The following is a 54913-nucleotide window of genomic DNA, read 5'->3' on the forward strand; positions in this document are numbered from 1 at the left end:
AGTATAGGACAGTACAGTATGGTATGGTACACTACAATAATTAAGTACAGTAGCTTGCACTAGAGTAGAGTACATTTAAAATGTACTGTATTTTACTCTTCTGTGCTATACGTGTGAAACATAGATGTCTATGATTGGTACAGATTTTTTTAAAAGCACTTTATAAAATACAATTGATTGATTTGGTCCCGACCAACCAAATGTGGTTTTGTTTGCGAGCTCATTAAAATAATACCCAGCCTGTAGAATAATACCCAAACATGCAATGGAGGATATTACATTTGTCTACCTTTGTGTCTATTCAGCATTTCTGTACAGTACAGATCAGGGAAAGGGAGCAAATGACATCATTATGTTCCTGGGTGTTAATCGCCTTCACTTACTGTTGTTCAAATACCAAAATAGATTTTTTTTCAAACTCAATGTGTTATATCATTGCTGACACGTATTCTTTCTGTAGACATGTTTGAATCTTACTTTGGAGTAGATATTTCAGTTTTTGGGAAATGTTGTTACATTAAAAAACGCAGGGAGATTTTACCATTTTGTTACCAACATTTACATCTGCACTGTTCTTCAAGTAAATGTGCTTTTGTATATTTTTTGTGGAAATGATTTAAAGTAGGCTTTGTCCATAGAGCTGTGTGGTTTGTTTAACTTTGCAATCGATGGTTATTGTTTGGCATACTTTTAAAGTGAAAAATATAAGTCTCCGCGTCATTCTGTTACTATGGAATTTGCCCGACTCCTCTTCATTTCGGTTCTCCTGCATTGGTTGGGGTAGTCCTGCGTCTTTTTCAAGTTCCGCCATTTTCTCTGACGTGTTTTGAATGACAACAGAAGGGGTTCGGGTAAAACCAGAGGCTGCAAACCACCGAAGTCTGCTATGCTAATCTATACAAAAAAGTTTTTGCTGGTAGTAATTTAAGCTTTTGGTTAGATTTGTATTCAAAGTGAGAAAAAAAACCTATCTCACAAGAGCATTGATGCTGCACGTGTGTATCCGCTGTCTGGTTAGCTATTCCTCTCCACGTGTGTGTCGTGAACAACATTAGCGTGAGCAACAATAGTGTCATCTGCGGTTCGCTTTCAAAATATCAGTCCCTCATTGAAACCGATGCAAACTGATAAACATTTTGAAAACATTTCACAATTGGACTACATAATACTAAACAAGGTTGAAATGTCATATAAATGCTCAATACACATTTAATTGGTTAATTTGAATGAGGTGAAATTACTGTATTCAATGTATTTGAATTCAGAATTGCTTTGGGGGCATACATATATGCACTGTGCACCCTAAGGTATGTAATGTGCACCCATGAAATGGGGTATCAGCCAACTCAGTGACACCCACTGAACACAACTATGTATAGTTTACACAAATATTAGCATCCTACCTCTTATTACAGGACTCTGACTGTGGGAAATCACCTTCCCAGTCAGTATATTGTGCATGCATATCGCACTGTACAGCCTGACCTATGAATTGTGTACCCATGAAATGGGGTATCAGCCGACTCCGTGATACCCACAAAACAATCCTGGAATGTTGTATAAATTGAACAAAATACAATTATTAGGTCATCTTGACAAAAACAAGTACAAGTCTGTTGAAATCGCACTGTGGATGTATTTGAATTCAGAATTGTATTGGGGGCACCATCCCACTTCAATTCACGTAATAGAGTGACTGGAAAGGTGATTTTCCCTCAGTCAAAGCTCTGCAATAAAGGACAAGACGCTAATATTTGTGTAAACTCATAGTTATGGCTGTAACGGGAATAAATTAAGAGTTTCGCTGAGCAAATCCATATTTTGTCAGAAACAAATGTATTTTGATAACGTTTTCAGAGCTGTCTAAGGGAGTGAACGTTATTTATAATAAGAATTACATGGAAAATGGCTGGCTCTCCCTTCGGAAAAATATATTTTACCTAAACCCTCCCTGACCCTACCCTATACCCCAAATAATAATAAAAAACGAAGTGGATAGCAGAGAACATGTCTACCGTTTACCCTTACTTCCTGGACAGACCAGAGCCTTAGTTAGATATGCAGTTTTAGAAACTGTTCTTCATCCTGTAAGCATTATATGGCAATGCAGGAATACTGAAGGTTGTGAGTTTGCAGACTAACGTGGACAAGAGTAGGGGTGGAATTAATCTATCGTCTTATTTGCTGTGCCGAATATCAAATCAAATGTATTTATATAGCCCTTCGTACATCAGCTGATATCTCAAAGTGCTGTACAGAAACCCAGCCTAAAACCCCAAACAGCAAGCAATGCAGGTGTAGAAGCACGGTGGCTAGGAAAAACTCCCTAGAAAGGCCAAAACCTAGAGAGGAACCAGGCTATATGGGGTGGCCAGTCCTCTTCTGGCTGTGCCGGGTGGAGATTATAACAGAACATGGCCAAGATGTTTAAATGTTCATAAATTACCAGCATGGTCGAATAATAATAAGGCTGAACAGTTGAAACTGGAGCAGCAGCACGGTCAGGTGGACTGGGGACAGCAAGGAGTCATCATGTCAGGTAGTCCTGGGGCATGGTCCTAGGGCTCAGGTCCTCCGAGAGAGAGAAAGAAAGAGAGAAGGAGAGAATTAGAGAACGCACACTTAGATTCACACAGGACACCGAATAGGACAGGAGAAGTACTCCAGATATAACAAACTGACCCTAGCCCCCCGACACATAAACTACTGCAGCATAAATACTGGAGGCTGAGACAGGAGGGGTCAGGAGACACTGTGGCCCCATCCGAGGACACCCCCGGACTGGGCCAAACAGGAAGGATATAACCCCACCCACTTTGCCAAAGCACAGCCCCCACACCACTATAGGGATATCTTCAACCACCAACTTACCATCCTGAGACAAGGCTGAGTATAGCCCACAAAGATCTCCGCCATGGCACAACCCAAGGGGGGGCGCCAACCCAGACAGGATGACCACATCAGTGAATCAACCCACTCAGGTGACGCACCCCTTCCAGGGACGGCATTAGAGAGCCCCAGTAAGCCAGTGACTCAGCCCCTGTAATAGGGTTAGAGGCAGAGAATCCCAGTGGAAAGAGGGGAACCGGCCAGGCAGAGACAGCAAGGGCGGTTCGTTGCTCCAGAGCCTTTCTGTTCACCTTCCCACTCCTGGGCCAGACTACACTCAATCATATGACCCACTGAAGAAATGAGTCTTCAGTAAAGACTTAAAGGTTGAGACCGAGTTTGCGTCTCTGACATGGGTAGGCAGACCGTTCCATAAAAATGGAGCTCTATAGGAGAAAGCCCTGCCTCCAGCTGTTTGCTTAGAAATTCTAGGGACAATTAGGAGGTCTACGTGTAGGTATGTACGGCAGGACCAAATCAGAGAGATAGGTAGGAGCAAGCCCATGTAATGCTTTGTATGTTAAAAAATAGAATAAAAAATTGCTTTTATATAAACATTTCATGCAGTTGTACTTCCTTTTACATATTAGCAGAATCCTTTTTTAATACCACACAAATTACACAAATTACAAGGTAAGAATGGACAGAAAGATAGACATATGTATTCATCGTATCATATTTTTCCAATGCCAAATCAGTATGTGTCGTTTGCAATTAAACTGTCCCTGTATGCAAATAATTCAATCTGAGACGTCATTAGGAATCTGAGGATGATACTTTAAAAAATGAAGACTACCTTCCCACCCCGGACAGAGTAGACCTATCTACGCAGAAAAATGTCAACTTTGACTGCTGGCTACTCTTCTTTCGTGGCTTAAATGAATTATGCCCACTTGAATTTGCCTACTTTCAGCACCATGAGCTGTCCATTTCCAATTGATTGTGCGGCGGCTGCTGCTTCAAGTTTCAGCACCACTATGCAAGTTACTAAAATCTGTCTTATTGTGAGGTCAATAACTCTGAAATACAAGATGAGCAAGAAACAAAGTTTTTAATATCATGCTATCAACCTCCGGTACTCCTGATCTTCGCTCTCTCCTTCTCAAACTGAACAGAACATAGGTTTATTTTCGGGAAGAGGCCTCTGACTCTCCACCTGAACTGCCACCGCAGGCCTACACAACACAGCTATTGTCTAGGCAGCACACAAAAAAAGTTTTCGATCAGCAAGAGCTGAGCAGGCTGGGGCTCAGGGTTGGAATATGAATTTCAGTGTGTAATGCAGCCTTGTTTTACACCATTGTTCTACACCATCAATACATAGCCTAATAAGCAACTCATTCCAAAACACTGAGAAATAGGAAAATGTCATCCATTACAAATTACATGACCATCCCCTGGACTAGATTTAAAAAATAAATATATACTAAATCGTCCCCTTGACTGAAATTGAAAAAGCCCTTCCCATTTTCCTCCAGGTACCAATTATGTACATTTCAATCCATCCCTAATGTGATTTTGAATCGGAGCTTCCTGGGCCTTGGCTAGGAGACAGGTCATATTCGGTCGACATCTCAGATACTGATTCAGCTGTACTGGCTAATTTAGCCATTTAAAGTTTAAAACAAGCTTCCTTTGTGTTTATTTTTTTATTTAAACAGTGCGTGGATGTTAACTTCTATCTCATCTGAGGTTAAGATAAAATACTGAGAAGATTTAAATACAAGGCATTGTATTAGCTAGTATGAATATTTTAAATACAGAGGATGTATTTACAGTACTTTCTAGTCTTTTACAGCATCTGGCTGTATTTTTCATGTTTTGAAGATTTTAAATTCACTCAGGCTCAAATGTTATGGTCCCAAAGAACATCTGGAAGGCGGCCATGCAATCAGGCAAACAGTTTCACTGCGATTACAAGAGTGCTGCGGTTGGGTGCTTTTGATGTTGACTCATTGTTGCTTTTCAACAATGTAAAAGGTATGTACAGATATTGCAGAGACCTTTGAATTATAATTACTAGAAGGGACCTAGGGTACCCTTACCCTTAACCATGGCTATAAAAGGGGCACAGCTTAGGGGTTGAGGGGGAGATTTCTCAGGCTCAATATAATTAGGTCTCCAAGTTCAAAGAAAATCATTGAGACATTTTTGGGGGGTCTTCATCTCAGAATGCACATACAAGAATAACAGGCATTGTGAAAAGAGAATACTTGCTGTTCACCCTTGTCAGAGATATGTTGATTTATTTTCCCTTTTGTAAATATAACTATTTGCACATCGTTACAACACTGTACATAGCCATAATATGACATTTGAAATGTCTATATTCCTTTTAAACTTCTGTGAATAATGTTTTTACTGTTAATTTTGTATTGTTTATTTCACTTTTGTTTATCTAGTTCACTTGCTTTGGCAATGTGAACATATGTTTCCCATGCCAATAAAGCCATTAGAATTTAATTTAAAATTATATTTGAGAAAGGAAGAGACAGGAAAGACATTGGTCAATGCATGAGGGAACGTGTAACGCCCCACCCAGCAGACTATTGACCAATCGCGTTCACGTTGTCATGCTACGTCACCCAATATTGGGTTTCTGAGCTAGCGCCATTCACTCCCATTTCATTTCAATTCAATGGCTTTATTGGCATGGGAAACATGTGTTAACATTGCCAAAGCAAGTGAGGTAGACAACATACAAAGTGAACATATAAAGTGAAAAACAACAAAAATTAACAGTCCCATTTCCCCATCTCCTCAAAGGGATCGACTCAATTCAAAGGGCTTTCTTGGCATTGGAAACATGTTTACGTTGCCAAAGCAAGTGTAACAGGTTAGGTATATCTGGCCTCGTTTAGGTGTCAATGAAGGAAACCTCGCGGGCTGATCTTCTTCGTTGGGGTTTAACTGCGGGTGGCATCCAATATTATATTACATTTACCGCCACCGCGTGGGCTGATCGATGTTGAATCAAACGTCACACTGCAAACGTTTTTCGCTTTACGTGTTAATAAGGTTTCGTCCATTGAGAATGCGGAGACACAAAACACTTCCGATATGCTGTCTCTTTTATAGGGTTTCCACTATATAGCACAGGCACAAAGTAAAAATTGGACATATCGTAAAAAAATTGTGAAAACAAAAAATATATTTTGGATTTTAATTTAAGTTTATGCATAAGGTTAGTTTGAAAATTACATTTTAAGGAAATTAAATTAAATACTTTGTGGCTGTGGTAACTAGTGACGACCCCTTTCTAGTTTCGCTAGCTGTGAGCAGTGTGAACAAATTCCGAACGAATCTATTTTCGTAGATAGCTGCCCAAAAAGAGACCGAAATCAAGGTAATATGAACTTATTGCTCGTTAAATACATGCTTGTTTGGTTATATATTCGACCTTGCGAAAATGGTCCGTTGTATTTTAATAAACAACAACGTTACTTGACATAGCTAGCTAGTTGGCCTGGTAAGTTAGCATGCTGACAAGCATAATGAATGGGACTCCGGACCATTCCGTACTAGCTAGCTAGCTTCTCCACATGTGTTTTAGCCTGTTTGCTAGTTAGCTGTCAGCTAGCTATACAGTTGGTTAGCTGCGCCAACTGGCACGTCTGTCTTTTCAAATTAGGTTGTCGTTTGTGTCAATTTGAGTAGCTAGCTAGCTAGGTGTTGAGCCAGCGATATGAAACAGCGAAGCTATCCAAGATAAATTACTATTAGCTAGGTATCTATGTGACAAGTCATCGCAGGGTATAGATTGCTGTCTGTATTCTTTGCCAGCAACAATACAGGTTGGGGTCTAATTCAAGGTAATGTTGTGGCATTGCGAACCCAGCCTTGCTAATGTAGTAAGCCATTGTAATAAGTACAAAAACTAGTGACAGGTTGATGTCAGAGTGAAAGGGAACAATATGCACACGATTTCCGAAATTGACCCCTGGGCTGTGAGAGCCTGGTAGAATTGTCTGCCATGTACAAATATAATGTTAATATTAAGCATGTCCCATAATTTCGTTGTTTGGTTCAAGAGCTGTGCATTGTTTAATTTCTGTTGCTAAATGTTTTGTTGCTGTTGCAGATGCCTCCAAAGAAGGGAGAAGGACCAAAACAACCACCACTGATTGGACGTTTCGGGACTTCTTTGAAGATTGGGATTGTGGGATTGCCGAATGTTGGGTATGGACATGACTACAATTTAGTAGTTGCCCATAGTTGTAAAGTAGGGTTTGGAGAATCATTAGCATGATTCACACTATAGCGCCAACCAGGGTTGCATATTTTGGGGAATATTCAGAGGAGGAAGGAGGAAACTTTACGTGGGAATATATGGGAATTAACGGGAATATATGCAAATTAATATTAATACCATTTAAATGTAGATGCTTTTTGCATTGGATATATTTATCATATGGAGACAGAAACATAAATATTTTACCTTCTCATAAGTAGACATCGTCACTCAATGCCTAGGTTAACCTCCACTGTACTCACATCCTACCATATCTTTGTCTGTACATTATGCCTTGAATCTATTTTTCCACTCCCAGAAATCTGCTCCTTTTACTCTCTATTCCGAACGCACTAGACGACCAGTTCTTATAGCCTTTAGCCGTACCCTTATCCTCCTCTGTTACTCTGGTGATGTAGAGGTTAATCCAGGCCCTGCAGCTCCCAGCACCAATCCTATTCCCCAGGCGCTCTCATTTGTTGACTTGTGTAACCGTAAAAGCATTGGTTTCATGCATGTTAACATCAGAAGCCTCCTCCCTAAGTTTGTTTTATTCACTGCTTTAGCACAATCCGCTAGCCGTGTCTGAATCCTGGCTTAGGAAGACTACCAAAAATCCTGAAATTTCCGTCCCCAGCTACAACATTTCCCAACAAGATAGAACTGTCAAAAGGGGCTGAGTTAGCCTGCAGAGTTTTGTCATACTATCCAGGTCTGTGCCCAAACAATTCGACCTTCTACTTAAAAAGATTGTTGCTTGTTATAGACCCCCCTCAGCCCCCAGCTGTGCCCTGGACACCAAATGTGAATTGATTGCCCCCTATCTATCTTCAGAGTTCGTACAGTTAGGTGACCTAAACTGGGATATGCTTAACACGCCGGCCATCCTACAATCTAACTTAGATGCCCTCAGTCTCACACAAATGATCAAGGAACCTACCAGGTACAACCCTAAATCTGAAACCATGGGCACCCTAATAGATATCATCCTGACCAACTTGCCCTCTAAAAACACCTCTGCTGTCTTCAACCAGGATCTCAGCGATCACTGCCTCATTGCCTGGGTCCGTAATGGGTCCACGGTCAAACAACCACCCCTCACTGTCAAACGCTCCCTAAAACACTTCAGTGAGCAGGCCTTTCTAATCGACTTGGCGTGGGTGTCCTGGAAGGATATTGACCTCATCCTGTCAGTAGAGGATGCCTGGTTGCTCTTTTAAAAGTGCTTTCCTCACCATCTTAAATAAGCATGCCCCATTAAACATTTTTTTAAAACTAAGAACAGACTTGACTGTCCTTGACCAGCACAAAAACATCCTGTGGCGTTCTGCATTAGCATCAACTAGTGATATGCAACTTTTCAGGGAAGTCAGGAACCAATATACACAGTCAGTCAGGAAAGCTAAGGTTAGCTTTTTCAGACAGACATTTGCATCCTGTAGCACTAATTCCAAAAGTTTAGGGACACTAAAGTCCATGGAGAATAAGAGTGCCTCTTCACAGCTGTCCACTGCACTGAGGCTAGGAAACACTGTCACCACCGATAAATCTATGATAATCGATCATTTCTGAGTATATTGATTCCTGACTTACCTTAAAAAATGCATATATTCGATGCTAATGCAGAAAGCCTCATGATGTTTTCGTGCTGGTCTGGGGTGAAACAATGGCTATATCTGTTTTTAGTTAGAAAGGCCTGCTCGCTGGAGGGTTTGACTGTGATGAGGGGTGGTCATTTGACCGGGGATCCATTACGCACGCAGGCAGTGATCGCTGAGATCCTGGTTGAAGACTTGAGGGCAAGTTGATCAGGGTGATATCTGAGAGGGTGCCTGATAACAGATTTAGGTTTGTACCTGGTAGGTTCCTTGATAATTTGTGTGAGATTGAGGGCATCTAGTTTACGGCCGGGGTGTTAAGCATGTCCCAGTTTAGGTCACCTAACAGTGCGAACTCTGAAGATAGAAGTTGGGTGATCAATTCACATATGGTATCGAGGGCACAGCTGGGGGCTGATGGGGGTCTACTTGCACATCATCTGCACATCTATCACTCCAGTGTTAATGCTAAATTGTAATTGTCGCCTTCATGGCCTATTTATTGCCCTACTCCTCTATATTTGCACACGCTGTAAATAGATTTTTCTTGTTTGTGGTTTTTGTCACACTGCTTTGCTTTATCTTGGCCAGGTCGCAGTTGTAAATGAGAGCTTGTTCTCAACAGGCCTACATGGTTAAATAACGGTCAAATGTAAAAAATAAAAAAAAATACTTAATTGCAAATGATTAAATCCTTCCAATAGAAAAAAAAACAAAAAACAATTTAGTTACGAATTGAACTTTATTTAAATGAGTTGACTCTTCACATGGGGCGTTTTCGCTGAACAACAAAAGGAAGAGAATATTGAATGATCCCCAATGATCCATCGTATCTCCCGAAAACATTTTCAACATACATCTGTAAAATTATAGTCTAGAAACTAAAGCTTTGGTTGTCTTCCTCTCAAGCTTCCATGTCTTCTCCCTGGACCTCCTCAATGTCCACCTCTTGAACATTACTCTGAGGCCTCATCTTCACTGTCACTTTCCAACCTTGTTGAGGATGGCTCGTTGTCAGGCTCAAAAAGCCAAAAATTTGCCTGGATGGCCACCAATTTTTCAACCCGTGTATTGGTCAGCCTGTTGCGTGCTTTAATGTGTGTTCCCAAACAAGGACCATTTGCACTCTGAGGCGGCTGATGTTGGTGGGATTGAGGAGGATGATGATGATGATGGAAGCAACAGGGGAAAGAGCCTCAGATCCACAAAGTCCCATCCACCAGGTGGTTGATGAGATATGTTGGCACGACTGCCATATTGCATCTTCATCCCAAAGCCTTTGCTTGGAAATGTACTTCGCCAGACTGCCAAGAACTTTGCTATCATCCAGACCAAGGTGGCAAGGCACGGTAGTGATGACACCATAGGCCTCATTTATCTCTGCACCAGACAGGATGCTCTTCCCATCATACTTGGCAGAAGTCTTCACACTTTTTGATATATTTCAGAACTGCAGTTTCACTCTGCATGGAGGAACAGTGAAGTGGGCAGGGCAGTACAGATGTATTCTCTTACATCTGCATGCAGAGTCTGAACATCAGACAGGATGGCATTGTCTCCCTCAATCTGTGCAATGGTTACTGCTGTAGGTTTCAGGCTGCTTACCACTCTCTCCCAAAATACATCATCCAGGAGGATCCTCTTGATGGGGCTGTCCATATCTGCAGACTGTGATATTGACATTTCTTGGAGAGACTCCTTCCCCTCTAGGAGACTGTCAAACATAATGACGACACCACCTCAACGGATGTTGCTGGGCAGCTTCAATGTGGTGCTCTTATTCTTTTCACTTTGCTTGATGAGGTAGATTGCTGCTATAACTTGATGACCCTTCACATACCTAACCATTTCCTTGGCTCTCTTGTAGAGTGTATCCATTGTTTTCAGTGCCACAATGTTCTTAAGGAGCAGAGTCAATGCATGAGCAGCACAGCCAAAGGGTGTGATGAGGGTAGGACTCCTCCACTTTAGACCAAGCAGCCTTCATGTTCGTAGCATTGTCTGTCACCAGTGCAAATACCTTCTGTGGTCCAAGGTCGTTGATGACTGCCTTCAGCTCATCTGCAATGTAGAGACCGTTGTGTATGTTGTCCCTTGTGTCTGTACTCTTGTAGAATACTGGTTGAGGGGTGGAGATGTTGTTAATTATTCCTTGCCCACGAACATTCGACCACCCATCAGAGATGATTACAATACAGTCTGCTTTCTCTATGATTTGCTTGACTTTCACTTGAACTCTGCATCTAGAAAATGAGTAGTTCAAGTATGTCATTTTGGAGGGGTGTATGCTGGGCGAAGATCATTCAGAAATCTCTTCCAATACACATTGCCTGTGAGCATCAGAGGTGAACCAGTTGTATACACAGCTCGAGCAAGACATTCATCAGCATTTCTCTGACTACGTTCCTCCATTGAGTCAAAAACACTTCTGATTCCAGGAGGACCATGAGCTGTTGCTATCGATAAAGTGTCTGATTCATCATTTTCACCTCGAATAGAAGTAGAGGGACTTTTGTCAGAGGTTGCTTGTTGTGAGCGCTGAGGGAACTTTATGCACTTGGCATCTTTGTTGCATTCTTCACATATGATTTAGCACAGTATTTGCAAATGTACACAGCTTTTTCTTCTACATTAGCTGCAGTGAAATGTCTCCACACATCAGATACTGCCCGTGGTATTTTCCTGTAAAGATTAGGAAAAAAATAGTTAAAAAAATACAGTTCCATGTACAGATAAATAGTTAAGCAGTTAGATTAAGCAACTCCATTGTAAGATAAATATTTTAAGATTAAACATGTATGGAAACCGGTGAATTTACACTCCTCAGCAGGCTCAAGCAAGCTAAAACCCACATGGTAGCAGAAACTAACTAGCAGAAATAGTTAGAAATGATCTAAACACACTTTGCTGTAGGCTACAATTTACTAGTTAACAAAAAAAGAATGTATGTCATATAAAATATATTCACCCCACCCAGTATTGTAATCAAAACTTACCAGAAAGCATGTAGTCCTTGGCTCAGACAGTGTAGTAGTGTGGGCTCAATAGCGTCTCATTAGTGTGCAAGATCTTGAGATCAGCTGTACATGTGATGGAAGAATGCACTGTGCATGCAGAGGGTTGAAATTCCATTGAATTGGGGATAGTTTAACCAAAATAAGCCACAAAACCTATAATTGCCTTGTGTATCCCACAAAAAAAAGGTTCAATGTTGTAAGCTAACCTTTTTTTTTATGAATTTAAGCAAAATTTCCAAAATTCTCGGGCTTAACTTCCCATGGAAGAATCCTGTAAATTTACCGGAAAGTTTCTGACCCTTTGCAACCCTAGGGCCAACACAACCTGTACTGTGCTGGCTGCATGTCAGTACAGTGCGAATCAGACAACAGTATCTGCTTTGGTTGTTCAGAAGACCTTACCATGCAGATGTCTTGGGCTGTAGAATAGTGACAAACTTTGTCTTGTCATTTTTGTCTACAGGAAGTCAACATTCTTCAATGTGCTGACCAAGAGCCAAGCCGCAGCAGAGAATTTTCCCTTCTGCACTATCGACCCCAACGAGAGCAGAGTACCTATCCCTGACGAACGCTATGACTACCTCTGCACCTTCCACAAGCCCCTCAGGTGTTTAGAGTGTTTAGAGTGCACATTCATGTAGAATGTTACTACTTCTGCAACTTCCATAAGCCTTGGAAATGTATGTATGAGTAAACACTCTGTACATCAAGTTTGTGTGTGTAACTTCTCCATCTCTTTCTCATTGGACAGTAAAGTCCCAGCGTTTCTGAATGTGGTGGACATAGCTGGGCTGGTGAAAGGAGCTCACGCTGGACAAGGACTGGGCAATGCCTTCCTGTCTCACATTAGTGCCTGCGACGGCATCTTCCACATGACACGTGAGTTTAACACACTCACAGAAACTCTCACACATACACTGTAATCCTGGTGTACATTTGTAATGCCAAATCCGCATTAAAACCGCAAGCGTGTTTTCAGCTTCCATTCTAATCAATGGGGCACTCACACCTACTCGATGCTAGCACAGTTCAGATGTGCATGAACAATATACTCAATTCCTATTTTAGCAGCTTTGTGACGTCCAGCACCATTGCGTAACCTGGACATAAATGTGTGTAGGTGCGTTTGAGGATGAGGACATCATCCATGTGGAGGGTAATGTGGACCCAGTGAGGGACATTGAGATCATCCATGAGGAGCTACGGCTGAAGGATGAGGAGTCTCTTGGACCAATCATAGATAAGTTGGAGAAGACCGCTGTCAGAGGAGGAGACAAGAAACTCAAACCTGAATACGTGAGTAGAGTGTGTGTGTGTGGGGTGGTTGATGAGTGGCCTATTGGGTCTGAGACTGAGGTCCGAAGCTGCGTGTGTGTGCTTGATTCAAGCGCTTGAAACACTTTTCCATGTCCTCTCATAGATTGTTTGAGACCCACAGGCGTGCCTAGGGAGAAGGGGCCACAGAAAAATCAGAATTCAGCATTTGTTTACTCATGTTCTCTCCTTTCATTCCCTTCTCTCGTTCCCTTCTTCCCTCATCCCTCACTCAGGACATCATGTTGAAGGTAAAGAACTGGATTTCAGAGGAGAAGAAACATGTCCGCTTCTACAATGACTGGAACGAGAAGGAGGTAAGGACTGTGTGTGTGCTCACAAAAGAGAGGGAGCAGAGTACCATTAGTTGCAGGGGCCTGTATACCAGAACACGCACATAACCCAGTGTGTTGTCTGTGTATGCAGATTGATGTGCTGAACAAATACCTGTTCCTCACGTCCAAGCCCATGATCTACCTGGTCAACCTCTCAGAGAAGGACTACATCAGGAAAAAGAACAAGTGGTCAGTGGGTTCTCTTTCTTAATTCCTTATTTCCTGTCTTTCTGAATCTTACGTGATATGGGTTGTGATGCCTGGCAACCATTATCTGAGGAGCTGAAATGCTACTTGTTGAGGGTCTGCACTTTGCTTGCAGTAGGGGTTTATTTTATGATTGTGGCATTTTGTGCAAAAAATCAAATCAAAATTCAACTTTGTTTTTCTAATAGAGTTTTTTTTTTTTCTCTATCTATATACATAGGATTGTCTTCTCTTAAATATACATTCTCTCCCAGGCTGATTAAGATTAAGGAGTGGGTCGATGCCCATGACCCAGGAGCTATGGTCATACCAGTGAGTGGAGGTCTTGAGGCCAAATTACAGGACATGACTGACGAGGAGAAGGACAAATACTGTGAGGAGGCAAAGACTCAGAGGTACACACACGGACAGATCAAACACACAATGAACACATTTTATGATATTGCAAACCGTTACCTTAATAACTGTGTGTGTATTGCAGTGTACTGACTAAGATCATTAAGACGGGCTATGCAGCTCTGCAGTTGGAATATTTCTTCACAGCGGGACCAGACGAGGTTAGAGCGTGGACTGTCAGGGTAAGAGACACAGTTTGGTTATCTCTCTCCCACAATGAGGTGTGGGTGTGACTATCAAAGTGTTATGTATTACTCCTCTCTGTCCTACAGAAAGGCAGCAAGGCGCCCCAGGCGGCAGGGAAGATCCACACTGACTTTGAGAAAGGTTTCATCATGGCAGAGGTCATGAAGTTCCAGGACTTCAAAGAAGAGGGCACTGAGAATGCTGTCAAGGTGTGTGTACTTGTGTGAGGCTGAGAGAAAGATTTACTGTGTCATGGGTGTAGATGGCATGCCATAAGTACTTGTCAAAAGTTTTTTGTCTGATCTTCTCTGGATAAGACCATCTGATAAAGATGGCGCTGTATTGGATGACCTCTGTTTTGCGAGCTCTGACCCAACTTTGCTATTTTGGGACTATTGCTGTTTATTTTTCCTTTATTTTCAAAGTGTATCCATTATAATTTCTTATAACCAACAATAACACCATATCAGCAGTTACTTATCCCAAATCCGGCTTCAACTTTGACTCATCTGCCGTAGGCTCTTTCTGTAATTCCGCCCCAATTTTCCTGGTACCCAAGGGGAAACGTTGGCTTTACAGAGGGGAATCCTGGTGAGATTAAGGCGAAGGGAAAACTGGCCACCATTTCCCTCCATTCCGTTGGCCAATGTACAGTCACTTGAATTACATTTTGACTGCAGATTTGCAACCAACGAGTCTCTTGTAAACTGCAATATTCTCTACTTTTCTGAAACATTGCTTTTGGACAAGATACCACCCCTTGGCTATCCAACTCAATGAATTCTCCATTCACCGAGTAGATAGGACAGTAGATTCATGGAAATTGAGAGGGGGAGGGGTGTGCCTCTATCAACAACAAATGGTATTCTGACTTGAGCGCAAGCACGCCCCCATCCACATCGACAGGGCTGCAGTGTAGCGGGTTGAGAGCTTCACGTTCCAAATTACTAAGGACTTAATGGTCCACACACACATGCGCAGTCATGAACAGCTTCTATCCCCAAGCCATAAGACTGCTAAATAGCTAACAAAATGGCTACACAGACTGAGTTGACCCTTGTATTTTTTCCTATGCATACTGACACTCCAACACACACAACATTTATACTGACTCTACACACACACACTCACATACAATCTTAATTTATGCTGCTGCTACTCTATCATACATCCTGATGCCTAGTCACCTTACCCATATACATATCTACCTCTATCGCTCCAGTATCCCTGCATATTGTAAATATGGTATTGGAACTTACCTGTATATAGCTCCTTACTTTCTTGTGTTCTTATTTTTATTTGTGTGTGTTTGTTCTACCTTGTTATTTTTTTGTACTACATTGATATTGATCACTGCATTGTTGTGCATGTGATATTAACTTGAAACTTGCTAAATTACTTTGTATAATGTCAATAAAGTTTTTCTGGTTTGATTTGTCCCGTAGGCTGCTGGGAAGTACAGGCAGCTGGGCAGGAACTACATCGTGGAGGACGGAGACATTATATTTTTCAAATTCAACACACCCAATGCACCCAAGGCAGCGAAGAAGTGATGGGACCAACGCGACCAGTACATTAACACAGGGTTCTTGTGTCCCGTCTCATTTTGTCCTCGAGGGCCGCAGTGTCTGCTGATTTTCTCCCCTCTTCCTGGTATTATGAATGTGAGGGTAGAATTAGAATGATTGATTAATTCTATGTATGGTAGGATGAAAATCGAGTGCACACTGCAACCATTGAGGTCAGTACCAGGTCCTGAAGTATTTCCTGGTCAGTTTATTTGGTCAGGAAAAACTCCTGGCCCTAGTCAGGACTGATTGGAACAAGGAGGGACCATTATTATTATTTTAAGTAAAGTAGGCATCTCTGACCGTGCCTGACCAGAAACCACCAACGTGACTTCCGTATTTGCCCCACCATACAAAATCTGCCCTGGTGCCTTTTTTTTGTTGGCATGGGACCCTGATTATTGCACCTACCCATACACTATATGAAATGTATATCTTTGCCCACCTCACACAAGACATTGCTGCAACATTGTGAATAAGAGGAAGATATAAATCAGTCTTCTGACACCCCTGGCCACGTTCATATTTGGAGGTGAATATTGCTTTAATTTGTTCTGGTTCCTGAAAGGAAAACATCAACTAGCTAGCTACTTAGCTAAACAATGGAAGGTGCACAATCCATGGCTACAAAGCTAGCTGGCGAACTAGCTACCTACTCTGTAAGTTAGCTTGACATGCTAGAAATTAATAGAAGCAAGTTACTAAAATAAATGTTTTATCTTCTGAATCAATTCGTTTTTCCTGTCTTGAATGTAGAAGTTCTAGTTTGATCTCCCTCCCAAAAATGCAATCTCTGAGACTGTCAGTGAATCAGGTATCCATGGTAACCAGACACTTTCTGCCATACAGTACATTCCTTCAAACTACCATAAAACCCCTTTAAGTATGCCCTTACCTAAGGAAAACGTTTGAGGGACTCTTATGCAACACTCCAATTCCCTTAGTTAAGGAGAAATTATAAGATGTTTTGTGCAACTGGGCCCGGGCCTGACACAAGCATTTTCATGGAAACGCATGCACTGCAACCACAATATAGATCAACAATACACTAAAACAAGACTACAGATTCAGTTTATGTTCAAATGTGTCTTAATTGATGGATGTTCAGGTGCGTGTTGAACCAGGGTGTATGTGCTGTGTTGTATTTTGAAGTGGATGGGGATGCTTGACCATCCTACCAATCCTCGACTTCAGTGATGTCATCTATAAAATAGCCTCCAACACTACTCAACAAACTGGATGCAGTCTACCACAGTGCCATCCGTTTTGTCACCAAAGCCCCATACACTACCCACCATTGCGACCTGTACGCTCTCGTTGGTTGGCCCTCGCTTCATACTCGTCGCCAAACCCACTGGCTACAGGTTATCTACAAGTCTCTGCTAGGTAAAGCCCCGCTTTATCTCAGCTCACTGGTCACCATAGCAGCACCCACTCGTAGCACGTGCTCCAGCAGGTATATCTCACTGGTCACCCCCAAAGCCAATTCCTCCTTTGGTCGTCTTTCCTTCCAGTTCTCTGCTGCCCATGACTGGATCGAATTGCAAACATTTCTGAAGCTGGAGACTCACATCTCCCTCACTAGCTTTAAGCACCAGCTGTCAGAGCAGTTTACAGATCACTGCACCTGTACTTAGCCTATCTGTAAACAGCCCATCCTACCTCATCCCCATACTGGTATTTATTTTGCTCCTTTGCACCCCAGTATCTCTCTACCTGCACATTCATCTTCTGCCGATCTACCATTCCAGTGTTTAATTGCTATATTGTAATTACTTTGCCACCATGGCCTATTTATTTCCTTAACTTACCTCATTTGCACTCACTGTATATAGACTTTATTTTGTTCTACTGTATTATTGACTATGTTTTGTTTATTCCATGTGTAACTCTGTGTCGAATTGCTACGCTTTATCTTGGCCAGGTCGCAGTTGCAAATGAGAACTTCTCAACTAGCCTACCTGGTGAAAAAAATAAAAAAATGCTTGTAACAGGCTGGGGGGGGAACATGTTGATACTGCAAAATAGATTATATGCACAGTGACAGGTTCTGTGCATACGAGTCTTGGTTCATGCAAAAAATATGCCTTGTTGCAATGACTATTTTCCAGCACATATTCTTGAACAATTTTCAGCATAACTGAAGCAGTTCCTTACAAAAAGCAGAGGCAATGAGCAACATCTGGCTGGCAGCCTCACAGAACATTGTAGCCAAGATGTTCACGATCACTGGACTTAAAGATAGCGGAGCTTAGTTGCAATGTTAGCCAGCTAACCTAGTAGTGTAACAAGGTGAATATACGGATACATTAATACGAAAAATATTGGAACTTAAACGGTGTTGCAATTACATTTTGGCCATTTTCCCAACACTTCCTGCTCCTTAATTTCAACCATAGATTCCCAGATATTTGAGGTTCTTTAAAAACAAACAGGAAGCCGATATCCCATAAAAATGACGGACATATCGCTTGGCCATAGAAGTCTCACCAAACCCCAAAGCTAACCAATCAATTTTGAGAAGAACGGCGGGACTTCCTGTTACGTTCTTGTTAGCGCCCCCCCTTTTTGTGTTTCCCTCACTGTCAATCAAAATAGAAAAAAATCGACCCGAATTCACCGATCAACACAAGCCCGCCTTTGATAAAAGATAATAATGTTCGGAGTTTAGTTGATCAGATAATCTTTCGATTATTACAATTCACGATATGACTGGTACATAACATTTAACCCATCGAAGCATACAACCAACCGGTGAGTTTGTACGTTACAACCGATAGCAGGCTAGCTACGGCTTTTAATCTTTTGCAGGAGACCTATGCTAGGTAGTTAGCTAGTTAACAAAAGTAAACATTCAATCTGTGTCGAAATCCGCATTGAAACATTGTCGCAAAGTTAGGGTTTGCAGTTTATTCTTCATCGACTGAAGTTTGTTGTCTCTTTGCAGCATTTTAGGAGCGGCAAGCTGTGAGAAATGTAGTGTTTTGCTCAATTTTCCTATCTCTCCATGCTAGCGCCAAAGCAACGTTTGAAACAAGAGGAAATGGCTACCGCGGACGTGGAAGGCAGTCAAAGCGAATTCCTACAGCACGGCGGAGCCTCGGAAAACCAGGTACCCCAACGTTTTCTATCTCGTATTTCGACTCCTCCGAGCTACTACTGTGTGGTGTTTTTAGCTAGCTAGAAGTTCACACGTTTTAAATGTTGCAGGGGGTGTAAAGCTAGTATACTTCCGCCGCTGTGTTCCCCGCTATAACGGCCACCCACTTTACCCCTCTAGAACCCGCCCATAGTGGGTAGGACACAGCCCGTCACTTGGTCAGGTCGCTGATATTTAGCTCGTCTACCTGGGGCTAAAGGGGTACAGTGGGGAAAGGAGGGGTGAGTGGGGAAACCGAACAGAGAACGTGGGAATCTGTGCACCGGACTACAAAATATCTCCCCCACGCCCATGTTGTAGCGATTACGTATTTTGTCTAGCCATTCTAGTTCTATTCGTTGGCTGAAATAAGGGACTCTTAGATGTTTTTTGTCTAGTTGTGGTGACTAGCTCTCGAAAACGATTCTCCCTATGTAGACTGTTCAGCTGTTACTTTCGCCCACATTTGGCTCCATGTGAATTACAATTCCGAAGCTGTGTTATAACATTTAGAAACGCCAATCATTGCGTTCAAAGTGGTTTTCAAAACATATGCTAATATCCGCCTTATCTTTCATATCAGCGAGAAATTGTATTTAAAATAAAAAAATATACTAACTGTAGCAGTTTTGCACAGATCGACAAGCTGTGTGTCTCCAGTTGATGAACTACACTTCATCTCCAGTCTTGCATACACACGTGTTCGTGGCCGCCTATGTCTCTTCTGTCTTTGTAAATAAGCGATGTAACATGGAGATATGGCCGTGTGGAACACAAATCCTATAAAAGTTGTGTAGTAATTTTAACCATTTGTTTAAAAACATTTTAAAAGTATTCCTGATATGAAAAAACGTACAGCAAGCGATGCGTGTTAATGTTTAGACTATCGTCGGGGCTCTTACCAAAACTCTCCTGTCAGAATATAATGTACTCGTCAATAGGCGCTGAATTGGATAGATGCGTTACATGCTTGAGGAAGTTTGGATCCTTTCTTATCAAACCACTTAGCTACGCCATAGCCTGTATAGCGGATTCAGAAATATTTAGGTTAATGGTTGATTTCTCATTTTTGCCAAAGGGAAATGTCTTGATACTACTGTATTATTACTAGTCCAATGTTGTAGATACCTATAATATAGGATTGGATATCTATTTTAACAATATCCACAATAATTGTCTTGTCTGCTGACACTGTATTGTGATATCAAATCATACTGCATGTCATTTTGCCCTATTCACAGTGTGGAGCCTGCACTCTGGTATCTATCTCTGTACCTCTAGCTCTCATCTCAGATAGTACAGAAATGTCATTTCCAAATCAATATTTTTGCTTCATATTCTTTGTGAACTACAATGCAACGGCGTAAGACTTATGGCCAATGCCGTCTGTAACTAGACCAACTTTTTTGCATTCCGCAACATTGAATCTGAGTAACAATTTATGAATGTGTGTCTTCTCTCTGTCAGACCACAGACATGACCGCCATCCAGCTAACAAGTTCAGACCGTTGGGAGTTGTTAACCCCGGTCTCGACCGGGAAGGATGCGCAGCAGGGAGTCGTCCACATTCCTAACTCTGGCATGATGACCTCTAACGGCCAGTATGTTCTCCCTATCGGGAACATGGACAGTCAGCCCATCTACGTCACAGCATCTGGCAACGACGGCTCAGCCAACGGAGTGTCCAGCATACAATACCAGGTAGTGTACTGTACACACATGCATATACACTACAGGGCCAAAAGTATGTGGACATGCCTTCAAATGAGTGAATTCGGCTATTTCAGCCACACCCGTCGCTGACAGGTGTATAAAATCGAGCACACAGCCATGCAATCTCCATAGACAAACATTGGCCCGTACTGAAGAGCTCAGTGACTTTTAACGTGGCACCGTCATAGGATGCCATCTTTCCAACAAGTCAGTTTGTCAAATTTCTGCCCTGCTAGAGTTGCCCCAGTCAACTGTAAAAGTCGTCTGTCTTCGGTTGCAACACCCACTACCGAGTTCCTAACTACCTTTGGAAGCAACGTCGGCACAAGATCTGTTCGTCGGGAGCTTCATGAAATGGGTTTCCATGTCCGAGCAGCCGCACACATGCCTAAGATCACCATGCGCAATGCCAAGCGTCTGCTGGAGTGGTGTAAAGCTCGCCGCTGTTGGACCTTGGAGCAATGGAAGCGGGTTCTCTGGAGTGATGAATCACGCTTCACCATCTGGCAGTCTGACGGACGAATCAGGGTTTGACTGATGCCAGGAGAGCGTTACCTGCCCAAATACATAGTGCCAACTGTAAAGTTTGGAGGAGGAATAATGGTCTGGGGCTGTTTTTCATGGTTCGGACTAGGCCCCTTAGTTCCAGTGAAGGGAAATCAACGCTGCAGCATATGATGACATTCTAGACAATTCTGTGCTTCCAGCTTTGCGGTAAGTTTGGGGAAGGCCCTTTCCTGTTTCAGCATGACAAAGCCCCTGTGCACAAAGCGAGGTCCATACAGAAATGGTTTGTCGAGATTGGTGTGGAAGAACTTGACTGGCCTGCACAGAGCCCTGACCTCAACCCCCCCCACAAACACCTTTGGGATGAATTGGAACGCCGACTGCGAGCCAGGCCTAATCGCCTAACATCAGTGCCCGAACTCACTAATGCTCTTATGGCTGAAACTGCAGCAAAGTTACAAAATCTAGTAGAAAGCCTTTCCAGAAGAGTGGAGGCTGTTGTAGCAGAAAGGGGGAACCCACTCCATATTAATGCCCATGATTTTGGAATGAGATGTTTGACGAGCAGGTGTCCACATACCTTTGGCCAGGTAGTGTGTGTATACACATACATACACACACATGCACTTGCACACACGCACCTCTGTTAGCAGAATGTCCAGTACCAGGTCGATTATCATGTTAGCCCTTACACACAATATTCTCTACAGACAAATGCCGAACTCTCCCATGTCATCCCTCAGATCCACAACTCAGATGGAACTCTGGCAGGCTTCTCTGCGCAGGGATTGGACGATGGCTCGGGCCAAATCCAGCTCATCCAGGACGGTAGCCACGGCAATATCGGAATCAGCATCGCCACGACGACAACCTCTGACCTCCTAACGCAGGCCGGGCATATGCAGCAGATTCAGGGCGTGTCATTGGCCGGGGGCACGACCTATAGCGGCGCGGTTCCCATGGGGCTGTCGGGAGGTAACATAACTTTCCTCCCTATCAACAGCATAGACCTCGAATCACTAGGGCTTGCCGGCGCTCAGACGGTTCCCATAGCAACGACGACCGACGGTCAGCTGATCATGGGCTCCCAAGCGCTGGAGGGGCAGGAAGGTGCAGCCAAACAGCTAGCGACCCTAGTTAGTGAAGCTAACGGTAACACAGACCTCTATGTGCCAACAACCTCATCATCCCAGCTGCCTGAGACCATCGACGGGACGGGGGTTCTGACCCAAGCTACTGCCGTGTCTGCCGGGGTTTCAGACCCATCCTCAGAGAACTACAACTCACACAACCACCTGCAGCAAATACAGGTCAGTCATATGACATAGAATTCCCTAGGCTTTATTACCAGTGCCCTACACCACATATAACAGTCAAATTACAGTGAGCCATCATACAGGAAAAAAGTTACTAGTCTTGTTTAACTTGTCTTCAGCAGGTCATATCATATTACTATGTACGTTGCTGTAGGTCCTCCTCGGGACACTGTTCTAAGAGCATGGCTGAAAAAAAATACCATGACTGAATTAAGTCTGTTTCATCCAGGTGTCCACCTCTCATGCCTCGTCCCTCTCGCAGCCCATCCTACAGCTGTCGGGGGACAACCAGGGGGCCCAGGGACAGGATCTATCCCAGTCTGGGCAGACGCTCCAGAGTGTCCAGCTCGTCAACCCTGGAACCTTCCTCATCCAGGCCCAGACAGTCACTGCTTCGGGACAGATACAGTGGCAGACCTTCCAGGTAGGTTGTGTGGGTGTGTGTTTATCTGTTTCACTACCGTACGTAGGTGTGTGGGATCATGCATGTGTGTAACTCTTTCTAACGCACTCCCTCTCAGGTCCAAGGGGTCCAGTCTCTGCAGGGCCTCCAGCTCCCCCAGGTCCAGGGGGGCCAGCAGCTGACTCTGGCCCCAGTCCAGGGCCTCTCTATGGGTCAGGGAGGATCCATCACCCTGCCTAACCTCCAGACTGTTACAGTCAACTCTATAGGACAGCCAGGGATACAATACACACAGGGAGAGGAGGCCGGCAGTCCTGCAGGTAGGAACATGCATATGTATACACACACACACACACACATACATACAAACTCTCCATCTTTCTATTTCTTTCTTCCTTTGTCTCTCTCTCACACACACACAACTATCTCTCCCCACAGACATCCAGATAAAGGAGGAGCCAGACTCTGAAGAGTGGCAGCTGAGTGGTGACTCCACCCTCAACCCCAGTGACATCAACAACCTGCGTGTCCAGATGGATGACGAAGACATGGACATGTCCACTGGGGAGGGCAAGAGGTTGAGGAGAGTCGCCTGCACCTGTCCCAACTGTAAAGAGGCTGGAGGGAGGTGGGTTAGAAAGACACACACAACATATACACAAATATATATATAAAAAGGTGGATCCTAGCTTTTAGCTCAGTGGGTTAATGTGGTCAAACCGCATTCCATACTCAGTAGGGTCCGTTTCTACCAAGACAATTGAAATTCAAATGACTGCAAGAAGTTGACTTTGTGTTGACCCCAACCCTCTCTCTTGTCACCCCTTCCCCAGAGGGTCGAGTCTTGGTAAGAAGAAGCAGCATATCTGTCACATCGTGGGCTGTGGGAAGGTGTACGGTAAGACTTCTCACCTCAGGGCTCACCTCAGATGGCACAGCGGAGAACGGCCCTTCGTCTGCAACTGGATGTTCTGTGGCAAGCGGTTTACCAGGAGTGACGAGCTACAGAGACACAGACGGACACACACGGGTAGGAATACACACGAACACCATCTTCACTACATAACACCAGCTTAACGCTCACCACACTTATTTTTTCATCACTCTCTACCTCTTTTTCTCCCTTTCATTTCTCTGTCCAGGAGAGAAGAAGTTTGTGTGCGCACAGTGTTCAAAGAGATTCATGCGTAGCGACCATCTGGCCAAACATATAAAGACTCACCAGAATAAAAAAGGTGTGGCTTCCTCCTCATTGTCTCCGCCCCCCAGCGACACCATCATCACCGCAGACGGAACCACCCTCATCCTTCAATCAGCTGCTGGTGCCCATGACCTCCTAGGCAATCAGGAGATCCCACTGCAGCTGGTCACCGTGGCGCCCGGTGAGGTCATGGAATGAGGGCGTGGCTTATAGACTGGCCAATAAACAGGGACCGTGTGGGCTTTTCTCTCCCATTTTTTTTTTATATATGAATATATATATATACGTAAATATATATGACAAATATATATATATTTTAAGTAAGAGTTATCATGACTTTATGTTTTTTATTTGCAGTCTTTTTATAGGCAGGCAAACAAATGACATTCAATGTTGTCTCTATGTACACACAAACAAAGATGCACACACACTCTCGCAAACATGAATACTCACTACGAAATGCCTTATTTTGTATCATACTGTTGTATAAAATGCTGGAGATGCATGTGTTTTTTAAGCTTTTGCAGATCATGTAATTGTGTTAGGACGCAAGGAATAGGAAAAGTGTAGTAGCCCTCTCTCTAGAGCGATTGACTATATTGAATCATCAATCGCTTTCTCTAGAGTGGGTGTTTGTGTATTGAGAGACTACATGTGGCTTCATTAACTCTTCACCTGAAACGACAGGCATAACACCCTTTTAAGACCTTGTGAACGCTGTCATAGCCATGATATAACACTTTCTTTCTTTAAATTATAAAACACTGACAGAGTTTATAACAACCAATATCTGCATAATGTTAGACCTTTAATGTAGTGGTAGAGTTGGGCTTGCACATTGATTCTCCAACACATACCTTTTATTTGTTAACAATGTTCTGATCAATTAATGTTTGGATTGATTGAAACTTTGCTAACCAATAAAGTTATGTCTGTGTGGACACTTTTTATTTTATATATATATTTTATTTCCATGTAGATTTTTTTCCAGCCCTGTACCCCATGAAAGTGATGTGACCTCATGCTATTAAAGCTTGTGGCATGCCCTGTAGTTTCAGGTGAAGCGTTATTAGTGGTTGGATTGATTTGGTGATAAGTTGGCCTGACATGCTGATCTAGGGTCAGTTTAGCGTTTACCCCCTTAATGTTTGAGGTTAGGATTTGGAGAGGGTAACCTGATCCTAGATCTGCCTGAAGGAAACTTTGACCCACAGCAGAATGTTTGAGTCATCAGTCTAGCCAACACGAGCACACTTGCAGTGCTTGCTCAAGTCAAATGCGTCTTCAGTTAACTAGTTTTTTAACGGTTTTTTTCACATTTGTGTTGTATAGTCACATTTTATATTCTGTTTCTATGACTAGCTTAGTCTGGGACTTGTCAGAAGGAAGCGTCTCATATCGGTTTTTACCCATGGAATTAAAATGAGTTAAAATGACACAGGTCTGAAAATCAACTCGATTTCTCAATCGCCCACCCAAAATGGTGGCAACATTTTGAACTTGCCATTTTTGCATTTCTGGAACAGCTGAGGTTCACTGACCAGTATATTTAACATTTCAAATGGTACATCAAATATGGCTGCTGGAGCACGCACCCACTGCAAGACATTTAGTGGAGTCCAATTTTCTACCCTTCTGTGTGTACTCGTTCACTCACCCTCATGGATTTAAATGGAACTTATTGGGAGTGGATTAGGGTGGAAACTTCCTCCAGACATTTTTCTACCAATCCAATGCACACATCTGGGTGAGGTGTAGAATCTGAATCGCAATATTCAATTCTACTCATTCGAATTCTATAATGTTCCCACTCTCTTGCTAGTTGCTACTCATTGTAAAGGAAACAATCATGCCATTATTATTTCTAACTGTTATTGTAATCTTTCCTTGTCAGTATGTGCATGTCTTAGCGTCCACTTACCTGTATATTATCTTCTATTCACATTGTTTATAGAAGCCATTTTCTTTAGATAAATAATTTTCTTGTATCAAAAGCTTATTTTAATTTTTTTTTTTTTAAGAAAGTGTCAAATTTTAATGTTACTTTTTGTAAAACCTTTTTTCAAATGGATCATAATTAAAGCCTGAATCCTTCCAATGACAGACTGTGCGTGCGTGCCTGTTTGTGTCATACTAGTTATTGTATGATAACAGCAAAGATGTTTCCTCTCTGGTTACAGCAATCTTTGGTTGCAGAACTTCTGAAAACAATAGGTGGCAGCAAAGCCATGTGTGGCAGGATTACGTTAATTGACATCCACGAAGAAGAACGGTTTGTTTTCAACAATGGTTTTTACGAAGAAGAAACTGCAGGTTTGTTGTAATAATTATGTTATTGTGTCTTTAGCTGTTCGTTGCATTATGTTCTTGATAGGAAATTTAAATAAGAGGCAAAGACAGTAAATTTAGAAAACTGAAACATCTGTCACTTCATTGCAATAGTAAGAGTTAGTAAGTATCCTAGCCATGTATATGACTAAACCACATATTTTTATAACTAACCCAAGATAGACCAGAGCCTGTCGTTTCCAATGGTAGCAAATGAATCATAGAGGACAGAACAAGCATGAAGGGGGGCAGAGCCAAGCACGAGCTAGTGTGCTAAATGTTGTCGCATATATTTGCATATTTCCGTTAGAGAACACCTACTCTGAAGTGCGCGTGTGCAATAACTCAATTTGCCTTTGTTCTAAACAGGCAAAGGGCAAAGTCTACAAAAACTCCACTCTGTTAGAGATTATAGTTTTGGAAACAGAAAACTGTATGGAGATGAATTACATAATTAGCTGAATTCCGGTCAAAATCTCCCACTGCTGGCATTTGGGCTTCACTTTTTATACATCCGGTTAAATATCTGTCTCATTGTTCTGTCTGTGACAGAACAACCGATGGAAGGGGTTTAGTTATCATAATCTTTGACTATTGTTTTTTTCCAAGTTGCTACCTAGTAGTAGTGTCGTCTTTTTTTTCCCCCGAGTTGGTTAAAATCGAATAATTGATTTCAAGACTGGGCTGAAAATCGTTCAGTTCGCATTTCGCTTTTCGATGGCCTAGGTAGACGATAGTGCAGATCTAGCACCCATGCAATATCGGGCTCTCAAAACACTGAAACAGATTGTATTTATTTTATTTAACCTTTATTTAAAAATAGGCAAGTCAGTTAATAACAAATTCTTATTTACAATGACAGCCTACCGTCAGATACGTACATACCGCTTCATTATTAGAGTCCTACTAGGAAGACTACATTTCCGTTCTAGAGGACTGACATGAGTATGATGCTGCCCACTATGAAAGGCTTTTTTTTTTTTTTTTTTTTACTATGAAAGGCTTATTTAGTTTGAAAATAGGTGATGTGTGCTGTGTTCAGACTTCACGGATCCCATGAGATGATGCGGCGCACTCTACAGATGTTTTAACATTTTTTTAAATTTGAACTTTTATTTAACTAGGCAAGTTAGTTAAGAACAAATGATTATTTACAATTACGGCCAATTGTGCGCAGCTTAATGTGATACAGCCTGGATACGAACCAGGGTGTCTGTAGCACTGAGATGCAGTGCCTTAGACCGCTGCGCCACTCGGGAGCCTCACGCCTATTATTTACTATGCTATTGCCCTATTCGGACGGGTATTATTAAAACCGTTGGTTTTGTCATCATTATCCAAACATGTGCTTTGTTCCAGTGGTCGATTCACAAATGATTAGTTTCTCCAAACTGCTCCCTGTAATTCTAATTTATTTCTATATTTTTAGTTGAATTTATTTATGATGGAAGCCTGGATGTTTTTATTGAGGTCGTGGATATATTGCAACGCCATATCCAGACGATAATAGGCAACACTGATAACTCGTGCTCGGTTGCCAGATGTAGGCCTATAGGTGTCCCCATAGAGTGTTATGTAGCACTATACAGGATCTCTCCAATAATGGTATCATTCCACGCGGCAGGATACATTCCGTAGCTGCCGCCGCACCACTTCGTCCTTTTATCGGCTCAATCCAGAGCGGATTCGCTTTGTAAAATCTCTGAGTGTATACACGCAGTCCCGCAGCTTTCCAATAGTTTAAAGCAGCTAACTAGCCTCTTCAACAGGGTGCTCTGCTGTCACCCCATTCGGTTTGGTTTGTGCCATCTCGTTTGGGGTTCTTCCTTGTTTTAATAACTAATTTCGCCTTTGCACTCCTAAACAACGCGATTTTTAGAAACTTTTGCAAAGGGTAAAGTGTTCAAATCTTAGTCCACTGTTCATAACATATTCTAGTTTGGGGACAGAAAACTGTATTGAGATCAAATGTTTCATCGATGAGAAATTTTGCAGAATGTTTTCCAACATCCATGTTCTCCCACTGCACACCAGTGAGCTTCCTCTCACTACCATATCAAGCGGATGCTAAACATTTATACATGTACATCCAATGAAATTGAAATCTCATTGTTCTATCTGTGGTTTCATCTCACAGGGCGCAGCCATCTTGCCGAAACTATCGTGTGTTCAACGGTGAACGAGCTATGCAAAGTAGCTAATTTAACGAGAGGTGACCATGCATGATGACAAAGCACATTCCCTTAAATCCTGCCAACTTGAACTCACACGCTTATAACGAGATAAGCTATAAACATTGCGTAAGTTACATTCGACCTACACGTATAAAGCAAGAAATAAACTATACACGTGTGTGAGGTAGAATGCCCTTCACCGTCAGGCAGTTAACACGCGTTGGCTTAATAATACTGAACAAAAATATAAACGCAACATGTACAGTGTTGTTCCCATGTGTCATGTGCTGAAATAAAATATCCCAAGAATTTTCCATATGCACAAAAAGCTTATTTCTCTCAAATGTTGTGTCCCTGTTAGTGAACATTTCTTCTGGGATCTTTTATCTCAACATGGGACCAACACTACATGTTGTGTTAATATTTTTGTCCAATGTAGTTTCCCGTGGAAACACATCTCAGCTCAATTACACTGAGGGGTTCAGTTTGTAGCTGTGTTTACTATAGTTCTGTTGCACTACTTTACAGTACATAAGTAACTATTCCTTCATTTGAAACTGACAGCTCTATTACACTACTGTGTAGCTGTGTTTACTATAGTTTTTATGTTGCACTACTTACAGTAGGCTACATACAGTAACTATGCTAGTTTCCAGTGACTATCCTAGTTTCCCTTGGAAACTCACTTTTCAACTATTACACTACGGTCTTGCACGGTGTGTAGCTGAGGTTACTCGTTTTCTGTTGTAGTTACAGTTAAGACAGTAACTATCCTAGTCTCCCCTTGAAACTCACATTACAGCTATATTACACTGCTGTTTTTCACACAGTGCGTAGCTGGGTTGGTGCATGATAGTTTCTATTACTCTACTTTACAGTACATACAGTAACTATCCTAGCTAGTTTCACTTGGAAACTCACAACACATTTGCACTGAGGGTTTCAGTATATACAGTGAGGCAAAAAAGTATTTAGTCAGTCACCAATTGTGCAAGTTCTCCCACTTAAAAAGATGAGAGACGCCTGTAACTTTCATCATAGGTACACTTCAACTATGACAGACAAAATGAGAAAAAAAATCCAGAAAATCACATTGTAGGATTTTTAATGAATTTATTTGCAAATTATGGTGGAAAATAAACTTTTGTTATTGACCAAATACTTATCTCAATACTTTGTTATATACCCTTTGTTGGCAATGACAGAGGTCAAACGTTTTCTGTAAGTCTTCACAAGGTTTTCACACACTGTTGCTGGTATTTTGGCCCATTCCTCCATGCAGATCTCCTCTAGAGCAGTGATGTTTTGGGGCTGTTGCTGGGCAACACAGACTTTCAACTCCCTCCAAAGATTTTCTATGGGGTTGAGATCTGGAGACTGGCTAGGCCACTCCAGGACCTTGAAATGCTGGCACTGCAGGATTTGAGTCCCTGGCGGCATAGTGTGTAACTGATGGTAGGCTTTGTTACTTTGGTCCCAGCTCTCTGCAGGTCATTCACTAGGTCCCCCTGTGTGGTTCTGGGATTTTTGCTCACCGTTCTTGTGATAATTTTGACCCCACGGGGTGAGATCTTGCGTGGAGCCCCAGATCGAGGGAGATTATCAGTGGTCTTGTATGTCTTCCATTTCCTAATAATTGCTCCCACAGTTGATTTCTTCAAACCAAGCTGCTTACCTATTGCAGATTCAGTCTTCCCAGCCTTGTGCAGGTCTACAATTTTGTTTCTGGTGTCCTTTGACAGCTCTTTGGTCTTGGCCATAGTGGAGTTTGGAGTGTGACTGTTTGAGGTTGTGGACAGGTGTCTTTTATACTGATAACAAGTTCAAACAGGTGCCTTTAATACAGGTAACGAGTGGAGGACAGAGGAGCCTCTTAAAGAATAAGTTACAGGTCTGTGAGAGACAGAAATCTTGCTTGTTTGTAGGTGACCAAATACCTATTTTCCACCATAATTTGCAAATAAATTCATTAAAAATCCTACAATGTGATTTTCTGGATTTTTTTTCTCATTTTGTCTGTCATAGTTGAAGTGTGCCTATGATGAAAATTACAGGCCTCTCTCATCTTTTTAAGTGGGAGGACTTGCACAATTGGTGGCTGACTAAATACTTTTTTGCCCCACTGTACATGCTTACTGGGCTCTCATTTTTGATTACTTATCTAAAGCCTTTGATATAATTATAGCCCCAGACCCATTGACCGCTCTGTTTGGTACAGGTGATGGGAATAACCAGGAAGGGAAGGCTGTCTCGCTTTGTACTCTATTAGCCAAAAGGCTCATATTGCAATTTTGGAAATTGGAGACTGTGCCTACCTTTGAAATGTGGTTATGGGATTTAGGGAATGTAATACATATGGAAAAGATTCAATACAATACCTCCAATAGAAGTCCAATGTTTTACAAAATATGGCAGCCGATACGAGATAAATGGTCTAGTCCCGCTTCATAACTGGGTTGACGATCTGCTGCTACTCTGTGCTGTACTCCACTCAATATTTATTTTTGGCTTAACTACACTGCTTGTAATGACTATATGCTGTCTTCTTATACATGTACCACCTAATAGGATTTTGTTTTATTTTGTGTATGTGTGAGTTAAGTTTTGTTTTGTCCTCTAAATTGGCCATCCCATTCAACAGTACAATGAATGTCATTGTTTGTATTGCTGTCTTTTTTTTATTTATTTTTTTATTGGAAAAGAATAAACATATTATTTAAAAAAAATGTTTTAAAGAGAAAGAGTGCCTCAGCATCATCTTCTCCTGCCAGCACTTTCATCACTACTTATATTGTGGCCAGCAGCATACCACCCTGCATACTACCCTGCATACCACTGCTGGCTTGCTTCTGAAGCTAAGCAGGGTTGGTCCTGGTCAGTTCTTGGATGGGAGACCAGATGCTGCTGGAAATGGTGTTGGAGTGCCAGTAGGAGGCACTCTTTCCTCTGGTCTACAAAAATATCCCAATTCCCCAGGGCAGTGATTGGGGAAACTGCCCTGTGTAGGGTGCTGTCCTTCGGATGGGCTGTTAAACCGGTGTCCTGACTCTCTGAGGTCATTAAATATCTCATGGCACTTATCCTAAGGGTAGGGGTGTTAACCCCGGTGTCCTGGCTAAATTCCCAATCTGGCCCTCAAACCATCACGGTCACCTAAAAATCCCCAGTTTACAATTGGCTCATTCATTCCCCTCCTCTCCCCTGTAACTATTCCCCAGGTTGTTGCTGCAAATGAGAATGTGTTCTCAGTCAACTTACCTGGTAAAATAAAGGATCAATAAAAATGGTTGAGAGCTGGTCACTGCTGAAACTGACCACAAACCACTCATTGCCATATTCAGTAAACCTCTACTCAATGTGCCCACGAGGCTTCAAAGCATGCTCCTGATGCTGCAATACTACAGCCTGAAGGTCGTCTACCAGCCAGGACCAGAGACACACTGAGCAGGGCAACAGCACAATGTACAGGCAGAGGCACTGTCTATCAGCGGCATGCCATCTGTTCAACAGATCAATCACTGCCTAGCCCAGATCAGGCAACACACTGACAAGGACGAACACCTACAGTCACTGAAGTCCATGGCTCTCACAGGTTGGCCTTCCCTGAAAGAGGAGACACCTTTCACAGTGAGAGAATACTGGACCTTTTGAGATGAGATCAGCGTGCAAATTGTTTCTTGTTCAGAGGTCAGAAGGTCATTATTCCCAAATCACTACATCCAGAGATTCTTACCCGCATACACTCCAGTCACGTTGGAGGTGACGCATGCTACCGCCAGGCTCGTGAAACATTATACTGGCCAAACATGCAAGCAGAAAGTAAAGACTTTGTCAGCAGCTGTACGCTCATGAACAGCAAAAATAAACCATGATGTCACACGAACTGCCCACAAGGGCCTGGAAAAACGTCAGCATGGACTTATTCAGCCACAGACAAAATAACTATCTTCTAATTGTTGATCACTACTCTGACTTTTGGGAAATTGAACTGCTCCCTGACTTGTCTGAAGAGACGGTAATACATCGCTCCAAGGCGCAGTTTGCATGGCAAGGTCAGCCTGACAAGGTCATCACGGACAATGGCCCACAATTCACTGCACAGTTCAAGCGTTTCGCCTCAGAATGGGAGTTTGACCACGTGACCTCCTCTCCAAGACAACCAAAAGCAAATGGCAAGGCAGAGTCAGCTGTCTAAATTGCAAAAAACCTGTTAAGCAGGGCCTTGCATGACAGCAACGACCTATGGAAAGCGATCTTACAGTGGAGGAACACACTCACCGAATACATGGACAACAGCCCAGTACAACACCTTCTGTCCAGACGTCTGAAGACTACCATCCCCGTAGCTAACAAGCTACTTGAGCCCTGCGTCATGGTTGGCATCACGGACAAACTGCGTCACAGAAAGCAGCTCGTTAAGTGCTTCTACGACTGGACTGCTCGAGACCTACCAGAGCTGGAGGTGGGTGAAACAATAATGATGAAACCGCTGCCGGGAGACCCACACAGGACTTTGGAGGCTGGGCACGTGCCTACAGAAAGTTGCACCACATTCTTACCTGGTAGATGTTGGTGGCTCCCTCCCTCTATCGCAATCGGGTGGATCTGCGCGTGGCAGAGCAGACGAACCAGAACACACCATACACTCACCTAGATGAGCTGGATCACAGTCCAGGTCTAAGGGTAAGGGGGCGCAGAATTGAGACATGAGCCAACTGAAGGTGAGGCTTCTACCCCACCAAGCTCTCCAGCTGGTGGCCCTAATCCTACCCCTGTCAGAGCCAATACTTACTGACGGGTGGGTCGCCTGTGCAAGCCACCGGACAAGCTTACTCTGTAAGCAAAAGACTGTGTTAACTTGAAATTAAATACAAAAAAGAGAAAGATGACAACTGAGGTAAAAAGAAAATGTCATGCTTTTTCATTTGTTATGACTTGTTTGTTAAGAACTTAATGTTATGCCGTTATGTTTGCACTTTCTATTGAAAAGGATGATGTTACGGAGTCTAGTTGAAAGGTAATCGACTAGCCGGACTGTTCCCCGGACTCCACGTGTAGGGATTTGTACAATGCTTGAACAAGGCTATTGAAAACTTGACAATGGTTTCCGTCTTTATTCCTTTATCCAACATATCATACTGAAACAATGTCTGGTGAGTATGCAGGCCATGGAAGAACCGGGACATTTTCAGCTTCCAGGAATTGTGTACAGGTCCTTGCGACATGGGGCCGTGCATTATCATGCTGAAACATGGGGTGATGGCGGTGGATGAATCCCACGACAATGGGCCTCAGGATCTCTTCACGATATCTATCTTTGCATTCAAATTACCATCGATAAAATACAATTGTGTTCGTTGTCCATAGCTTATGCCCATACCATAACCCCACCGCCACCATGGGGCACTCTGTTCATAACGTTGACATCAGCAAATCGCACGCCCATATGCCGCCATACACGCTGTCTGCCATCTGCCCGGTACAATTGAAACTGCGATTAATCCGTGAAGAGCACACTTCTCCAGCGTGCCAGTGGCCATTGAAGGTGGGCATTTCAAATCAAATCAAATTTTATTAGTCACATGCTTACTTACGAGCCCCTAACCAACAAGGCAGTTCAAACAAAATACAGATAAGAATAACAAATAAAAGTAACAAGCAATTAAAGAGCAGCAGTGAAATAACAATAGCGATACTATATACAGGGGGGTACCGGTACAGGGTCAATGTGCGGGGGCACCGGTTAGTTGAGGTAATATGTACATTTGTCCACTGAAGTCGGTTACGATGCCGAATGGCAGTCAGGTAAAGACCCTGGTGAGGACGACGAGCACCAGATGAACTTCCCTGAGACGGTTTCTGACAGTTTGTGCAGAAATTCTTTGGTTATACAAACGCAGTTTCATCAGCTATCCAGGTGGCTGGCATCAGACGATCCTGCAGGTGAAGAAGCCGGATGTGTAGGTGTCAATGGGATTTATATGTTTAAATGAATGACTCGAATATTCCACCCTGTAACCATATGATTGTATGAAATTGATTAGAATCATGAGATTATTCTAATGATGTGTGTGGTTTTAGTCAGTAGAATTATATATCCGTGAGTGTAGTTTTTGGTCAGAATATAGGTATAACAATATATCTGTACAATATGTCTATTATAGTATCTTAAAAACACTCGGTGCCGACCTTGGCTGGGGGCCACTGAGAGTACTTCCCAGGGTCTCCCTATCTTGAGGGAGGACGGGGAGTGATTCTCACGGACTCCCCTAATCTTTGTCGGCTGGGTAGCAAGACAGTGTGTGCGTAGGATACCTAATGTTTGTGTGTGAAAGTATGTGCCTGGTTACACGTGGTCTGCGGTTGTGCGGCCGGTTGGACAATGTTGGTAGAGAAATTAACATTAAATTCTCTGGCAACAGCTCTGGTGTACAATCCTGCAGTCAGCATGCCAATTGCACACTCCCTCAATCTGTCGGATTGTCTTGTGTGCACATTTTAGAATGGCCTTTTATTGTCCCCAGCACAAGGTGCACCTGTGTAGTGATCATGCTGTTTAATCAACGTCTTGACATGCCACACCTGGTGGATTATCTTGGCAAAGGAGAAATGCTGGGATGTAAACACATTTGTGCACAACATTTTAGAGAAATAAGCTTTTTGTGCATATTGAACATTTCTTGGATATTTTATTTCAGCTCATGAAACCAATGCTTTATATGTTGTGTTTATATTTTTGTTCAGTGTAGACCAGAATTGGTTTGCACTGGCTTTGTAAATTACAGCCAGCACTCTGAACAGAGGTGCTAAGTAGGTCTACCAGACAATCCTAATGGTCTGTCTGTGCCTTAAGGGATAATTTGTTTTTTTTGGCAGAAACCCTTTATCTACTTCATCAGAGTCAGATTAACTCGTGAATACCATTTTATGTCTCTGTGTGCAGTTTGAAATAAGTTGCTAGCTAGCGCAATGACTGGAAGTCTATGGTAAATGCTAGCATGATAATAGTAACATAGACTTCCAGTCATTGCGCTAACACTAGTTAGCATTGGCTCACAAAACTACCTCTAACTTCCTTGATACTGGACAGAGACATAAAAATGGTATCCATTGGGGAAGTAGATAAGGGCCCTCATTGCCAAATTCCCGAAGTAAAATAAATTAGAACCTGCATATCACCTTTAAGTGAGTACATGGATTTATTTGATATTTCTCAATGTAACAACTGACCATATACCTATACTGCAGTGCCTTTCACCTTTCTAAAGCCACCCTTCCAGTGGGATCACGATTATCCAGATTTTCGGCATCAAAACTATACAAACAACTACCTTTCGAGTTTTGAAAAACGGTAAAACAACATTGAAGTATGATTAAAGGTAAGATTGGATTACCAAAGTGAATCACTATCCAGAGAATCAGAATGTAATTGAACATTTATTCAAATCTGATTGCTGAAATCTGATTAGGGAATATTTTAAAAACTGGACCCAGGAGATTGATGTGACATAACCAGGAAAAACCCTTGACCCTAGTTCGGGAATATGTTTGAAGTCAGTTGTCATGTTCCAACTACTGGCCTTTGAACCCAACAAATACAGTTGAAGTTAGAAGTTTACATACACCTTAGCCAAATACATTTAAACTCAATTTTAATCCTAGTAAAAGGGATCACCACTTTATTTTAAGAATGTGAAATGTTAGAATAATAGTAGAGAGAATGATTTATTTCAGCTTTTATTTCTTTCATCACATTCCCAGTGGGTCAGAAGTTTACATACACCCAATTAGTATTTGGTAGCATTGCCTTTAAATTGTTTAACTTGGGTCAAATGTTTCAGGTAGCCTTCCACAAGCTTCCCACAATAAGTTGGGTGAATTTTGGCCCATTCCTCCTGACAGAGCTGGTGAGCTGAGTCAGGTTTGTAGGCCTCCGTGCTCACACACACTTTTTCAGTTCTGCCCACACGTTTTCTATAGGATTAAGGTCAGGGCTTTGTGGATGTCCACTCCAATACCATGACCTCGTTGTCCTTAAGCCATTTTGCCACAACTTTGGAAGTATTCTTGGGGTCATTGTCCGTTTGGAAGACCCATTTGCGACCAAGCTTTAACTTCCTGATGGATGTCTTGAGATGTTGCTTCAATATATCCACATCATTTTCTTTTCCTCATGATGCCATCTATTTTGTGAAGTGCACCAGTCCCTCCTGCAGCAAAGCAACCCCACAACATGAAGCTGCCACCCCCATGCTTCACGGTTGGAATGGTGTTCTTCGGCTTGCAAGCCTCCCCCTTTTTCCTCCAAACATAATGATGGTCATTATGGCCAAGCAGTACGGTTTTTGTTTCATCAGACCAGAGGATATTTCTCCAGAAAGTACAATCTTTGTCCCCATGTGCAGTTGCAAACCGTTGTCTGGCTTTTTTTATGGCGGTTTTGGAGCAGTGGCTTCTTACTTGCTGAGCGGCCTTTCAGGTTATGTCGATATAGGACTCGTTTTACTGTGGATATAGATACTTTTGTACCAGTTTCCTCCAGCATCTTCACAAGATCCTTTGCTGTTGTTCTGCGATTGATTTGCACTTTTTGCACCAAAGTACATTCATCTCTAGAAGACAGAACGCGTCTCCTTCCTGAGCGGTATGACAGCGGCGTGGTCCCATTGTGTTTATACTTGCATACTATTGTTTGCACAGATCAACGTGGCACGTTCAGGCGTTTGGAAATTGCTCCCAAGGATGAACCAGACTTGTGGAGGTCTACAATTTTGTTGTAGATTGGCTGATTTGTTTTGATTTTCCCATGATGTCAAGCAAAGAGGCACTGAGTTTGAAGGTAGGCCTTGAAATACATCCACAGGTACACCTCCAATTGACTCAAATGATGTCAATTCGCCCCTACAGAAGCTTCTAAAGCCATGACATCCTTTTCTGGAATTTTCCAAGCTGTTTAAAGGCACAGTCAACTTCTGACCCATTGGAATTGTGATACAGTGAATTATAAGTGAATTAATCTGTCTGTAAACAATTTTTGGATAAATTACTTGTGTCATGCACAAAGTAGATGTCCTAACCGACTTGCCAAAACTATAGTTTGTTAACAAGAAATTTGTGGAGTGGTTGAAAAATGATTTTTAATGACTCCAACCAAACACGGAACCCAAACCGGCTGTGCCCGTGCGCCATCGTGCGTAATCGTGCGTAATCGTGCATACATTTATTTTGTCCCCCTACACCAAACGCGATCACGGACACGCAAGTTAAAATATCAAAACAAACTCTGAACCAATTACATTAATTTGGGGACAGGTCGAAAAGCATTAAACATGTATGTCATGACGTTGGCCTCTTTGAGTATAGCAACCCCATCCCCCTCTCCCTGCCTCCCCCCTTACCTCCTTCAACTAGGCTGCTGTGGTCAGAGGTCGTAAATTCCTGAGAAGACCTCATGGACACACAGTTATAGAGAGTAGTTTTTCATGGAGACAAAGGAAATCCTTCCACCTCACAGAACTTGAGGTACGAACAAATTTCATGTTCCGGAGAAAGTGTAAAAGATCGGTGAAGAATCCAGCTATGAACTGGTCCGTTTGTCACAACTTGGGAAGTTCATGGGAGCCGGTATGGCCACATTACCATAACGCTGTTTATATAATAGCCCCAGATATAAGGTTTACATCTAATTGTTTTATAAGATGAATGAGTGAGTATGATACTGTTTACTGTCACGTTCTGACCTTTATTTCCTTTGTTTTGTCTTTATTTCGTATGGTCAGGGCGTGAGTTGGGTTGGGCAGTCTGTTTGTTTTTCTATGTTTGGTTTCTGTTTCGGCCTAGTATGGTTCTCAATCAGAGGCAGGTGTCGTTAGTTGTCTCTGATTGAGAATTATACTTAGGTAGCCTGAGTTTCACTGTTGGTTGGTGGGTGTTTGTTTCCGTGTGTGTGTTGGTCGTCACACGGTCCTGTTTCGTTTTTTGTAGATTTCACGTTATCGTATATTGTTTTTTTTCCAAGTGTTCATTTGTCTATATTAAAAACATTATGAACACTTACCACGCTGCGCTTTGGTTCTCCTCTCCTTCACCAGAAGAAAGCCATTACATTTACACAATTTTACAATGTGATTTTGAACTGTTTAATGAAGGAAAACTCAAAAAGGGAATTGGATTTGAACTAAATCAGAGGACCGCCCCTGAGCCCAGTTAGGGTCAGACATCCTGGGACAGCCCTTTTCTGCCATTCCGAATAAAACCCAACTTTGAGAAATTATCACCAGACCATGTTTTTCTCCATTAGGAGGGGGACAAAGATTGCAGACCATTGCTGAATCTTTTAACCATACCACGTGGTTAAACTCTTAGACTATCGATACCGACAGAATGAGAACAAGTCTTTGATATTAATTACTAGTCTGCAACTAGGAATTCGGTATCATTGAACGCGAAGAACGACAGCTTCTGAAACATCCATTCTATAACGAATGTCACTTTGAACTACCCCCTCTAACCAAGACAGAAAGAGAGAGGGAGCGAGACGGACAATTCTACGAAAGACACACACTTTCAACCAGCAATCAAGACGAGACACTGAGCGTAAATATATATATATTGATTGCAATTGTTCCCGAATGAGTGAGCGTTCATGTGTAAAGGATTAGCATTTTAATTGTTATAATTATCACTCTGTAGTGACTTCTTAGTCGACCCCCCCATTTCCCCTTTGTCTAACAAGCCGCCATGCCGGTTCAGCCCACTAGGGCACATTTTCCTATCATTTCATGTAACTATATTTACTGATTGTTTATGCATTTCTGTGAATAACTTAGTTAGTAATAAATAAATTATTTAAGACAATTGATTTATGGATGACTCATAGTGAAGACTGGGTTCGTGCAGATAACCAACAATTTACGACGTTTGGAATGAGACTAATTATTTCATTAATTCGAAGACTATTGATCAGATATGAAAATATCTGAAAGGTTATATTGGGAAATTATAACTTTGTAATCTGAATACTTTCCTTGGTGCCGACTTCCTAGTTAATTACAGTTACATGATTATTCCGTTTAATCGCGTAATACTAATTACAGGAATCTTTGATAAAAACTAAGTCTTCAATTTAATGATAGTAAAGACACGACATATGGCAATTTAGCTTGTTAGCTTGCACTTGCTAGCTAATTTGTCCTATTTAGCTAGCTTGCTGTTGCTAGCTAATTTGTCCTGGGATATAAACATTGAGTTGTTACTTTACCTGAAATGCATAAGGTTCTCTACTCTGACAATTAATCCACACATAAAACGGCCAACCAAATTGTTTCTAATCATCTCTCCTCCTTCCAGGCTTTTTCATCTTTGAACTTATATGGTGATTGGCATCTACACTTTCATAGTATTACCACGACAACCAGCAACAGTTCGTCTTTCAATCACCCACGTGGGTATAACCATTGAGGAGATGAAAGAGGCAGGACTTGCAGCGTGATCTGCGTCAGAAATAGAAAGGAGTTCTATTTTAGCCCTTGGCAACGCAGACGCTCACGAGCAGTGTGGGTACAATAATTGAATAACATGGATTTCTACATTTATTTTGCATGCTCGCGCATGCCACGTGTCCGGTCTGGCCAGCATGTAAGTGTATGTAAACTTCCGACTCCAACTGTATCTCAGTATTAAAAGTTGTCTGTTATTAACCTTTTACACTTGTGGGAATTGGCCTATATGGATAGGGCTACATTTAAATGTTTCATACAGAAGAAATATGCAAAGCATGGTAGCAATTGGAATAGAACAGTTTGGAGAATATGGGAAAGTTATTAGGTCAAAGTTGAGAACACAACAGTTCACCTGAAGACTGAATCCAAATATTACACTGTTGATTTTGTGCATTTGACATTCACTGTACTTTTTGCCGCAGTTGTTGATAAAAAAATCTGAAAATATTCTGGAGACATTCAGTGTGATAAGAATATTCCTGGAAAATGTGTGGTAGGTGCAACATAAGACAAAAACATTACAAGGATTTGAGTAAGAGGGCCAAGTGGCCACACACCTCTCCAAAGTGTGCACAGTTCCCAAGTAATTTCAATGCACATTTATGACTGTAAGAATCTTTTTTGAGCAAGCACACTTGTAGTTGTTTTCTTTGGATCACAACCCAGCATCCCCGCCATCACACAATTGTGTGTTGTTGATTACCCAAAAACCACCCATTTTAAATCGAATCTGGGTCAGGTGGACGTTTGGACGTTTGGATGTTTGGTTTGCTTCAATGACATCAAATCGGTATTTGTTATAATCCTGAACACCACATCTTTCGAAATATAGACTCCTCTTAATTTACAGCATTTCCCTCACTCCAATAACAAGAAATGTGCAAAATTTACCCAATTAGCGGGAGGGTTGGTGGCAACTTCTTGTCGTGTGCGGTGCTGAAGTTCAGAACGGCTGTCAGTCAAAACCCATACAGCGCTGTGAAGCACAGAGCCTGAGCTCTGACATCATTTATAGCATGTTACTGTACAGCCACTGCGTTACATTTTCAACCCGTGTATACAGGTACGAGTGTAAAGGGTTACTAAATGACAGTGGGAGCACATCAAAGTTATGAACGGGTATTCATCATTTCTTTGTATTTGACCTTCTGTCATCTTCTATCCAAAAAAGTATTTAGTCAAGCCACCAATTGTGCAAGTTCTCCCACTTAAAAAGATGAGAGGCCTGTAATTTTCATCATAGGTACACTTCAACAATGACAGACAAAATGAGAAAAAAATCCAGAAAATCACATTTTAAATGAATTTATTTGCAAATTATGGTGGAAAATAAGTATTTGGTCACCTACAAACAAGCAAGATTTCTGGATCTCACAGACCTGTAACTTCTTCTTTAAGAGGCTCCTCTGTCTTCCACTCGTTACCTGTATTAATGGAACCTGTTTGAACTTGTTATCAGTATAAAAGACACCTGTCCACAACCTCAAACAGTCACACTCCAAACTCTACTATGGCCAAGACCAAAGAGCTGTCAAAGGACACCAGAAACAAAATTGTAGACCTGCACCAGGCTGGGAAGACTGAATCTGCAATAGGTAAGCAGCTTGGTTTGAAGAAATCAACTGTGGGAGCAATTATTAGGAAATGGAAGACATACAAGACCACTGATAATCTCCCTCGATCTGGGGCTCCACACAAGATCTCACCCCGTGGGGTCAAAATTATCACAAGAACAGTGAGCAAAAATCCCAGAACCACAAGGGGGGACCTAGTGAATGACCTGCAGAGAGCTGGGACCAAAGTAACAAAGCCTACCATCAGCAAGGGCATTGAAGAAGAAACGTGCCTGGGTCTTTCAGCATGACAATGATCCCAAACACACCGCCCGGGCAACGAAGGAGTAAGAAGCATTTCAAGGTCCTGGAGTGGCCTAGCCAGTCTCCAGATCTCAACCCCATAGAAAATCTTTGGAGGGAGTTGAAAGTCTGTGTTGCCCAACAACAGCCCCAAAACATCACTGCTCTAGAGGAGATCTGCATGGAGGAATGGGCCAAAATACCAGCAACAGTGTGTGAAAACCTTGTGAAGACTTACAGAAAACATTTGACCCCTGTAATTGCCAACAAAGGGTATATAACAAAGTATTGAGATAAACTTTTGTTATTGACCAAATACTTATTTTCCACCATAATTTGCTAATAAATTCATTAAAAATCCTACAATGTGATTTTCTGGATTTTTTTTCTCATTTTGTCTGTCATAGTTGAAGTGTACCTATGATGAAAATTACAGGCCTCTCATCTTTTTAAGTGGGAGAACTTGCACAATTGGTGGCTGACTAAATACTTTTTTGCCCCACTGTAACTTTGTCCTTTCTGGGATGGGAATTTTGGAGACAGCGCTGTCCTTAAAGCACATTTAGAAACCACTACAGCCTGGGGGTGACTAGTTCCATGTTGCCAGAACTGCAGCAGAATACCGTTTGCATCGGGGCCACAGCCAGTCCCCCATGTCCAACCACCACAGGCACATCGGCAACAGGGTACGTACATACACACACACACACACACACGCACTAAATGCTATGAGTGTCGTTGATGTGATGATGTGTGTGTTCCAGGGTGCGGAGAACAGAATGGAATCAGACAGAGGAAGGAGAAGAGAAGTTTCCTCCACCACTGAACCATCAAACACAGAACAGACTCCAACCCCTGAGACCTCCAGTTCACAACCCCCTCAGCCAGACACAGACCAGACTCCAACCCCTGAGACCTCCAGTTCACAACCTCCTCAGCCAGACACAGACCAGACTCCAACGCCTGAGACCTCCAGTTCACAACCCCCTCAGCCAGACACAGACCAGACTCCAACCCCTGATACCTCCAGTTCACAACCTCCTCAGCCAGACACAGACCAGACTCCAACCCCTGAGACCTCCAGTCCACAACCCCCTCAGCCAGACCCCAACCTCTGGCCCTGAGACCTCCAGTCCACAACCCCCTCAGCCAGACACAGACCAGACTCCAACCCCTGAGACCTCCAGTTCACAACCTCCTCAGCCAGACACAGACCAGACTCCAACCCCTGAGACCTCCAGTTCACAACCCCCTCAGCCAGACACAGACCAGACTCCAACGCCTGAGACCTCCAGTTCACAACCCCCTCAGCCAGACACAGACCAGACTCCAACCCCTGAGACCTCCAGTTCACAACCTCCTCAGCCAGACACAGACCAGACTCCAACCCCTGAGACCTCCAGTTCACAACCTCCTCAGCCAGACACAGACCAGACTCCAACGCCTGAGACCTCCAGTTCACAACCCCCTCATTCAGACACAGACCAGACTCCAACGCCTGAGACCTCCAGTTCACAACCTCCTCAGCCAGACACAGACCAGACTCCAACCCCTGAGACCTCCAGTCCACAACCCCCTCAGCCAGACCCCAACCTCTGGCCCTGAGACCTCCAGTCCACAACCCCCTCAGCCAGACACAGACCCCACCCCCGGGACCTCCTCTGACCTGAGCCCTAGGACCATGCCCCAGGAATACCTGACATGATGACTCCTTGCTGTCCCCAGTCCACCTGACTGTGCTGCTGCTCCAGTTTCAACTATTCTGCCTTATTATTATTCGACCATGCTGGTCATTTATGAACATTTGAACATCTTGACCATGTTTTGTTATAATCTCCACCCGGCACAGCCAGAAGAGGACTGGCCACCCCACATAGCCTGGTTCCTCTCTAGGTTTCTTCCTAGGTTTTGGCCTTTCTAGGGAGTTTTTCCTAGCCACCGTGCTTCTTCACCTGCATTGCTTGCTGTTTGGGGTTTTAGGCTGGGTTTCTGTACAGCACTTTGAGATATCAGCTGATGTACGAAGGGCTATATAAAATAAATTTGATTGATTGATTGATTGACCAACCGAAGCCATGAGTGTCTTTTAAACAGCATAAAAGCTTGCCAGTATAATGCAAAAATGAGCTGTATAAGGTCAGAATTACCCAAATGTTCCTAACCTCTCATGAAATGTATAAAAGCCACATTCTGTTTTAATTCTGTAAAAACCCTGAAAGCCAAAAGTCGAAACACGTTGGTTCCATTGTCCTCATGCACCTCCGTTGATAGGAGAGGTAGCGGAAGATATCCCTTCCCTAATCCCTTATGTGTCCATTCAGCAGAAACATCCCTAAGACAGTTCCAGTCAAAAGTTTGGACACACCTACCCATTCAAGGGATTTTCTTTATTTTACTATTTTTTTACATTGTAAAATAGATATAAAAAAATGATGAAATAACACAAATAGAATCATGTTGTAACCAAAAAAAATCTTAAACAAATCTAAATATATTTTAGATTTTAGATTATTGAAAGTTGCCAGCCTTTGCCTTGATGACAGCTTTGCACACTTAGCATTCTCTCAACCAGCTTCATGAGGAATGCTTTTCCAACTGTCTTGCGGGAGTTCCCAAATATTCTGAGCACTTGTTGGCCGCTTTTCCTTCACTCTGCGGTCCAACTCATCCCAAACCATCTCAATTGGGTTGAGGTTGGGTGATTGTGCTCTCCTCCTCATGTGCAGGGCCCAGAGTTGTTCCTGCTGATTAGTAGTGCCCAGAGCCTTTCCTTGACCACATGACTTGATCAGGAAAAACGTCTGCCCATGTCTCACTGTTCCCCCATGTCTCCTCAGGACTTTGCTGGCCCATTGGAAAACATCCGCTGAAGAACCAAAGCCTCCAAAAGGAAAGACAATAAAGAAACTTGCTCAAACATCCCAAAAAAGAACAAACAATGAACCATCTCAGAAGTGCAAAACACAACAGGCAAATAAATCACACTATAGTTACAGCCCAAGAGGAGGAGGATAAACAAAGCTGCCAAAATACAGACACAAACAAACATTTTCCTCAAATACCAGCCACAAACAAAGAAGTCTCTCAAATGCCCCCAATAAGGGAAGTGGACATGGAGGTAACTGAAACATGGGACGCAGCGGACATTCTGACCTACCAGATTCTATGACATCCTATGGGTTCTCGCTCGCTTATTTACACACACCAGTGCACAGTACACAAAGACTTTTATTTTGTAAAGTTATGTTGGTGAAGAATGTTTCATAAAACAAAGTTAGTTTTCAGAACCAAGAGTTGTACATAGATACTGTATGTCTACATTTGTTTTCTATTTAAAAAGTATCTCAAACAGAGGTTGTCCTCTACTGGTTAAGACCATGGTCAGTTTCAGCTTGGTATCAGTTTTAAATGTAGTCAAACGTATTTTCTTAGTTTGACTCCCTGGTAAATGCAACGACTTGGGACTGTTCAAAGTGCTTGCACTAAAGCTGAACATGCAGAAAACCTGAACATTTTGATTATCAGGAGTGAACTTTACATTATTACATCCTGAGCATTGCCCCTGTCGTTTAGTGAAGGGTCAATAATGTTAATCCAGCTGGAAAAACTAACATTTTGTATAAAAACATTATAAATATTTTTGTTGTTTGAATTATTTAGTTTGTATAGTTTATCTCTGGATCAATACGTTTAGTGCTATCCTGGATCCTTGGGACATCCCTAAAGATTATGAATATACGTCTCTCTACCCTAACAATGTCGTTGTCCACAAAGAGGCACGGTGGGCTGTCTAGCTCCCGCCTTTATTTGGATTGGTGGAGACATCTCATTATTGTAATCTGTTTTTTAGTATTTGATGAGGGTTGTTGACGTCAATCTCGAGTATTCAATGGCGGGATACACTACTAGCCTTATAACATGAATATGCATAGCCATCTCCGATAAAACGTGTTTTTTTCCCAAAGTTGCTGGGCTGTCACGTGGCCTACTTATATCGGTACACTCGTAGGCATTCCAAACGTCTATTCGATCAAATGGACCTTTTATTATACATTTATTTTATTCATAATACAAAAATCAACTTACATTGCTACATCAAACATGTCTAGCAAACCAAACACAGGTATTAACAATGCTCAAACATACAAAAAATATAAATAAAAAGAAAATACAAAAAATAAACAATTTAAGTGCAATTATATTCACTCTGAAAATATCTTATTATAATGATTCATGAAGATGTTATTCTTGTTGTTATTCACTAGGGTTAGTGTTTTAATAAGATAATTAAATTCAATCAGAAAAATTTGTAATTTTGGTATAGACTTTTGGAATTTTTGTTTGTGTATAAAGTATTTGGCAACAAGAATTTAAAAAAAATAAGGTTTAGACTTTCCCGTCTACTCACTGTGGTTGTTCAAGCGTCACATCCGCTTTTGACTTGCTCATGCGGCGCTAAAGAAACGGAAGCGAGTAGCAGTGTTTCGCTTCACTTGATAACATTGTTAGTTAACTATAATAAACCAGTTAAATATATATCGTTTAAGTTTCTATCGACAAGAAATGAGCGACAACGAAAAGGATTTTGGCGAGCGGGTGCGTATAATCAACCACGATTCTTGCCCTAAAATGAATAGACTCAACGACGCCATTTTGCCCTAGCCTAGCTAGGCGGCTAACGTTAGTTAGCACAACCATGATGTACTTAATAGCATTGATTTGCATCGACTGTATGGATTTTGTACCGTTTATATTTTGTAATTTAATGTCCAGTTAATCTTATGTTAACGTTGGTGTCTTTTCAGTGTATTTTGCAACTTAACGCTAGCATATGTTAGCCCAATCAGGCCAAGTGGTTTGCAGCTGTTTTAACGTTAGCTAATTCACATCAAGTAACGTTACATTTTGAATTAACGAGTCTACTGAGACTGCTGGCGAGAAACAGTTACCAATGTACATTTACTCATCATTGCAGGTGAATGCAATATATAACTAACTATAGATTAGTAACTAATTAGCGAAGTGGTTTACGGTTAGAATGTTTAACTTCGTCCTCACTTACTTCTGCAGTCACTTAGCTAATTACAGATTGTACGCCAGATAATGTGACATAACAAAAAATGGTGGCTAAATGAAGATGGTTCACTCGTGCCGTTTACCATAAGGGGGGGAAGAAAGTCAGTGCCGGTCGACTTAACTGGGTGTCTTCCATAGACACCAATAGACGGGTTGGTTGTTTTGCGACAAAACTGACTCGGGCGAAATAGAGGGGGTTGGCTTAATTTTAAGGCTGGTTTACAGTTGGTCTATCGATATGCATGTAGACAGTTGTTGCAGTGACATCATGAACATCCGATTGTTGTCTGACATAAAACTTGTTATGAAAAAGTATAAACGCAAACATGACAGGCTTCATGACAACAAACACAAAAATGACAGGCTGCCACACAAAAGCTGCCTGCTGGTCCAAAATAGCATAACTGCTGTATTTTAACACCAATAAACTCATCTGTTTAAAAATGTAATACATTATATTTCAATCTGGCAAACCAGGCAAATAAAAGTAACTTTCTAAACCATGTTTTTGTTAGTTTCTAGCTTGCTAGCTAGCTGGCTAGCCAGTTCAAATAACGACTATATCATAGCTGACAATGTCTTAAATAAAGCTCATTTTTATTCATTACTTAGGGTGTACACCCATAGAGTTCTTATTCTGTGCTTGATAAAAAAAATAGATGCATTCAATAGGGAATTGCATCAATATTCCAAACTCTGTTTCTACCATATCATTCACAAGTTAGACTATTTACTCAGAATTTAGAATAATTAGCGTGAATAGAATGTCATTATGGCCATGGTCAAAAAGTGGTCGCTGCTCAATAGCGCGCTGTCACTGCGCTGCCTTCAAATGTCAACTGACAAGCTAGCTAGTCGCTGCAGGTTCCTGTGTGATAACATGGGTTTTTTCTAAAGGAAATCTACGGAATACAAAACTAAATTGGGTCTATATATTTATTAATTTACAAAGCTAAGACTAAATTTCAATATTTACCTTCCCTGGAGACAATCTGTTACAGTTTTCATAGTTATTTCTGAGTATTTCCCTTTAAATCGCAATAGAAACGGCCCCTCTCAATGTTGATTGACCCGGGGTTAGAGGAATACAAAGCCACTGATCTGATGTTAAAAATGACATGGGTATCAAGTTTACTTTGATTGGTCCAAACCGTGGAGACACCTCTAAATGTTACCTCCAACACTGAAAAATGGAAGAGATACAACCAAGAGCTGGGCAGTTAAAACTAGCAACTGTCGCAACAAACTAATGTTCTTATTTAATCAACACTGTTAATTATTAAGTACAAGCATATTAATGTTCTGATATTGTAGAGAACAATCTGATTAGTTGAATGTGATTCATAATGACAGAAAACTACGTTTAGACATTACTTTAGTAGCACTTGAATTTCTGTATTTCACTTAATTCTAGAGCAGTGAGTGAACACCCTACAATATTACAGGAAAATAAACGAGGCAATTATTTACAAATGAATGGCGAGAAAATTACAGAAAATAGCTTATGGTTCTGAGTGTGATGAAATAAAAGCAGGTCATTCTACCGGAGAATTTAAGAACTTGTGCACTGTCTGTCAGGTAACCATGACAATGGCAGCCGCGGGGTCAAAGTTGAACTTTATTCATCTGTCTTATATATATATATATATAAGACAGGTTTTTTTACACAGAAGTAGTGCACTGGGCCTTTACTAATACTGTATTAGCGGTCCGCTGTAGCAAGGGCAAATTGTATATTTTTTTTTGAAATATACAATATCTTCCCGCTGCTATGTCCACGGAGTATAGATTAAGTGTTTTGATTATCAACACTTGTCGTATTCAAATTGTCTAAAGACATGTTGATAGACAGTATAAACCAACCTATAGATTGTTGACAACATCTGAACTATATTTTGTCTCGACTGTTTATTGAAAACATAAATATATTTGCACAATGAGCACTTATCTCTCATGCATCGTTACAGTTGTTGGTTAGCTAGGGAATTTTAGCCATATTAGCGTAGGTGTGACATGAGTCAAAACAAGACATGGTAGCAATAACAACCTACGATTCCCCACATGGCAGCATCTTTTTATTGTTGCTAGCAATCTGACCAATGGCCATCCAGAATCTCAACAACACACAGACTTCTGCCCTGTTGAAGCGTGTGCATACAAACCGCCACCATAGATTTTTCAACTGACCTGTTCTTGGCAATACTTTTCCCACCGAATCGAGAACGAAGAAAGTATCTTAGAAATGTCAGTTGCAGGTGGTTCTACAAAAAACACCATTCAGAAAAACTATAAATCCATGTTTTGTATGGAGTGAGATATGCTTCCAGCATGTGTGTAGTTCTTTGTTTTGGTCGCACCATTTCATGCGCTGTCATCTACTTCTACACATGGCCGTGTTGCAAAGAAACTACTAGTTTCTGCAAAGATACTGGGAAATTCTAGATGTGCGGCAGCTAAGCCGGCTAGGAACCATCTTGCGCGGTACAGAACATGGATTTATTATCTTTAGAGTTTTCGCTGGTTTTTGTAGAGCTGCCGGCAATTTGAAATTGACATTTTAAAGGTACTTTCTTTGTTCTCGTTTCAGTAAAAAAGTATCACCAAGAACAGGTTAGTTGGAAAACCTATGGCGGCGGTTTGTTTGAGTTTATTCATTTTTTTTACAGGGACAGTGCACATTAATCAACGTTTCAGTAAAAATGCCGGTTTTAGCCAGCCGGCTAATTTTCAACCGCAGTCCCTGGGTAGGTTATTAAAAAGAACAACATAGGACAAGCAAGACATAGCATACAGACAGAGCAACATAGGACAAGCAAGACATAGCATACAGACAGAGCAACAGAGGACAAGCAAGACATAGCATACAGACAGAGCAACATAGGACAAGCAAGACATAGCATACAGACAGAGCAACAGAGGACAAGCAAGACATAGCATACAGACAGAGCAACATAGGACAAGGAAGACATAGCATACAGACAGAGCAACATAGAACAAAAAGCAGCAAGACAAAATTCATAAAAGCAACATTGTTTCCACACCTCACAAGCTACAGACAACAGACAACTCTATTGCCCAGTAATGGACAACAACAATCTTTGGTTATATCACATTATCTGGCATAACCTCTGTAGCTATACATTAGTCAGTTACAATGTATCAAGCTCTTCCACATGGCACCACCCATGTGAGAGTACTGTCTCTTTCTAAAGTTGTTATTTAGTTGCACTGTAATGGTCCTGCAAAAGCCATTTTTGTTTTAAGTCACACATAAACAAATGTTATACTGAGTGGGGCATTGAAAGAAGTAGCTAATTTACTTTAAACCCGTACTCAGATTTATTATAGCAGTTCTTCAATCTTTGTCCAAGGGCTTGATAAACCAGATGTGCTAGTACTGGGCTGGAACAAAAGCCTGCACTCCTTGTGTGACCCTCGGACTAGGATTAAAGAATACCATAATTTTATAACTTTTCTAGTCTTCATTCATCATATTATGATGTTGTGCATTTCAGAGAAATCAATATACATATTTCCTTAACATTGCTTTGATTTAATGCTTTTCAGGTGAGCCAACTTATTTAGTCTGATTTGAGTGTAAAGAGCCTGGTTTTTGCACATTTTGACCTCTGTAGCTCTTATAAAAATTTAAAAAACCAACCCTTTTTATCATCCTTGTCTGTTTTTCGTTAAGGTTGAGTTGGGAAGAAGCAAAATGGCGGAAGAAGTTTCAGATATGAAGTTTGAAGTTGTTAAAGGGCATATTTGATGAAGCTGATGGTGTTGATGCATGCTAATGTAAAATGAAGCTGGCAGAAGCGAGCGGCCACGCTGTCCACTGGTAGAGTGATGTAATGGCAGAAATCAAATGGGAGGAAGGAAGTGGGGGAAGAGGAGAGAAAAATGAAGTCAGAAATGGTGTGAAACGGAAGAAAGAAGAAAAGAGATGGTTGTTTTGAAGTTATGAAGTTAAAGAAGTGATGAAGTTATGAGAAGTGTTCGGGGGTATGGTTAATTCCCTATAGCCTGCTATGTTATTACTACAATCCTATTTCTCTCTCCCTCTCCTTCTGTTTTCTAAAGCAGTGTTTCCCAAGCCATCCCTCAAGGACCCCCAGTCATTACACCTGTTTGTTCTCTTCCACCACTGGTACACCTGATTCAACAAAATATCAAGCTCTTTCTCAAATTGAATCAGGTGTACTAAAACAGAAATGTGCAACAGTTGAGGTCTCCCTGAGGGATGGCATGAGAAACACTTCTTAAGCATGCATGCCAACTGTTCCTCCATCTCAGACACATTACCTAGTCCTCAACACGCAAGGTTAAACTCTGCTACGCTGCCTAGAGTGTAAGAGAACAATCCGCTCATCATAGAACTGTGTTAAGATTAACTAGATTAACACCTACTTTAAGCCTATATGACTTCCTCTGGTCGCCTGTAACAGGCAGATCTAGTTACAACAAATACCTGTTGTTAATGAAATGTTATGATTTTTTTTCTTAAACTACTGGAGCTGAAATATAAGAGGGGCCTGTAGCAGGTTTGAGCGAGGTTCCTTCTGTACCTCCTCTCTCTCTATCCTGACCATTTCTATGTTTTAATTCTGAATTGTGTTTTATGTATATCTGGCCCGTTCAGGACTCTCGGTCCGCTTCCAGGAGTGTGAGCCCAAGGGGTTCTGGGAAGTCTGCCAGCCGCTCCCCGGCCCATTCCCCAGCCCGCTCCAAAGATGGCTCCAGACACTCCAGGTCTAAGTCCCACTCCCGATCCCGCTCCAAGTCCAGGTAAGAACCCCAGCTCCAAGGAGGCTTTGGGTTTTGTGGTGATACTTTTAGGAGCTGCTGGGTAGCATAGTGTGTGTTTTTGTTCAGGTCCACATAGAGCTTGTGGTGTTTTTGTGTTATGGCTTTATTCATGTTTTTGTTTCCAAACGCTTTTTAAATCAGGGGCCATCAACTAGATTCTGCCGTGGGCTGATTTTTTTGTTGAGCGGATGGTCAGGGGGCCGGAACATAATTACAAATCATTTGTAGACTGCAAATTGACCGCAAGAAGTCCAAACAAACGATCACGTGTACCTCTATTATGTGTGGGAATACTTTGGAACAGATTTCCAAAATTAAAATCACTTGGAGCTGATGTGCTGGTGTTTTTACAGTCTTATGTTGAATAAAAAATTTGAATAACAAACACTGGGGTGGCCAAATAAAATCAGCCGCCAGTTAGAAACCCTGCTTTAAATGTTCTTAACATGTATTTTATTTTATTTTCCTCAGGTCTCGTTCCCACAGAAGCTCCCGCAGGCATTATTCCCGCTCTCGCTCCCGTTCCCACCGCCGCCGTTCCCGTAGCCGTTCCCGAAGCGGGGAATACCGCCGCCGTCGGAGCCACAGCCACTCCCCCATGTCCAACCGCCGCAGGCACATTGGCAACCGGGTACACACACACACACACACACACACACCTCTGGAGACGAGACTCTCTTAGGCAAACCCCACACACAACCCCTATCCTTCTCACAATCCTCCTCTATAGGCCAACCCGGACCCGAACTGCTGCCTGGGTGTGTTTGGTCTGAGCCTGTACACCACAGAGAGAGACCTGAGAGACGTGTTCTCCAAGTACGGCCCCCTGGCTGACGTCAGCATCGTCTACGACCAGCAGTCACGACGCTCCCGCGGCTTCGCCTTTGTCTACTTCGAAGTCCGAGAGGACGCCAATGAGGTAGGAAGGCAGGGAGGGAGGGGTTATTGCAGGGGAAGAACAAAGAAGAATCAGAACTTTTGAGTGAGCATGGAGTGAGCATAAACGTCTTTGTCCCTCTCCTCCACCCTCCCTCTCTGTTTCAGGCTAAGGAGAGGGCTAATGGAATGGAGTTGGATGGGCGGAGGATCAGGGTCGATTTCTCCATCACCAAACGACCACACACTCCTACCCCTGGGATATATATGGGACGGCCCACATAGTGAGTGACCGTCTCTCTTAGACTCACGCATCTGGGATGGCCCACGTGATGCACACACACGTTGTACATTCAGTGAATCCTCTAACCGTGTGTGTTTTCCAGTGGTGGCGGCGGCAGCAGCAGCAGCGGAGGCGGTGGAGGAGGAGGAGGAGGAAGTGGCGGCCCCAGCTCAAGCTCATCTCGCCGTAGCTCGAAGGATTACGACCGCGGCGGTGACCGTGGTTACGAAAGAGGCTATGACCGTGGCTACGATCGCTATGACGACCGAGAGTGCTACAGGTCCTACAGGTGAGACACCTGGCCTGGATCTTATAGTTAGTGGTTGCTAAGCAGGACTGGGGCAGTTGGTTGGTGGATGCTTATTGTGTGTTGTCTCTCCAGACGCAGGTCTCCGTCCCCGTACTACAGCCGAGGGGCCTACCGGTCTCGCTCCCGCTCGCGGTCTTACTCCCCACGTAAGTCAACCAGACTTAGCACTGCTTAACATGGTTAACTTGACGGCTATACTAGTGACGCAGCGGCGGGGCCTCAATGTCTAAATGTCTCCCTCCTGTCTCCACAGGCCACTACTGAGCAGAGGGAGAAGAGGAGCAAGATGATACTTTTTGTGGGGTTAGGGCCAAGGGTGGGGTGCATATCTGGGGAAGTTAGGGAAATGGTAAAGGATGTAATTGTGAACTTGATAAACAGTCATATTTTTTGTTTATTTTAGTTACATTTATTCAGTAGGTGGATTTCTGTACATGAGCTTCTTTCTGTCAGTCTTGCCGTTGTGTTTAGAGAAGCTGTCGATTTGTTAATCCAGGGTTCTCCCCAGGATTTAAAAAGAATGGTGGTGCTGCTGAATACAGCGAACACCTGTAATTCCCATTTCCTGCGATCAAGAGCACATTTCGGTAGGGTTCATTTTCACATAGTGGCGCAGCCAGTCCACAAGGTGGCGCAGCACCCCTTTTACATTCTTTGGGGAGAACCCTGTTTAATCCATCTGATCTTATTTTGTATCACCAGGCTCATTTTTACTGGGTAGATGTGTTGAAGTACAGTGATATTTAGTGCACGATAGGCTCTAGGGGAGAGGGCCCAAGGTAAATGCAGCTCTAGGATCTGATTACCTTACCCCCAATTCTAACCTTAACCTTTAGGTTGATAAAAAAAATCTTACCCTTTATCAGTGGTTAGGGGGCAACTTCTTCCTCCTGTATGTTCGGGAGAAGAGCCAAGAGCTAGAAGCTCTACCCTAGTTCAATGCTGTGTGTATGGGTGTACCATGATTTTAAGTCTGCAGTATTCCAAGCAATAATAAAACTGCATCTTTTCAAGTTTTGTCCATCAATACTTTCTTAATGTATCCTGTACTTGGTGTGTGGCAAACTGGTGAACATTATGTGAGGCTATAGGAATTGGTAAACCTGGTAAATTGGTAAACAATTAAAAGGCTAAGATAAATGTTAAGGATGATGGTATTATATTTATGGCCCACATGTCCACAGGACCCCAGCAAAGGAAAAAGAGAGGTATTGAGATCATTGATCTTATTTTTCTTACTCAACAATGACCATGTTTGCATTGCATCCCATTATTATAAAAGTGATATGACATAGGCAGGTAACCCCAACAACAACTGCTCCCCGGGCGCTGATGACGTGAAGGCAGCCACCAGCACCTCTGATTGAGGGGTTGGGTTAAATGCTGAAGACGTTTCAGTTGAATGCATTCAGTTGTGAAACTGACTAGTTATCACCTTCCTCGAGGAAGAGCTGTTCTTTGTTCTAATGTAATTGGTTGGATGAAAGTTTGCTCAGTAGGTGCTTACAGTGACTGGGTCCAGGATGTCTACAAGATGTCTAAACTAATTACACAGCAATAGTGGAGTTTAAGATCTAATCGCTGTACAGATGTAGGTTCTTAATTTGATCACCCTGTTGCAGGAATTTTTTTACTTGGTGATTTTGAGGTTTAAAAAGGCTTCTGAAGTTTAATTTCCAC

At 42.3% G+C, this 54913-nt stretch overlaps 4 protein-coding genes across 8 annotated transcripts; all 4 read left to right on the forward strand.

Annotated features, from left to right (window-relative positions):
• The first annotated feature begins 5864 nt into the window (after positions 1-5864).
• Positions 5865-16472, forward strand: LOC110495754 (obg-like ATPase 1). Its single transcript, XM_021571163.3, has 11 exons — positions 5865-6235; positions 6971-7068; positions 12199-12342; positions 12487-12614; positions 12856-13031; positions 13286-13366; positions 13476-13573; positions 13846-13986; positions 14073-14169; positions 14260-14382; positions 15619-16472. The coding sequence occupies exons 2-11, from the start codon at positions 6971-6973 to the stop codon at positions 15724-15726; spliced, it is 1194 nt and encodes a 397-aa protein (XP_021426838.1). The 5' UTR covers positions 5865-6235; the 3' UTR covers positions 15727-16472.
• A 1799-nt stretch (positions 16473-18271) lies between these two features.
• On the forward strand, positions 18272-26123 carry LOC110495755 (transcription factor Sp3). 4 transcript variants are annotated; one of them, XM_021571164.3, is made up of 9 exons: positions 18272-18495; positions 18756-18853; positions 20348-20581; positions 21844-22410; positions 22646-22840; positions 22938-23139; positions 23258-23447; positions 23653-23849; positions 23962-26123. In XM_021571164.3, exons 2-9 carry the CDS (start codon positions 18785-18787, stop codon positions 24216-24218), a joined length of 1911 nt encoding a protein of 636 aa, XP_021426839.3. In that variant the 5' UTR covers positions 18272-18495; positions 18756-18784; the 3' UTR covers positions 24219-26123. The 4 variants fall into 4 exon arrangements, with proteins under 4 accessions (XP_021426839.3, XP_021426840.3, XP_090064132.1 ...); XM_021571165.3 differs by having other exon boundaries at positions 22679-22840; XM_090208006.1 differs by lacking the exon at positions 18272-18495 and having other exon boundaries at positions 18749-18853.
• A 12677-nt stretch (positions 26124-38800) lies between these two features.
• Positions 38801-43946, forward strand: LOC118941117 (uncharacterized). Its single transcript, XM_036952189.2, has 2 exons — positions 38801-42565; positions 42644-43946. Exons 1-2 carry the CDS (start codon positions 42477-42479, stop codon positions 43482-43484), a joined length of 930 nt encoding a protein of 309 aa, XP_036808084.2. The 5' UTR covers positions 38801-42476; the 3' UTR covers positions 43485-43946.
• Positions 43947-46277: 2331 nt separating this feature from the next.
• On the forward strand, positions 46278-54246 carry LOC110495758 (transformer-2 protein homolog beta). Of its 2 annotated transcripts, XM_021571169.3 has the most exons (9): positions 46299-46475; positions 50650-50960; positions 51598-51743; positions 52236-52395; positions 52495-52683; positions 52809-52924; positions 53027-53212; positions 53306-53379; positions 53487-54246. In XM_021571169.3, exons 4-9 carry the CDS (start codon positions 52363-52365, stop codon positions 53495-53497), a joined length of 609 nt encoding a protein of 202 aa, XP_021426844.3. In that variant the 5' UTR covers positions 46299-46475; positions 50650-50960; positions 51598-51743; positions 52236-52362; the 3' UTR covers positions 53498-54246. The 2 variants fall into 2 exon arrangements, with proteins under 2 accessions (XP_021426842.3, XP_021426844.3); XM_021571167.3 differs by lacking the exon at positions 50650-50960 and having other exon boundaries at positions 46278-46475.
• Positions 54247-54913: the final 667 nt, after the last annotated feature.

The sequence above is a fragment of the Oncorhynchus mykiss genome, chromosome 18, assembly GCF_057628025.1.
Source record: "Oncorhynchus mykiss isolate SJ-2025 chromosome 18, ASM5762802v1, whole genome shotgun sequence".
Classification (NCBI taxonomy): domain Eukaryota; kingdom Metazoa; phylum Chordata; class Actinopteri; order Salmoniformes; family Salmonidae; genus Oncorhynchus; species Oncorhynchus mykiss.

Excerpts from the sequence above, each read along its gene's own strand:
- LOC118941117 (XM_036952189.2), top strand. The coding sequence starts at position 42,477 with ATGTTGCCAGAACTGCAGCAGAATACCGTTTGCATCGGGGCCACAGCC. Across the intron at positions 42,566-42,643 it reads ACAGGCACATCGGCAACAGG|GGTGCGGAGAACAGAATGGA; the intron begins GTACGTACATAC and ends TGTGTGTTCCAG.
- LOC110495755 (XM_090208006.1), top strand. The coding sequence starts at position 18,749 with ATGCTAGCGCCAAAGCAACGTTTGAAACAAGAGGAAATGGCTACCGCG. Across the intron at positions 20,582-21,843 it reads TGTCCAGCATACAATACCAG|ATCCACAACTCAGATGGAAC; the intron begins GTAGTGTACTGT and ends GTCATCCCTCAG. Across the intron at positions 23,448-23,652 it reads TGTAAAGAGGCTGGAGGGAG|AGGGTCGAGTCTTGGTAAGA; the intron begins GTGGGTTAGAAA and ends CCCCTTCCCCAG.
- LOC110495758 (XM_021571167.3), top strand. The coding sequence starts at position 46,443 with ATGAGCGACAACGAAAAGGATTTTGGCGAGCGG. Across the intron at positions 52,396-52,494 it reads GCAGGCACATTGGCAACCGG|GCCAACCCGGACCCGAACTG; the intron begins GTACACACACAC and ends CCTCCTCTATAG. Across the intron at positions 53,213-53,305 it reads GAGTGCTACAGGTCCTACAG|ACGCAGGTCTCCGTCCCCGT; the intron begins GTGAGACACCTG and ends TTGTCTCTCCAG.
- LOC110495754 (XM_021571163.3), top strand. The coding sequence starts at position 6,971 with ATGCCTCCAAAGAAGGGAGAAGGACCAAAACAACCACCACTGATTGGA. Across the intron at positions 13,367-13,475 it reads ATGACTGGAACGAGAAGGAG|ATTGATGTGCTGAACAAATA; the intron begins GTAAGGACTGTG and ends CTGTGTATGCAG. Across the intron at positions 13,987-14,072 it reads GAGGAGGCAAAGACTCAGAG|TGTACTGACTAAGATCATTA; the intron begins GTACACACACGG and ends TGTGTATTGCAG.